Below are 72,089 nucleotides of genomic sequence, written 5' to 3'. Positions count from 1 at the left end.
CCTCCGGTCACCATGTCAAGCCGTTCATCCGCCAGGTCGGCGCCGCCTCCGTGTGGCAAGGGGCTTCCCGGGACCGGCCGGAGCCGCAGGCCAGGCTAGCCTTCAGTTCGGAAGACCACCCCTCCAATTCGGCCTGCTCGGGTGCGCTCCCGATGTTGTGCACCCCCACCATCTGCCAGGTGGCTGTCACTAGGACCCTCATCGATGGTGGCGCGGGCCTCAACGTGCTATCAGTCGAAACTTTCGACCTCCTCCGCATACCCCGGGGGCGGCTGCGGCCGAGCCAGCCCTTCATGGGCATCGGGGGCGGGTCATCCAGCTCCTTGGGACAGATCCGGCTCCCAGTGACCTTCGGCACCTACGAAAATTTCCGCACGGAGCTGGTCGATTTCGACATCGCCCTCATCGGCCTCCTCTACAATGCCATCCTCGGCTACCCAGTGCTGGCCCAATTCATGGCCGCGACTCACCCGGCATACAACCTCATGAAGATGCCCAGGAGCAGCGGAGTCCTCACCGTGCTTGGGGACACTGGGGACGCACTGCGAGCGCTCCAGGTCGCCTTCAAGATGGCGGCGTCAGCACAGCCCGCCAACGCGGGGGGCCTAGAGCCCAAGGGGGCTGCACCAGCCAAGAAGAAACAATTGTTCACCCAAGACAAGGCGGAGACCAAACAGATACCCATCGACGAGGACAGGTCCACCAGCGCCACTTTCACCATAGGCGCCCACCTCGGGCCCGAGCAGGAGGAAGCCCTGGTTAAGTTCCTGCGTGCAAACAAGAAGGTGTTCGCTTGGGAGCCCGATCAGCTGGCAGGGATCCCACGGGGCGTGATCGAGCACCACCTCAACATGTGCCCCAACATGCGCCCCGTAAAACATAAAGCAAGGCGGGAGTCCACTGAAAAGCAAGCCTTCATCATCCAGGAGACCCGCAAGCTAGAAGTCGCGGGGGTCATTTGCGAGGTTCGATATCCAGATTGGTTGGCCAACCCTGTGGTGGTACCAAAGAAGGGAGGGAAGGAATGCATGTGTGTCGACTTCACCAACCTCAACAAAGCATGCCCGCAAGATCCTTTCCCGCTCCCACGCATCGGTTAAATCGTCGATTCCGCCGCTGAGTGTGACCTGTTATGCTTCTTGGACGCCTTCTCCGGGTATCATCAGATCAAGATGGCGGTGGAAGACGTGGAGAAGACGGCCTTCCTGACCTCGTGTGGGGTATACTGCTATAAATGCATGCCCTTCGGACTGCGCAACGCAGGGGAAACCTTTAAGCGGCTCATGCACATCACCTTGGGCCCGCAGCTCGGGAACAACGTGGAGGCTTACGTTGATGACATTGTAGTAAAGTCTTGCGAGGCCAAGACCCTGATACAAGACCTGGAGGAAACCTTTGCAAGCCTCAACGCAGTAAGCCTGAGGCTCAACCCGTAGAAGTGTGTGTTTGGAGTCCCCTCGGGCAAGCTCTTGGGTTTCCTCGTATCCCACCGAGGCATCGAGGCCAACCCGGAGAAGGTCAAGGCGGTCGAGGACATGAGCCCGCCAAAGACCCTCAGAGAGATGCAGAAGCTCACCGGGCGCGTGACCGCACAGGGGCACTTCATCTCCAGGTTGGGAGAGCGAGCGCTGCCTTTCTTCCAGTTGATGAAGAAAAAGGGGCCCTTTGAATGGACTGAAGAGGCCGACAAGGCATTCCAAGATCTCAAGAGATACCTGACCAGCCCACTGGTGATGGTGGCCCCACGCCCACAAGAGCCCTTGGTACTCTACCTCGCCGCCACTCCCTACTCACCTAGTGCGGCCCTGGTGGCGGTTAGGGAGGAGCGTCGGACCAAGGCCGCGGCAGCTGCCCGTGCCAAGGCGAAACATGACCAAAGAGGACTCACAGAGATCATTACCATGATTGAGGAAGATCAGCCGCCGCAGGGGAACGCATCGGGAGCGGGAGAGGCCCTTCCCCCAGACAACCAGCTTCTGGAGGCTCCGCCGCCTCAGGAGGCAACACGGTTTCCGGAGGACGCCACCGGCACTGACGCTCCAAGCCTTGTCGAGCACCCAGTGTACTTCGTCAGCACGGTGTTACGGGATGCAAGGGCACGGTACCCCATGCCTCAAAAACTTCTCCTCGCGCTACTGATGGCCTCGCGCAAGCTGCGACACTACTTTCAGGGTCACCCTATCAAGGTTGTCTCCGCGTACCCCTTGGAAAGAGTGCTCCGGAGCCCTAACTCAGCCGGAGGGGTCGCCGAGTGGAACATTGAGCTGCAAGCATTTCAGCTCGAATTCAGCACGACCCGAGTCATCAAGGGGGCTGCCTTGGCAGATTTCATGGCAGAATAGGCAGAGGCGCCAGGCTTAAAGGCTGATGAGGATCGATCCCTCTCCCCGGGAAGTGAGGCGCCGGATGGTTGGGTCATGTACTTCGACGGAGCGTTCTCCATGCACGGCGCGGGGGCTGGCAGGGTACTTATATCTCCTACCCAAGACAAGCTCTACTACGCCGTGCAACTCTGTTTCCAACACGGAGAAAAGGTCTCCAACAATATAGCAGAATATGAAGGCCTGATAGCGGGCCTGAAGGCCGCGGCCGCCCTCGGAGTAAAGCGCCTTACCATCAAAGGTGATTCGCAAATCCTCGTCAACTTCTCCAACAAAGTATACAAGCCAAGGGATGAGCACATGGAAGCCTACCTTGCGGAGGTCCGCAGGATGGAGAAGCAGTTCTGGGGGATGGAGTTACAGCATGTGCCCCGTGGCACCAATCAGGAGGCCGACAACATCGCCAAACGGGTGTCCAGGCGACTGCCTCAGGAGCCTGGCGTCTTCGAGGAGCGGCTCTTCAAGCCCTCAGCCACACCGTCACTGTCAAGCACGGTGCAGCCTCGGGAGGAGCTCCCCCAGCCGCCAGCCTCGGAAGCCCCGGTCTGCGGGCCGGCCTCAGGGGCGCGTTTGCTCTTGGCAACGGAGCCACAGGAGGGATGCTGGGTCACGGAGCTCCGGAGCTATCTGACACAAGGGATCTTACCAGAGAAGGAGGAGGAAGCAGAGCGCGTGGCGCGGCAGGCCACAGCATACTGCATCAGGGATGGGGAACTCTACCGGAAGCGACCAAATGATGTATGCCTACGCTGCATCTCCGGGGAGCAAGGGAAAGAGCTGCTGGTGGACATACACGGTGGAGACTGCGGGCACCACTCGTCATCGCGAACCCTCGTGGGCAAGGCATTCTGAAGCGGTTTCTATTGACCTACCGTGCTCAATGACACCGTCGAACTGGTAAAGGCCTGCGAGGCCTGTCAATTCCATGCAAAGCAGATCCGTCAGTCGGCTGGGGGTCTGCAGACCATACCCCTCACGTGGCCATTCGCAGTCTGGGGGCTTGATATCCTGGGCCCGTTTCCCCGGGCACCAGGGGACTATCGCTACCTCTGCGTTGCCTTGGACAAATTCACCAAGTTGGCCGAGGTGGAAGCCGTCCGCACCATCCCCGCGGGTTCAGCGTTCAGGTTCATCAAGGGCATCATGAGCCGGTTCGGGGTGCTGAACCGCATCATCACCGACAACGGTTCGCAGTTCACCAGCAACCTCTTCAAAACATACCGTGCTAACCTTGGAACGCAGATATGCTACGCTTCAGTGGCGCACCCCCAAAGCAACGGCCAGGCCGAGCGGGCCAACGCGGAGGTCCTGAGGGTCCTCAAGACCAGAACATTCCAGAAGAGACTGGAGGCTTGTGGCAGAGGCTGGTACGACGAGCTCCAATCCGTGTTGTGGTCCATCCGCACGACCGCAACCAAGCCGACTGGAGAGACCCCTTTCTTCTTGGTCTATGGAGACGAAGCGGTCCTCCCTCACGAGGTCAGACCACGGTCCACACGGGTCCTGGCATTCGACGAAGCGCAGCAGGACGCCATGCGGGCGATGGACCTCGTGCTGGGGGAGGAGCGTCGCCGAGAAGCCGCGCTGCGAGCGGCAAGATATCAACAAGCACTGCGGCGATACCACTGCCGCAACATCCGCCCCAGGACTCTCGAGGTAGGGGACCTCATGCTCAGGCGGGTTCTCTCCAGGGAGGGGCTTCATAAGCTCTCTCCCATGTGGGAGGGCCCATTCAAGGTTGTTCATGTTTCCAGGCCCGGCTCCGCGCGCTTGGAGACTCAGGAGGGGGTGCCAGTCCAGAATGCGTGGAACATCTAGCACCTCCGGAAGTTTTACCCCTGAAAAGGCCCGAAGCCTGTGAAGAAGGTGAATGCCTATGAAGACCATCTTTTTGGAAAAGGCCTGGAGCCTGTGAAGAAGGCGAATGCCTGTGAAGACCATCTTTTTGGAAAAGGCCCGGAGCCTGTGAAGAAGGCGAATGCCTGTGAAGACCATCTTTTTGGAAAAGGCCCAGAGCCTCTGAAGAAGGCGAATGCCTGTGAAGACCATCTTTTTGGAAAAGGCCCGGAGCCTGTGAAGACAATCTTTTTGGAAAAGGCCCGGAGCCTGTGAAGAAGGCGAATGCCTGTGAAGACCATCTTTTTCGAAAAGGCCCGGAGCCTGTGAAGAAGGCGAACGCCTGTGAAGCTATCGCATTTTTGGAAAGGCCCGGAGCCTATGAAGAGGGCCAATGCCCGTGAAGCTTGCTTCCCCGAAGAAAGGCCCGGAGCCTGTGAAGAAGGCCAACGCCTGTGAAGCTCGCCGCCTGTGACACTCTCACGTAATAATGAGTTGGGGCTGTACACGCCCCGGAGTCTCAGGAGCGCCGGTCTCAGGCCCTGGGGCTCCCTCCCACGCCCAGTGGCAGCACTTAGCTCCGCACTGGTGAGAAGACGTCGAAGACTAGACTAGGTGCCGGACGCGGCTTTTTCATTTGCTTTCCGCAGTTGGCTAGTTCATTCTCATTTGAAGTTTTATTGAAACTGTCGCCGTCTTTTGACTTTTGGCTCTTCAGTTTTCGCCCTCCGGCCCCGATTTCTCTTGCGCGAGGTCTCGCGAGGGCACGGCCCTGGCGCCCTCGCGAGTGCTTCGATCCTTTCGGTCAAGACCTCACGACCCGGGTCCACTACAGGAGCATTCCTCCAGTCCATGCCTCACGGGCACCGCGACATGAATACAGGACCTGGGTCGGTCGCCCCATGGCCAAGGATGGGGATTACCTACGCGCAGGCATTCAGCAAGAAGGAACAATACCAGAATAACGGAAACATTACGATGACTGACAATGATAACACAAACACGCCCCCACGGGGCCCCCACATAGTTGTCTTTTTGCACAAGAAAAAGGGAGAGGAAGGAACAAATCAGGCAAAGCTCGCCAGGCGCCGGGCCCGAGCTGCCTCCGGAGCTCAAGCGGACTCCCTCTTGCGCTTCACCAGGGTGCAATGGCGGGCGGACCCGCTACCGCCCTCCAAGCAGGGACGACGACGTGGAGGCAAACCGCGGCTGTTGCTAGAAGAATCGCTGCCCGAAGAGGAACTAGTGAAGCTAGAGGAATCCTGAGCGCCGCCAGCCGCGCGCTCGCTGCCCTCTCCATCCTCGCCGGGGCTGGGTCCCCGGCCGTGGCCGTCGTCTTCGGGGAAGCACCCAGCGCAGCGACCATCTTCCCCAAACACCCTCACGTAGAGGGTGGCGTCGCCGTCGAACTTGAAGTGCAGGGTGCACCGGCGGCTCAGGCCACGCGCGCGGGCAAACGTCTGCCAGCCACGGGTCTAGGCCAGGCTCCCGGCCGCGAAGACCTCCAGCGAAGCCCACGAGGCCCGGCTGCAGAAGCCATCTGCCTGGAGCCAGAGGCCGCCCGGGGCGCCAGCCAGGAGCTCGCCTAGGAGGAAGCGAGGAAGCTGAAGCCGGGCGCTGGCCGGCTCCGCTGCCCACACAACAAACTCCGGAAGCACCTCCGCAGTGCGAGAGCGCGGCCTCGGGGGTCGCACGGCCGAAACACACCCCCCGGCCACGGCCGGCCGCCCGTCGCCACGTGGGAAGTCACCTCCGCGGTCACGGGGAACCGCCGTGGAGGCCACGGGGTGCTTACGAGGGCGGCCGCGACCGCGCTTGGGCGGGAGAAAGACAGGCTCGGCCTGGCGAGCTTTTCCCTTCTCTGCGGCCGAGAGCCTCCTCGGCGGGGCCATGAGGAAGACGGAGAAGCAAGAGGGGATGAACTGGAGGGGCACGCGGCGTGCCGTACTTAAAGCCAAAGGAGGCCAACCGTCAGCCTCCACGACCGCAGGTAATTATGACTCATTTCACGTGCAGGGACTTGTCGAATCCGTGCAGTTGCCGAGGCGTCATGGGGAAGTGGAGGCGCCCACATCCAATCAACCGCCACGCGGCGCCCAAGGCTGCAGGCTGTTAGGGCCCGCGACGCTTCGCACTTGCCCTTTCGCCTCTCTGCTCGGCCAAGTCCGGGCGCGCCTTGGGCCCGGGGGCTACTGTCGGCGTTCTGGGAACGGGGGTCCCCAGACTTGCCTGCCTGCGGCCCGCGGCGTGGCTCAAAGGGGGGCCCAACACGGCCCATCTTCGTCAACACAAGCTCAAGACCCTCGCGAGGGGCCAAGCCTCGTGGGGCGGATGACAAGGAGCTTCCTCAGGCACGGCCTCGTCAGGCTAGCTCGCGAGGAGGCAGAGAGTTCAAGGCGGGGTACCTCGCGAGGTGCCCATGACGCCAGCCATGATGACCAAGGGCGCCAGCCCGCGCAGTGTCCTTGTTTCCTCTTTGGTGCAAGGGGAGCAAGCGCAGGCGAGAGCATCAAGCAAAGGCATCCGTTTCGGTGCAACAAGACCAAGACCAATCCAACGGCAGGATGGAGGTCACCGTGGAGCCCAAGTCGGCGTCACCACCAGAGCCTTTGACAGGCGAGGACCAACTTGAGTCAGGATAAGTGTACTAGATGTTCCCCTTCAAATTGGCCAATTGTTGGCGCCCTTCCCGCTCAATATTTGGGAAGAGGCCCAGGGCCTTCGCCTATAAATAGGACTAGCCACCCACGGGGTAGAGGCATCTAGAGAGGAACCTGGAGATAAGATAGGCATCTAGAATCAACCCCTCAAAAGGGACATCACCACCACAAGAACAGACCCTCGCGAGGCTGTTCTTCCTTGTATTGTTCATCATCAGCCCAAGAGGCAATCCACCACGCCACACACTGGAGTAGGGTATTACACCACAATGGTGGCTTGAACCAGTATAAACCCTGTGTCTCTTGTGTTGTTCTTCTCGTAATTTAGATCCTAGCGATTCGGCGAGGAACAGGTAGGTAGAAGGCGAAACCTCCGCACGCACCCCAGTGTTCGAACCTCAAGGGTCTGCCGGAACCCTAAATCCGACAATCGCCCCTTCCCAAGGCATGCGCATGCAGTTAGAGTGACACACATGCACGCATGGAAGAGTGAGACGCATGCAGACTTGAAAGAGAGAGAGAGATGCATGCAGCGCGAGAATTCCGGTGTGGGTCAGGCTCAACCAATGGTATGCATTCCTAGAAAAACTAACCCCAGCCTCTCTCGGTAGCACATCAGGGATAGAACTGTCCAATTTCAAATGAAACAATCGCTCCTTGGTATCCTGGATTCACCTTAGACTAGTCATAGTGGGAGTAACTTCAGCAGTAACATCGAGTCCAACTCAGCAAATTTGCTTATGTGGCAGTGAGTTAATGAGGAAAGAGATAGTTATAGTAACTTAGCTAGTTACTGTAACATCACATGTCCCAATCCAATATGAGTCTATAACCTAATAAATGAAGCTTTGCATGATACCACACTTATGTTACTACCTACTATGAAGGTAGTGTATATGCATCCTCCAGCCCGCACATTGGGTGCCAGGATTTTACTAGGGATATGTGTATGTTACTAGTGTATGTTACTACCCATTGTGGCTAGTCTTAGACGCAAACAAAAGAGGACCGGAGGGAGTAGTAAGCTTCACCTCATCCTGCGAGCCACCGCGCCCGTGGGTGGGGGAGACGGTGTACTAAGCAAGTTTCTCCTCGTTCTACGAGTTGATGGGACACATCAAAAGTACTCCAGTGTATAGAGCCTTGCCTCTAAGGTAGGCCCCACATGATTTGCCTTTTTTTTAATTTAACATAATGCGTCAAGTCGGAATTTGCTTGTTCACCCGTGGTAGACGATCCTCCCTCCACCAAGTGGACAACCAGTACACATGCCAAATTACCATGTGGGCTGCCTTTTTCGTACAGAAATGAGCTCCACCGTGTACCCGCGCGGGTGTGGTTGGGAAAGAGATGGGAGTACGTGCGCCGTGCATGCACCTCTTCTCTTCGTGCATGTCCCCCACCTAAATGGGTGTGTGTGAGAGAGATACAAACCTAGACATAATGCGCCGTACATCCCCATGCCTCCGCCCAGTCCGACCACCAGTCACCACCACGGCACCACGCCCCACTCCTCCTCACCTTATCTCTCATATTTCTCCCTACATTTTTATATACAAGGGGCCGCTATCAAAATTATAATTTGCAGATATACAAGGCCACTAACACTAATCGATGCAATATTAATGGTGTTTGCCTCGTGGTACTAGCAAAGGAGGACATTAATTATCCCTTGCATGCATGCGGGAGTTTGTAAAAAAATGCATCTTGATGTTCCGTGCAATGCACGGGCATCTTGCTAGTCCATGAAACCAACACATGGAAAAATTCCACGGCGAACGAGGGATTTGAATCTGTTGGGAGGGGTTGTTTGGATCTTGCCTGGGGTTGCCAAAATATTGGCGACTCTTTTGTCCACCGGTGCCTTTGCCACCGATGAACGAGGAATGGCTCGGGTGCTCATGCTGTCATGCACCCTCCAGCACGCATGTTGGATATGAGCTCGCATGAGTTGTGTTTTTTTTGTCCCACAACACTGCCCGAGCCGCCCGCAGATCGACCGGCGACCCACAAATTACGCCATCCAACCGTAGCCCCACACATTATGATAGCAACTCAACCAACCGGACGAAATTCACGCAAACACGTAGACAAACTGATATTTCATATAAACAACGACGGAAATCATATAAAATACCGGGTTTTCCCATAAACATGATAGATTTCATTTCATTCAAATGAACTACGCGGTGCTAGTTCTGGACAGCACAGGTATATAATACCTGGCCTAAATGGTCGCCCACTGATCGATTTGTGTTCCTCATGTCCGGCAACACGATCACCGGACTGCTGGGAGCCCTAGAGGTATATGCTTCAGTGCAAAGGACGCTCGCTTCCCCACTGCCCAACTAATATCATTGGCTGGTGATGAAGATGATGGTGGCCGGCACCGATTCGAGTTTATCACCGGCCACTACTTCGCCATGGCCGACACCGGCTCAAGTTCATCCTAACATTCCCCTCTTCCGTGGAGCCCATGCGGGGTCGACGTAGGTCATCGCAACAAAAGGATCCGGCAAGACACCTGCTGTGTACGCCGGCGTCGCCTCCGCGGTGACCTTCATGGGACCCAAGCGGCGGCGGCCTCCCGTGTTCTACTTCTCCTCGATGATGGCGGCGGACGCGGAGGCGCTGGCCACCGACTCGTCGCTCTCCGCGCACCCAGCTTCTGTCGCTGCTTTCATGGCATGGCCGCCGGCATGGGAGTCTCGGCCACAGAAACGGGAGATGCGGTACGAGGAGGCGGCGTGGACGGCAGCAACGACGCCCGTGCGCTGCTCCTCGTCGAGCTGGCCTAGAGCAGCGAGTTGTTGAACCGCGCGCCGGCTTGGGGCGGCAACTGGCTCCGTCGGGCGAGGGGAGGGAGGTGGATCAGCGAGCTGCATAGCTCGTATCCGGCGGGCTACCCAGCCGGCTTGGATGCGGAATAACTACTCTTCGTAAGCCATTGTAAGAGTGGATGATACGTCTCCAACGTATCTATAATTTTTGATTGTACCATGCTATATTATTATCTGTTTTGAATGATCATGGGCTTTATTATACACTTTTATATTACTTTTGGGACTAACCTATTAACCAGAGGCCCAACCCATATTGTTGTTTTATTGCATGTTTCAGTATTTCGAAGAAAAGGAATATCAAACGGAGTCCAAACGGGATGAAACCTTCGGTAACGTGATTTTTTGGAAGAATATCATCCTGGAGACGTGGAGTTCAAGTCAGAAGATACTCGAGGACTCCACGAGACAGGAAGGCTCGCCCACCCTTGTAGGGCGTGCCCCTCTGTCTTGTGGGGTCCTCGAGCACCTCGCAACCAACTTCTTTCGCCTATATAATCCTACGTACCCTAAAACCATTGAATATCAAGATAGATCGGGAGTTCCACCGCCGCAAGCCTCTATAGCCACCAAAAACCTCTCGGGAGACCTTCCCGGCATCCTGCCGGAGGGGGGATCCTTCACCGGTGGCCATCTTCATCATCCCGGCGCTCTCCATGACGAGGAGGGAGTAGTTCACCCTCGAGGCTGAGGGTATGTACCAGTAGCTATGTGTTTGATCTCTCTCTCTCTCTCGTGTTCTCTCTCGTGTTCCCTCTATGGCACGATCTTGATGTATCCCGAGCTTTGCAATTATAGTTGGATCTTATGATGTTTCTCGCCCTCTACTCTCTTGTGATGAATTGAGTTTCCCCTTTGAAGTTATCTTATCGGATTGAGTCTTTTATGAGAACACTTGATGTATGTCTTGCCGTGCTTATCTGTGGTGACAATGGGATATCGTGTGCCTCTTGATGTATGTTTTGGTGACCAACTTGCGGGTTCCGCCCATGAACCTATGCATAGGGGTTGGCACATGTTCTTGACTCTCCGGTAGAAACTTTGGGGCACTCTTTGAAGTACTTTGTGTTGGTTGAATAGATGAATCTGAGTTTGTGTGATGCATATCGTATAATCATGCCCACAGATACTTGAGGTGACAATGGAGTATCTAGGTGACATTAGGGTTTTAGTTGATTTGTGTCTTAAGGTGTTATTCTAGTATGAACTCTATGATGGATTGAGCGGAAAGAATAGCTTCATGTTATTTTACTACGAACTCTTCAATAGATAGAACAGAAAGGATAACTTTGAGGTGGTTTCGTACCCTACCATAATCTCTTCGTTCGTTCTCCGCTATTAGTGGCTTTGGAGTGACTCTTTGTTGCATGTTGAGGGCTTTTTATATGATCTATCTATGTTATTATTGTTAAGAGAACTTGCACTAGTGAAAGTATGAACCCTAGGCCTTGTTTACTATCATTGCAATACCGTTTACGCTCACTTTTACCGCTCGCTACCTTGCTGTTTTTATTATTTCAGATTACAAAAACCTATATCTACCATCTATTTTGCACTTGTATCTTCATCTCTTCGCCGAACTAGTGCACCTATACAATTTACCGTTGTATTGGGTGTGTTGGGGACACAAGAGACTCTTTGTTATTTGGTTGCAGGGGTGCTTGAGAGAGACCATCCTCATCCTATGCCTCCTACGGGTTGATAAACCTTAGGTCATCTACTTGAGGTAAATTTGCTACTGTCCTACAAACCTGTGCGCTTGCAGGCCCTACAACGTCTACAAGAAGAAGGTTGTGTAGTAGACATCAAGCTCTTTTCTGGCACCGTTGCCGGGGAGGCTAGGTAAAGGGCAATCACTCACACTCTATCAACTAAGCTCTTTTCTGGCGCCGTTGCTGGGGAGGTGAGTGCTTGAAGGTATATCTTTAGATCTTGCAATCGAATCTTTTTGTTTCTTGTTTTATCACTAGTTTAGTTTATAAAATAAAACTACAAAAAATGGAGTTGAGTTTGTCGCATACGCTTCATCTTTTTAATATCTTTCGTGAGAATGATGGGAAGGAAAATTGTGCTCAAGTGCTAGAAGAAGAATGCATTAGAATGTTTGGCAATAAATATTTGAATGATGAGCAGGATTGCAATGTTGTTAGTATGAATTCCTTGAATATCCTTGATGCGAATGATATGCAAAGCCACAAGCTTGGGGAAGCTATGTTTGATGAATATGATATTTTTTGTCCCCCAAGTTTTGATGAGAATATTTTTTATAATGAAAGCATGCCTCCTATTTATGACGATTATATTGATGAAAGTGGGTTTGGAAGAGTGTCAACTTTAGGAAGTAGTGATCCCACTATTTTGGAGGATGTTGACTCTTATTGTGATGAATATGAAAGTGGATTTGGAAGAGTGTCAACTTTATTTAGTGATGATTCCACTGTTTCGGAAGAGGTTCCAATTGATTATGAGAACAAAGCTGCTATCTATGATGATTATTGTGATGACTTGTATGCTATTAAGAATAATGATAACCATGAAACTTGTCATCATGATTTTAGTTTTCAATTGGATTATGCTTCACATGACAATTATTTTGTTGAGTTTGCTCCCACTACTATTCATGAGAAGAAATTTGCTTATGTGGAGAGTAGTAAATTTTCTATGCTTGTAGATCATGAAAAGAATGTTTTAGGTGCTGGTTATATTGTTGAATTCATTCATTATGCTACTGAAAACTATTATGAGAGAGGAACATATGCTTGTAGGAGTTGCAATAATGTCAAGTTTCCTCTCTATGTGTTGAAAATCTTGAAGTTATGCTTGTTTTGCCATCCTATGCTAGTTGATTATTGTTCCCATAAGTTGTTTGCTCACAAAATCCCTATGCATAGGAAGTGGGTTAGACTTAAATGTGCTAGTCATATTCTTCATGATGCTCTCTTTATGTTTCAATTCTTATCTTTTATGTGAGCATCATTGTCATCATCATGCCTAGCTAGAAATTCATTAAAGAAAAGTGCTTGTTGGAAGACACCAATATTTATCCTTAATGTTTTTGTGTGTACACATGATTATGCTACTGTAGTGATCATGTTTTATAGCTTTTGTTTCAATAAAGTTCCAAGTAGAGCCTTTGGGAAGACTTGGGTGAAGTTTATATGATCTTGCTGTAAAAAACAGAAACTTTTGCGCTCACGAGAATGGCTGCCATTTTTTACTGGAGAGTGCTTTTAGGTTGATTCGTTTTGCAGGTGATTAATAGACAAATTACTCAGGTCCAGCAGTTTATTTCATAATTTTTGGGGTTCCAGAAGTATACGTTTGATACAGATTACTACAGACTGTTCTGTTTTTGACAGATTCTGTTTTCATTGTGTTGTTTGCTTATTTTGATGCATCTATTGGTATTATTAAGTGGTATGAACCATAGCGAAGTTAGAATACAGTATATATTACACCAATATGAATTTAGAATGAGTTCATTACAGTACCTAAGTGGTGGTTTTATTTTCTTATACTAACGGAGCTTACGAGTTTTGTTTTGAGTTTTGTGTGGTTGAAGTTTTCAAGTTTTGGGTAAAGATTCGATGGACTATGGAATAAGGAGTGGCAAGAGCCTAAGATTGGGGATTCTCAAAGCACCCCAAGGTAATATTCAAGGACAACCAAGAGCCTAAGCTTGGGGATGCCCCGGATGGCATCCCCTCTTTCGTCTTCGTTCATCGATAACTTTACTTGGAGCTATATTTTTATTCACCACATGATATATGTTTTGCTTGGAGTGTCATTTTATTTTATTAGTTTTTGCTTGCTGTTAGTTAGAATAATGTTTTGCATCTTTAGGTTCAATAAAAAGTCAAGGATAGCCTTTGCCATGCTTATTTTTCTAGTATACATGTTGCTGTTTGAAAACAGAAAGTTTACCGCTGTTGCAAAAATTCCCTAGAAAATTCAGAGAATGGTATAACGTTGAATCTTTTTGCATATTAAGCTCTGATAAATTTTTTACAGTGGGAATTTTAGTTCATAATTTTTGGAGTCAGGGAAGTATTGATACTCTTGCATTATTTACAGACTATACTGTTTTGACAGATTGCTGTTATGTTTGCATTGTTTGCATATGTTTGCTTGTTTAATGATTCTATTTGAGGATAGGAGTACTAAATATGCAGCGGCATTTAGTATTAAATGTTGAATAATAATTTTAGTGATTTGTTACAGTAAAAGATTATATGGTTTTGCATTGGTTTATACTAACCTATCTCACGAGTTCTTTTTGAGTTTGAGTTGTGCTATCCTTGCAATGTCATTTTATTTTGTTTTGCTTGCTGCTTGAATAAGATACCAAGATCTGAAATCCTTTAATGAGAGAGAGTCTTTGCATAGTTGCATAATTATTTCGCTACTCATTGATTTTCACTTATATCTGTTTGAGTAGTTTGCCGTTTGCTCTAGTGCTTCACTTATATCTTTCAGAGCATGGCGGTGGTTTTATTTTGTAGAAATTGCTAGTCTCTCATGCTTCACTTATATTATTTTGAGAGTCTTAAACTGCATGGTAATTTGAATGAAAACTATCATAGGAAGTGAATTGGATACTATGATGAACTTGATGCTTGATAATGGTTTTGAGATATGGAGGTAGTGATATTAAAGTCATGCTAGTTGGGTGATTATGAATTTAAAGAATGCTTGTGTTGAAGTTTATTATTCCCGTAGCATGCACGTATGGTGAACCTCTTTGTGATGAAGTTGGAGCACAATTTTATTTATTGATTGTCTTCCTTATGAGTGGCAGTCGGGGACGAGCGATGGTCTTTTCCTACCAATCTATCCCCCTAGGAGCATGCGTGTAGTGCTTTGGTTTTTGATGACCTCTAAATTTTTACAACAAGTATATGAGTTCTTTTGATTAATGTTGAGTCCATGGATCATACACACTCCTTTCACCCCTCCATTATTTCTAGCCTCTCTTGTATCGTGCAACTTTCGCCGGTACCATACACCCACCATACTCCTTCCTCAAAACAGCCACCATACCTACCTATTATGGCATTTCCATAGCCATTCCGAGATATATTGCCATCCAACTTTCCACCGTTCCGTTCAAATGACACACATTACTTTTGTCATATTGATTTTTGCATGAGCACGTAGTTGACATTGTATTTCTGGCAAAGCCACCGTTCATAATTCTTTCATACATGTCACTCTTGATTCATTGCATATCCCGGTATACCGCCGGAGGAATTCATATAGAGTTATATGTTGTTGTAAGTATCGAGTTGTAATTGTTGAGTTGAAAAAAAAAGTGTGATGATCATCATTATTAGAGCATTATACCAGTGAGGAAAGGATGAAGGAGACTATGATTCCCCCATAAGTCGGGATGAGACTCCGGACGAAATAAAAAATTAAATAAAAAAAGAGGCCATAAAAAAGGGAGAAAAGGCCCAAACAAAAAAATGAGAGAAAAAGAGATAAGGGACAATGCTACTATCCTTTTACCACACTTGTGCTTCAAAGTAGCACCATGATCTTCATGATAGAGAGTCTCATATGTTGTCACTTTCATTTACTAGTGGGAATTTTTCATTATAGAACTTGGCTTGTATATTCCAATGATGGGCTTCCTCAAAATGCCCTAGGTCTTCGTGAGCAAGCAAGTTGGATGCACCCCACTAGTTTTCTTTTGTTGTGCTTTCATATATTTATAGCTCTAGTGCATCCGTTGCATGGCAATCCCTACTCACTCACATTGATATCTATTAATGGGCATCTCCATAGCCCGTTGATACGCCTAGTTGATGTGAGACTATCTTCTTCTTTTTTGTCTTCTCCACAACCACCATTCTATTCCACATATAGTGCTATGTCTATGGCTCACGCTCATGTATTGCGTGAAAGTTGAAAGAGTTTGAGATTATTAAAGTATGAAACAATTGCTTGGCTCATCATCAGGGTTGTGCATGATTAAATACTCTGTGTGATGAAGATAGAGCAATAGCCAGACTATATGATTTTGTAGGGATAACTTTCTTTTGGCCATGCTATTTTGAGAAGACATGATTACTTGTTTAGTATGCTTGAAGTATTACTATTTATTATATCAATATGAACTTTTATTTTGTATTACTTGGATCTGAACATTCATGCCACAATAAAAGAAAATTAAATTATGAATTATGCCAGGTAGCGTTCCACATCAAAAATTTTGTTTTTATCATTTACCTACTCGAGGACGAGAAGGAATTAAGCTTGGGGATGCTTGATACGTCTCCAACGTATCTATAATTTTTGATTGTTCCATGCTATATTATTATCTGTTTTGAATGATTATGGGCTTTATTATAAACTTTTATATTACTTTTGGGACTAACCTATTAACCGGAGGCCCATCCCATATTGCTGTTTTATTGCCTGTTTCAGTATTTCGAAGAAAAAGAATATCAAACGGAGTCCAAACGGAATGAAACCTTCGGCAACATGATTTTTTGGAAGAATATCATCCTAGAGACGTGGAGTTCAAGTCAGAAGATACTCGAGGACTCCACGAGATAGGAGCCCCCCGCTGTAGGGCGCGCCCCCTGTCTCATGGGCTCCTCGAGCACCCCCCGACCGACTTCTTTGGCCTATATAAGCCTATGTACCCTAAAACCATCGAATATTAAGATAGATCGGGAGTTCCGCCACCGCAAGCCTCTGTAGCCACCAAAAACCTCTCGGGATCCCTTCCCAGCACCCTGCCGGAGGGGGGATCCTTCACCGGTGGCCATCTTCATCATCCCGGTGCTCTCCATGAAGAGGAGGGAGTAGTTCACCCTCGGGGGTGAGGGTATGTACCAGTAGCTATGTGTTTGATCTCTCTCTCTCGTGTTCTCTCTCGTGTTCCCTCTATGGCACGATCTTGATGTATCCCGAGCTTTGCTATTATAGTTGGATCTTATGATGTTTCTCCCCCTCTACTCTCTTGTGATGAATTGAGTTTCTCCTTCGAAGTTATCTTATCGGATTGAGTCTTTTATGAGAACACTTGATGTATGTCTTGCCGTGCTTATCTGTGGTGACAATGGGATATCATGTGCCTCTTGATGTATGTTTTGGTGACCAACTTGCGGGTTCCGCCCATGAACCTATGCATAGGGGTTGGCACACGTTCTTGACTCTCCGGTAGAAACTTTGGGGCACTCTTTGAAGTACTTTGTGTTGGTTGAATAGATGAATCTGAGATTGTGTGATCCATATCGTATAATCATGCCCACGGATACTTGAGGTGACAATGGAGTATCTAGGTGACATTAGGGTTTTGGTTGATTTGTGCCTTAAGGTGTTATTCTAGTATGAACTCTATGATGGATTGAGCGGAAAGAATAGCTTCATGTTATTTTACTATGAACTCCCGAATAGATAGAACAGAAAGGATAACTTTGAGGTGGTTTCGTACCCTACCATAATCTCTTTGTGCGTTCTCCGCTATTAGTGGCTTTGGAGTGACTCTTTGTTGCATGTTGAGGGCTTGTTATATGATCTATCTATGTTATTATTGTTGAGAGAACTTGCACTAGTGAAATTATGAACCCTAGGCCTTGTTTCCTATCATTGCAATACCGTTTACGCTCACTTTTATCTCTCGCTACCTTGCTATTTTTATTATTTCAGATTACAAAAACCTATATCTACCATCTATTTTGCACTTGTATCTTCATCTCCTCGCCGAACTAGTGCACCTATACAATTTACCATTGTATTGGGCGTGTTGGGGACACAAGAGACTCTTTGTTATTTGGTTGCAGGGTTGCTTGAGAGAGACCATCTTCATCCTGCGCCTCCTACGGATTGATAAACCTTAGGTCATCCACTTGAGGGAAATTTGCTACTGTTCTACAAACCTGTGCACTTGCAGGCCCAACAACGTCTACAAGAAGAAGGTTGTGTAGTAGACATCAGTGGACAAAATGGTGGAGGAGATAGGGGAGCGGCGGAGGTGTGTGATTCATGGCTGGCGTTTGGCCTCGTTTAAATAGGAGATTAAATAGACGGCGGACGGGAGGAGCTCGGCCGGCGTTGCGTTTAACGCCGGCCCAGTCATGAACGGACGTGTGTCCAGAGTGGGTTTCTCGGCTTCCACACATGTGGGTTTCATGGAGGCGTTTGAATGCGGCACAGAGGTGTGTTCAGCCGGGCGTGCCGCGAGTGGCGCCCTCGACTCTGACCTAGGACACCGCATTGTTCTTCCATTGACGTGTGGGCTCTTTGGGTGCATGGCCTGCATGTTAGTGACCCAACGCAGGCAGTGCACAGCAGAGGAACCTTTGGTGGGCCAGGGCAGTCAGAAGCGCGCATTTCATAAACCGATGATTGTTCATTGAGTGTGACGTCATCTTTTTCATGTAGTTAAGCCTACTATGTTGATAGCCCGTTCGATACGTTGTGATTCATAAAGACCGATGAAAACATCAATGTTCTGCTTATCACATATAAGATTGATTAATACCCGTAACAATCCATGTCCTTAACAAAGGGTGCATGCACGTATAGGTTTAGCGTGTGTCTTGTGTCGTGTGCTGTGTGCATGCAGGCGTGCGAGTGTTGCATGCATGCAAGGGTGTGTTTCAGTGTTGCATGCATGCATGGGTGCGTACGTGCGTGTGTTCGTGAGTGCATGTGTACGTGTCAGTGTTGCACGCCAGCATGCGTGCGTGTGTACGTTATGTGTACGTGTCAGTGTTGCACGCCTACATGCGTGCGTGTCTTGCATGCGTGGATGTGTACGTGCGGGTGAGGCTACACGTCAGTCGACTGACTTTTTCATCTCTGGTCATTAGATTTTCCAGCCGTTGGATACGAAATCAAGGGCCTACAGTTTATCATCAAACTCCACCCCCCTGAGCCGCTAGCCACCACCGGCTGAACCGCCCGCCCCGCCGCCCGTGGCCGGCCCGCCCTCCCCGAAACCACTCCCCACCGCCGGTGCGCCACCGCACCGGCCATCCCTCTAGCCCCTCCCCCCCCTCCCCCGCGCCGAGCTTTTTCTCCGGGGATCCCCACCCCACCGCCCAATGAACGCCCCCCAACCGCCGGTGACTGCCAACCAGAGGTCTCACGACTTCGAATACCCACCGACCACTAGTTTATTACCATTTATGTCCTTCATATACCCGCTGACGGGTGGGCCCTATGGTAATGTGCGCTGCTGAATGTGGACCGTTTGACTGGTCAATTGATCGTGTTATCAACAAATTACGGAGCTGTATGGTGAGCCAATGACCGTATGATCGCCCTAAAATGTACTCCTATTTTATTAACACAGTACAGACTCAAGCTACCATTCCTTTCTTTCATATACGGGCTGACAGGTGGGCCCCACGGTTACGCGCCCCGATGGTGCAACACTAGTTGTGCCGTTTGACTGGTCAATTGATTGTGTCATCAACAAAATACGGAGTCGTACGGGTGAGCCAGTGACAGTATAATCGTGACATGTATTTGTTTAACACGGTACAGACGCAAGGGCTCATATATACGCGCAAGCAATCACCGCTATAGGTGCACACACACGAACCTTACCCCTATGAGCACCTTCGAGAGAGTGGGCTAGCATATATGATCTTGAGATTTTACGAAGTCACCATAGGCGCCTCGTAGTCGAGTGGAACGTCTCCTCCCACTGAACGTACATCACCGGAAAATACTGAAATTAACACAAGGTAAATGCGAGCACCGGGACTTTAACCTTGGTGGGCTCGAGAAACCACTGTCCTCTAACCATCCAACCACATGTTGGTTAGCACGACAAAATGTATGTGGTGACCGTGATGAGCTTATTCTGAAGTCCAGTTACCATATCGTGCTTTCGCTTCAAATACAATGACCGTAAGTGTCGTCAACAAAATACGGAGCACGCATCAAATGCAAAGTCCGTCAGTGTCATCAACAAAATATGGAGACATATCATGAGCTAGATACCGTTGTACTACTGTATATGCTTATTTTCTTAGTGGCCGATTGCGTGTGTGGTGTGGTGGGCACATCATTTCTAGTTGTGGTGGGTCAACATGAAGACTCATGGGTCGGTTCCATCTTGCGCCACATATAGGTTGGACCGAGACGTGTTATACGGAGACCCATGTGGAGGACTCGGCGTACAACACGAAGCTACCAGAGTCGCGGAGGACCTATCCCCACTGGTGATAAGCCGACTATATATGATTTGTAACCGTAGGCCCTTAGTATGCTATACAAGCTTGGGGGCTAGTTCGTCGATAGTATACACACACGCGCAATGCCTGGTATTCATGTGTACTTTGTACACACCCCTATCACTAATATACAGTACCAGGAGTAGGCTCTTTCTTCAACTGCAAGGGTCCGATCCGAACTAGGGTAAAACTTTGCCTCGTATTACCATCCAGCCTAACGGCCAGGGATATCCTACCGAATGATATGATGAAACCATATCTGCCAACTACTATTAGATAGGTGTGTCTGGGGGGGGTGGAATGTGTGCGAGAGAGGCCTAAAGATAATGTGTGTGCGGGAGACACGTAGGCATATATATGTGCGTATAGAGGGCTAGTAGAGACCCTGCATGTGTATATATGCATGTGAGAGAAATAGTGTTTTCCAACTGAGATTAGTGAAAAGAGTGGTACATAGTAGTCAGAAAGAGAGAGAGAGAGAAACAGAGAGAGCATGTGCGTGAGACACCCTGACACCCTGAGAGAGATTGTGAGCATGTGTGAAAGAGAAATGCCGATGCATATAAAGTGTGTGCACTTATGCGTTAGATAGAGACATATATAACGCGTTTGTGAGAACGGGGCGAGGCATAGTGCATCTACGTGTAAAAGGCGGTTCTACGAATTAAATTGAAATATAAATGGCATTATTATATTTGGATGAGATCACGAATTTTGCAAATTTGCGTATGGACGAAAATCGGTCTATCAGACACCCATACTCTATTGAATTCTAGCATGTGCATGTGTTTATTTCATAATATCGATCCATAGAGTGAGAGCGGTTTGAAATACAGGCAATGGATGCTTTTGCAATTCATATATAAACATTAATTAGTGCACTCGCTGTTGTTAGTGTGAAGCACTTTATACATTTGTCACTTGCGTGGATACATTCCAAATTGCTAGCTACAAAATAAAATACATGTCAAATTCAACATAAAGGGGGTTTCGAAGATTCGAATTCATAGGAAGTGCATTCATCTATTTTAACCCGAGATAATGGCATTTGTAAATCAGATGTAAAAGGGGGCATCAATCTTTGTTGTGAGTTTGAACATGCTATATATATTCATACGCATATCTAACTTTTTTTTTGCAACCAAGGAGATTATACCTGGAACCATGCATGAACTGAGGTAAGTTGCATATTTTTTAATATATACTCGGGTACAATGTATATTAAAATGTACCCCCTCCATTCCAAAATAATTGTAGCTTTAGGATTTTCAAGAGTAAAGATTTGTGAAGTTTGACAAATCCTGAAAGTTCAACTCAAGAGAACCGAAAACGTTAATGATTCTGCTCCCAAATATTGAACAAAGCGCCAAATAGGCCTCTGCTCACCCGAAACCACGCGAGACTAATGTTTTGGTGGTAGGAAATTACTGTCCTGAGTCTGGACTGTGTAGCCTATCGGCCCGATGTCCAAAGGTCTAAACCGGTGTAGATTTGTAACTTCACCAAGACGCTAGTCTCAACCGCCTCCGAGAAGCATTCATACGCCGTGGGCGCCTAAACACCCATGCGCTCAGCCAAAATCTATCCCGCCCACATTTGGGACACCTGACATGACTGTCCTACCCCCAACCCGCAATATGTCAGAAATTTTAGATGGGGGCAAAGTTTGTAACTTTCCCCAAATTTCAAACAAGCCATCTCAAACCGAAACATTGTTCCCCCTTAGTTCCCCGCCTCCCTCCGTTTCCCCATTCATACTCCATGGGCGCAAAAACGCCCTCTCCACCAGCCGCGAAACCCAAGCCTCCTCCGTCCTCAATCCCATAGCGGCCAATCCACCGCTGCCCTCCTCCATCACGCCGGAGCCGGTACCCCGACGTTGTCGTCCAACACAACCGAAACCGCAACGCCCTCAAGGACTTAGCAGCTGAAGCCGAGGCAGAGCTGCCTCCACAACGCCGACACTGACATGCGCCGTACCAGAACCACTCCGAGCACACCGTCCTGCGCCTCACTGCTGCGGCTCCACTGTCGCAACCGTCCACCGCACCGGAGTTGTTCCCACTACGCCGTCGTTCGCCGCCTCGGATCTGCTTCCCCGCCGCCGACAGACGGCCATCGCACCACACTCAATAACTTGGCCATGGGTTCGTCCAAGGTTGCACCGTCCTCCACAACTTCTAGTTTTCGGCGAAAAACAAGATCGTCGGAAAAATAGAAGGAGGACACAGCACTGCCAGCAGAAAGAGGTAATCCTCTTCCCTTATTCATGCAAATCTTACGTCTTCACTCACACCGTATTCATCCCACGAAAGAAACTAGTTGAGCGCTTCTTACTGCATCTTCTTCGTGATACTAAATGCACAAGGTTTCCTCCCTTTTACTATTTCACCTTTGCTAGAGGTCAGTAGCCCGCCTACATTTCAATTCAGGGTCACAATTAAAAGAAGCAGCACCCGCTTAGGCGCACGGAGCACCTAGTCCGCCTGTTCCCCAGGGAAGCGGCGCATCGGTGTCTATTATAGGGGTGTGGGGTGCAGGAGCTGCTTGCGCCCGATCTGGAGGTCGGCGGGGCTTGAATGGATGGCCGGGGGGGTGCCAAGCACGGCGGTGCGGTGAGGTCGAGGGGAGGGCGCAAGCAGGGGATGAATACTGGGCCGGTGGTCTCTGGCGTTTCGAGGAAGATCGTCAACGCTGACTGGCTGGAGGTAGATGAAGGCGATCTGCCCGTTCTTTATACATCGGATGGTGCAGAAAAAATGGACTGACCTATTTGCTTTTAGTCGACTGTTATTTTCATAGAATCCTGTAGTAATTGAGTGTGCCATGCATGTTGTAGAGCTATCATATGTCTCCCGTCATTTATTTCTCACCGACCTGCTATCTGCTACCTTTACACTGTACTAATTGTGCACACACTTCACCCATACTCACACTATACTTTTTTTATGCATGGGTATTTCAGACTCTGACGCAGTGTTGATGAATGCACAAAAGAAAAGACAGAAGTTGCTCCAGTGTAATTCGAAGATCAGCACTAAGTGTTTCAGCGCTCTCATGGGTGCAGCGTCAGCAGTTCGAGACAGTAAACGTAGCTCTGCAGTTGATGATCTCAATTGCCACACACAACCTGTTGGGGAACGTAGTAATTTCAAAAAATTTCCTACGCACACACAAGATCATGGTGATGCATAGCAATGAGAGGGGGGAGTGTAATCTACATACCCTTGTAGACCGAAAGCGGAAGTATTAGAACAACGCGGTTGATGTAGTCGTACGTCTTCACGGCCCGACCGATCAAGCACCGAAACCACGACACCTCCGAGTTCTAGCACACGTTCAGCTCGATGACGTACCTCGAACTCCGATCCAGCGGAGTGTCGAGGGAGAGTTCCGTCAGCACGACGGCGTGGTGACGATCTTGATGTTCTACCGTCGCAGGGCTTCGCCTAAGCACCACTACAATATTATCGAGGAGGACTATGGTGGTGGGGGCACCGCACACGCCTAATAGATCTCAAGGATCAATTGTTGTCGTGTGTTTGGGGTGCCCCCCTGCCCCCATATATATAGGAGCAAGGGGGGAGGCGGCCGGCCTATGGAGGTGGCGCACCAAGGGGGGAGTCCTACTCCTACCGGGAGTAGGACTCCTCCTTTCCTTGTTGGAGAAGAAAAGAGGAGGAGAGGGAGAAGGAAAAGGTGGCCGGCCCCCTTGTCCAATTCGGACCAGAGGGAGGGCGCAGGCCTCCTTCCTTTTGGCCTCTCTCCTCTATTCCCGTATGGCCCAATAAGGCCCATGTACTCCCCGGCGAATTCCCGTAACTCTCCGGTAGTCCGAAAAATACCCGAATCACTCGGAACCTTTCCGAACTCCGAATATAGTCGTCCAATATATCGATCTTTACGTCTCGATCATTTCGAGATTCCTCGTCATGTCCCCGATCTCATCCGGGACTCCGAACTCCTTCGGTACATCAAAACGCATAAACTCATAATATAACTGTCATCGAAACCTTAAGCGTGCGGACCCTACGGGTTCGAGAACAATGTAGACATGACCTAGAACTATTCTCGGTCAATAACCAATAGCGGAACCTGGATGCTCATATTGGCTCCCACCTATTCTACGAAGATCTTTATCGGTCAAACCGCATAACAACATACGTTGTTCCCTTTGTCATCGGTATGTTACTTGCCCGAGATTCGATCGTCGGTATCCAATACCTAGTTCAATCTCGTTACTGGCAAGTCTCTTTACTCGTTACGTAATGCATCATTCCGTAACTAACTCATTAGTTACATTGCTTGCAAGGCTTATAGTGATGTGCATTACCGAGAGGGCCCAGAGATACCTCTCCGACAATCGGAGTGACAAAACCTAATCTCGAAATACGCCAACCCAACATGTACCTTTGGAGACACCTGTAGTACTCCTTTATAATCACCCAGTTACGTTGTGACATTTGGTAGCACCCAAAGTGTTCCTCCGGTAAACGGGAGTTGCATAATCTCATAGTTACAGGAACATGTATAAGTCATGAAGAAAGCAATAGCAATATACTAAACGATCAAGTGCTAGGCTAACAGAATGGGTCATGTCAATCACATCATTCTCCTAATGATGTGATCCCATTAATCAAATGACAACACATGTCTATGGTTAGGAAACATAACCATCTTTGATTAATGAGCTAGTCAAGTAGAGGCATACTAGTGACTATATGTTTGTCTATGTATTCACACATGTATCATGTTTCCGGTTAATACAATTCTAGCATGAATAATAAACATTTATCATGATATGAGGAAATAAATAATAACTTTATTATTGCCTCTAGGGCATATTTCCTTCAGTCTCCCACTTGCACTAGTGTCAATAATCTAGATTACACAGTAATGATTCTAACACCCATGGAGTCTTGGTGCTGACCATGTTTTGCTCGTGGTAGAGGCTTAGTCAATGGGTCTGCAACATTCAGATCTATATGTATCTTGCAAATCTCTATGTCTCCCACCTGGACTTGGTCCCGGATGGAATTGAAGCGTCTCTTGATGTGCTTGGTCCTCTTGTGAAATCTGGATTCCTTTGCCAAGGCAATTGCACCAGTATTGTCACAGAAGATCTTCATTGGTCCCGATGCACTAGGTATGACACCTAGATCGGAAATGAACTCCTTCATCCAGACTCCTTCATTTGCTGCTTCTGAAGCAGCTATGTACTCCGCTTCACATGTAGATCCCGCCACGACGCTTTGTTTAGAACTGCACCAACTTACAGCTCCACCATTTAATAAAAACACGTATCCGGTTTGCGATTTAGAATCGTCCGGATCAGTGTCAAAGCTTGCATAAACGTAACCATTTACAACTAGCTCTTTGTCACCTCCATATACGAGAAACATATCCTTAGTCCTTTTCAGGTATTTCAGGATGTTCTTGACCGCTGTCCAGTGATCCACTCCTGGATTACATTGGTACCTTCCTGCCAAGCTTATTGCTAAGCACACGTCAGGTCTGGTACACAGCATTGCATACATGATAGAGCCTATGGCTGAAGCATAGGGAACATCTTTCATTTTCTCTCTATCTTCTGCTGTGGTCGGGCATTGAGTTTGACTCAACTTCACACCTTGTAGTACGGGCAAGAACCCTTTCTTTGCCTGATCCATTTTGAACTTTTTCAAAACTTTATCAAGGTATGTGCTTTGTGAAAGTCCAATTAAGCATCTTGATCTATCTCTATAAATCTTGATGCCCAATATATAAGCAGCTTCACCAAGGTCTTTCATAGAAAAACTTTTATTCAAGTATCCCTTTATGCTATCCAGAAATTCTATATCATTTCCAATTAATAATATGTCATCTACATATAATATCAGAAATGCTACAGATCTCCCACTCACTTTCTTGTAAATACATGCTTCTCCAAAAGTCTGTATAAAACCATATGCTTTGATCACACTATCAAAGCGTTTCTTCCAACTCCGAGATGCTTGCACCAGTCCATAAATGGATCGCTGGAGCTTACTCACTTTGTTAGCACCTTTTGGATCAACAAAACCTTCTGGCTGCATCATATACAACTCTTTTTCCAGAAATCCATTCAAGAATGCAGTTTTGACATCCATTTGCCAAATTTCATAATCATAAAATGCAACAATTGCTAACATGATTCGGACAGACTTAAGCATCGATACGGGTGAGAAAGTATCATCGTAGTCAACCCCTTGAACTTGTCAAAAACCTTTTGCAACAAGTCGAGCTTTATAGACAGTTATATTACCATCAGCGTTAGTCTTCTGCTTAAAAATCCATTTATTCCCAATGGCTTGCCGATCATCGGGCAAGTCAACCAAAGTCCATACTTTGTTCTCATACATGGATCCCATCTCAGATTTCATGGCCTCTAGCCATTTTGCGGAATCTGGGCTCATCATCGCTTCCTCATAGTTCGTAGGTTCAACATGGTCAAGTAACATGACTTCCAGAATAGGATTACCGTACCACTCTGGTGCGGATCTTACTCTGGTAGACCTACGTGGTTCAGTAGAAATTTGATCTGAACTTTCATGATCAATATCATTAGTTTCCTCACTGATTGGTGTAGTTGTCACAGGAACCGGTTCTTGTGATGAACTACTTTCCAATAAGGGAGCAGGTACAGTTACCTCATCAAGTTCTACTTTCCTCCCACTCACTTCTTTCGAGAGAAACTCCTTCTCTAGAAAGGATCCGAATTTTGCAACGAAAATCTTGCCTTCAGATCTGTGATAGAAGGTGTACCCAACAGTCTCTTTTGGGTATCCTATGAAGACACATTTCTCCGATTTGGGTTCGAGCTTATCTGGTTGAAGTTTCTTTACATAAGCATCGCAGCCCCAAACTTCAAGAAACGACAACTTTGGTTTCTTGCCAAACCACAGTTCATGAGGTGTCGTCTCAACGGATTTTGATGGTGCCCTGTTTAACGTGAATGCGGCCGTCTCTAAAGCATAACCCCAAAACGATAGCGGTAAATCAGTAAGAGACATCATAGATCGCACCATATCTAGTAAAGTACGATTACGATGTTCGGACACAACATTTCGTTGTGGTGTTCCGGGTGGCGTGAGTTGCGAAACTATTCCGCATTGTTTCAAATGTAAACCAAACTCGTAACTCAAATATTCTCCTCCATGATCAGATCGTAGAAATTTTATTTTCTTGTTATGATGATTTTCCAATTCACTCTGAAATTTTTTGAACTTTTCAAATGTTTCAGACTTGTGTTTCATTAAGTAGATATACCCATATCTGCTCAAATCATCTGTGGATGTGAGAAAATAACGATACCCGCCGCGAGCCTCAACATTCATTGGACCACAGACATCAGTATGTATGATTTCCAACAAATCAGTTGCTCACTCCATAGTTCCAGAGAAGGCGTTTTAGTCATCTTGCCCATGACGCACGGTTCACAAGTACTAGGTGATTCATAATCAAGTGATTCCAAAAGCCCATCAGTATGGAGTTTCTTCATGCGCTTTACACCGATATGACCTAAACGGCAGTGCCACAAATAAGTTGCACTATCATTATCAACTCTGCATCTATTGGTTTCAAAACTATGAATATGTGTATCACTACTATCGAGATTCAATAAAAATAGACCACTATTCAAGGGTGCATGACCATAAAAGATATTACTCATATAAATAGAACAACCATTATTCTCTGACTTAAATGAATAACTGTCTCGCATCAAACAAGATCTAGATATAATGTTCATGCTCAACGTTGGCACCAAATAACAATTATTTAGGTCTAAAACTAATACCGATGGTAGATGTAGAGGTAGCGTGCCGACCGCGATCACATCGACTTTGGAACCATTTCCCACGCGCATCGTCACCTTGTCCTTAGCCAATCTTCGCTTAATCCGTAGTCCCTGTTTCGAGTTGCAAATATTAGCAACAGAACCAGTATCAAATACCCAGGTACTACTGCGAGCATTAGTAAGGTACACATCAATAACATGTATATCACATATACCTTTGTTCACCTTGCCATCCTTCTTATCCGCCAAATACTTGGGGCAGTTCCGCTTCCAGTGTCCAGTCTGCTTGCAGTAGAAGCACTCAGTCTCAGTCTTAGGTCCAGACTTGGGTTTCTTCTCTTGAGCAGCAACTTGTTTGCTGTTCTTCTTGAAGTTCCCCTTCTTTTTCCCTTTGCCCTTTTTCTTGAAACTGGTGGTCTTGTTAACCATCAACACTTGATGCTCCTTCTTGATTTCTACCTCTGCGGCTTTTAGCATTGTGAAGAGCTCGGGAATAGTCTTGTCCATCCCTTGCATATTATAGTTCATCACGAAGCTCTTGTAGCTTGGTGGCAGTGATTGAAGAATTCTGTCAATGACACTATCATCAGGAAGATTAGCTCCCAGTTGAATCAAGTGATTATTATACCCAGACATTTTGAGTATGTGTTCACTGACAGAACTATTCTCCTCCATCTTGCAGCTATAGAACTTATTGGAGGCTTCATATCTCTCAATCCGGGCATTTTCTTGAAATATTAACTTCAACTCCTGGAACATCTCATATGCTCCATGACATTCAAAACATCGCTGAAGACCCGATTCTAAGCCGTAAAGCATGGCACACTGAACTATCAAGTAGTCATCAGCTTTGCTCTGCCAGACGTTCTTAACATCGTCAGTTGCATCAGCAGCAGGCCTGGCACCTAGCGGTGCTTCCAGGACGTAATTCTTCTGTGCAACAATGAGGATAATCCTCAGGTTACGGACCTAGTCCGTGTAATTGCTGCCATCATCTTTCAACTTTGCTTTCTCAAGGAACGCATTAAAATTCAACGGAACAACAACACGAGCCATCTATCTGCAACAAACATAGACAAGCAAAATACTATCAGGTACTAAGTTCATGATAAATTTAAGTTCAATTAATCATATTACTTAAGAACTCCCACTTAGATAGACATCCCTCTAATCCTCTAAGTGATTACGTGATCCATATCAACTACACCATGTCCGATCATCACGTGAGATGGAGTAGTTTTCAATGGTGACATCACTATGTTGATCATATCTACTATATGATTCACGCTCAACCTTTCGGTCTCCGTGTTCCGAGGACATATCTGTATGCTAGGCTCGTCAAGTTTAACCTGAGTATTTCGCGTGTGCAATTGTTTTTGCACCCGTTGTATTTGAACGTAGAGCCTATCACACCCGATCATCACGTGGTGTCTCAGCACGAAGAACTTTCGCAACGGTGCATACTCAGGGAGAACACTTCTTGATAATTTGTGAGAGATCATCTTAAAATGCTACCGTCAATCAAAGCAAGATAAGATGCATAAAGGATAAACATCACATGCAATCAATATAAGTGATATGATATGGCCATCATCATCTTGTGCTTGTGATCTCCATCTCTGAAGCACCGTCGTGATCACCATCGTCACCGGCGCGACACCTTGATCTCCATCGTAGCATCGTCATCGTTTCGCCATCTATTGCTTCTACGACTATCGCTACCGCTTAGTGATAAAGTAAAGCAATTACAGGGCACTTGCATTTCATACATAAAGCGACAACCATATGGCTCCTGCCAGTTGCCGATAACTCGGTTACAAAATATGATCATCTCATACAATAAAATATAGCATCACGTCTTGACCATATCACATCACAACATGCCCTGCAAAAACAAGTTAGACGTCCTCTATTTTGTTGTTGCAAATTTTACGTGGCTGCTACGGGCTTAGCAAGAACCATTCTTACCTACGCATCAAAACCACAACGATAGTTCGTCAAGTTAATGCTGTTTTAACCTTCGCAAGGACCGGGCGTAGCCACACTCGATTCAGCTAAAGTGAGAGAGACAGACACCCGCCAGTCACCTTTAAGCACGAGTGCTTGTAACGGTGAAACCAGTCTCGCGTAAGCGTACGCGTAATGTCGGTCCGGGCCGCTTCATCTCACAATACCGCTGAGCCAAAGTATGACATGCTGGTAAGCAGTATGACTTGTATCGCCCACAACTCACTTGTGTTCTACTCGTGCATATGACATCTACGCATAAAACCAGGCTCGGATGCCACTTTTGGGGAACATAGTAATTTCAAAAAATTTCCTACGCACACGCAAGATCATGGTGATGCATAACAACGAGAGGGGAGAGTGTAATCTACATACCCTTGTAGACCAAAAGCGGAAGCGTTAGAACAACGCAGTTGATGTAGTCATACGTCTTCATGGCCCGACCGATCAAGCACCGAAACTACGGCACCTCCGAGTTCTAGCACACGTTCAGCTCGATGACGTCCCTCGAACTCCGATTCAGCCGAGTGTCGAGGGAGAGTTCCGTCAGCACGACGGCGTGGTGACGATCTTGATGTTCTACCGTCGCAGGGCTTCGCCTAAGCACTGCTACAATATTATCGAGGAGGACTATGGTGGAGGGGGCACCGCACATGGCTAATAGATCTCAAGGATCAATTGTTGTTGTGTCCTTGGGGTGCCCCCCTGCCCCCATATATATAGGAGCAAGGGGGAGGCGGCCGGCCTATGGAGGTGGCGCACCAAGGGGGGAGTCCTACTCCTTCCTTGTTGGAGAAGAAAAAGAGGAGGAGAGGGAGAAGGAAAAGGGGGCCGGCCCCCTTGTCCAATTCAGACCAGAGGGGGGGCGCAGGCCTCCTTCCTTTTGGCCTCTCTCCTCTATTCCCGTATGGCCCAATAAGGCCCATATACTCCCCGGCGAATTCCCGTAACTCTCCAGTACTCCGAAAAATACCCGAATCACTCGGAACCTTTCCGAACTCCGAATATAGTCGTACAATATATCGATCTTTACGTCTCGATCATTTCGAGACTCCTCGTCATGTCCCCGATCTCATCCGGGACTCCGAACTCCTTCGGTACATCAAAACTCATAAACACATAATATAACTATCATCGAAACCTTAAGCGTGCGGACCCTACGGGTTCGAGAACAATGTAGACATGACCTAGAACTATTCTCGGTCAATAACCAATAGCGGAACCTGGGTGCTCATATTGGCTCCCACCTATTCTACGAAATCTTTATCGGTCAAACCACATAACAACATACGTTGTTCCCTTTGTCATCGGTATGTTACTTGCCCGAGATTCGATCGTCGATATCCAATACCTAGTTCAATCTCGTTACTGGCAAGTCTCTTTACTCGTTACGTAATGCATCATTCCGTAACTAACTCATTAGTTACGTTGCTTGCAAGGCTTATAGTGATGTGCATTACCGAGAGGGCCCAGAGATACCTCTCCGACAATCGGAGTGACAAAACCTAATCTCGAAATACGCCAACCCAACATGTACCTTTGGAGACACCTGTAGTACTCCTTTATAATCACTCAGTTACGTTGTGACGTTTGGTAGCACCCAAAGTGTTCCTCCGGTAAACGGGAGTTGCATAATCTCATAGTTACAGGAACATGTATAATTCATAAAGAAAGCAATAGCAATATACTAAACGATCAAGTGCTAGGCTAACGGAATGGGTCATGTCAATCACATCATTCTCCTAATGATGTGATCCCATTAATCAAATGACAACACATGTCTATGGTTAGGAAACATAACCATCTTTGATTAATGAGCTAGTCAAGTAGAGGCATACTAGTGACTATATGTTTGTCTATGTATTCACACATGTATCATGTTTCCGGTTAATACAATTCTAGCATGAATAATAAACATTTATCATGATATGAGGAAATAAATAATAACTTTATTATTGCCTCTAGGGCATATTTCCTTCACAACCATCCCAGGTGCTTGCTTTAACTTTGCGCTGTCAAATGTTGTTGCATGCTGCATATGGTGTCTAGCTTGTATTGCTTCCAATTTGGTTAAATTGCATCTGCTTAATTTACACATTATACCTTTGATAATGACACGCCTTCCTGTTTTTGATACATACTACATATGTCTATTAACCTTGTTCGTACATCAAAATAATGCTCTTTTGTATCCCTCGTCAATCACTTATGATGAGACAGTCACCCGGGTGGGTTAAAAGAGTGCAGTGTTATCGTCCCCACATGATTCTCAAGAAACAACAAGGGTAAATGAAGATTCTCAATGTAGCTCTCTAGTTGATCACCGCAATTCCCCCACACCACCATCGCAGGTGCTTGCTCTTACTTGGCAGTGTGATATGTGGTTGCATGTTGCATATGGTGTCTACCTTGTAATGCTTCTAATTAGGGTAAATTGCATCTGCTTAGTTAACACATTATACCTGTGAATATGACATGCCTTCCTGTTTTTGGTACATACTACGTCTTTCTATTAACCATGTTCTTACATCAAACTACTTTTCTTGTGTATCCCTCATCAATGCTCCTAATTTGTTAAAGTGCATCTCCTTAGCTTACACATTATACATGTGAATATGACACGCCTTCCTGTTTTTGGTACATACTTCATCTGCCTATCACACCATGTTCTTACATCAAACTATTGTTCTTGTGTATCTTGTGTCTATCCCTTATGATGAGACAGTCACGCACGTGGGTTAATATGAGACGCAATACTCTTATAAAGAATGCAATTTCATCCTCTCCACATGATTCTCAAGAAACAATAAGCCTAAATGAAGATATTGAATGTTGCTCTGTACCTGAAGACAACACTTCCCCTACACCACCATCACAGGTGCTTGCTCCAACTTTGCAGTGTGATATGTGGTTGCATGTTGCATACGGTGTATAGCTTGTAATGCTTCTAATTAGGGTAAATTGCATCTACTTAGTTTACACACTATACCTGTGAATATGACATGCCTTCCTATTTTTTGTACACACTACATCTATGTGTTAACCTTGTTCTTACATGAAACTACCTCTCTTCTGTATCCTGCATCAATCACTTAGGATGAGTCACCTTTATTCATTGCATATTGCATATTATTTCTAGCCTGTTGGCATGTATTGCTTCTAATTTGGTCAAATACATTTGTTAGGGCACCCTTTTAATTTGGCAGAGTGATATTGGTTTCATCTTTCATATGGTTTCTAGCTTGCATCGATTCTAACAAGTTCAAGCACCTTGTGCTTAGTTTACACTTTATACATCATACATGTCAATATGTCACGCCGTCCTATTTTTCATACATATTCCATCCTCCTATCATGCGGCTGCCTTACATGAAAGTAGTGTTCGTCAGTATCATGCATTAATAAGTTCTGAAGAGAAAATGTTATTCCTTTTTCTTGTGAGTTTGACTTGACAAGGCAAAATCAAGAAAGAGGAAGGAAAAGAGTAAGGAAGGCGATGATGGTGGTCCTCTGCAGCAACATAAACGGAGCATCTGTACCGATTCTCCTTGTACTGATAGTGCATTACATGGTCTAAGTCTCCGTTCCCCTACTCCACCATCCAAGGTGCTTGCTCTAACTTGGCAGTGTGATATCTGGTTGCATGTTGCATATGGTGTCTAGCTTGTATTGCTCCTAATTAGTGTAAACTGCATCTGCTTAGCTTACACATGATACATGTGAATATGACACGCTTTCCTGTTTTTGGTACATACTATATCTGTCTACCACACCATGTTCTACATGAAACTACTCTTCTTGTGTATCCTGCATCAGTCACTTATGATGGGACACCTTTAAGTTGGCAGTGTGATATTGGTTTGCGTCTTGAATATGATTTCTAGCATGTATTGCTTCTAGTTTGATGAACGCCACCTATGACGAGACAGTTTTAACTTGGTAGAGTGATATTGATTTCACCTTCATATGGTGTCTTGCAGTGTTTCTAATTTGTTGAAGTGCCTTCTGCTTAGTTACCACATCATAGGTGTGAATATGTCAAGCCATCCATTTTTTCGTACATATTCCATCCTCGCATCATGTGTTTGCCTTTCATCCGAGTAGTGTTCATCAGTATCATGCATGAATGAGTTCTGAAGAGCGAATTTTATTCCTTTTTCTTATCGGTTTGACTTCACAATGCAAAATCATTACAGCTGAAGGAAATTAGTCCGAGAGTGGATGATCGTGGTCCTTCGGAGCAACTCAAACAGGGGGTCTCTAAAGATTCTACTCCGCCATCCTCCCAACAAGATTCGCAAGACAACACAAGGCTGGACAGTCAACGTAGCTGTGAAGATGATGAGCACATCTCCCCTACTCCACCATCACAGGTGCTTGCTCTAACTTGACACTATTATATGTGGTTGCATGTTGCGTATGATGTCTAGCTTGTATTGCTTCTAACTTGAATTGCATCTGCTTACTTTACACATAATGCCTATGAATATGACACGTGTTCCTGTTTCTAGAACATACGTGTACATGATGAGCACATCTCCCCTACTCCCCCATCACAGGTGCTTGCTCTTACTTGGAACTATTATATGTAGTTGCATTTTCCGTATGATGTCTAGTTTGTATTGCTTCTAATTATGTAGAATTGCATCTGCGTAGCTTACAACTTATACCTGCAACGATCACTTACTCATAAGACACATTTAACTTGGGACTGTGATGTAGGTTGCATCTTGCATTGTCTTCTAGCTTGTACTGCTTCTAATTTCTTGAAATGGCACTTACGACGAGACACTTTTTACTTGATAGAGTGATATTGGTTGCATGTTCATATGGTGCCTAGCTTTCATTTCTTCTCATTTTGTTGAAATGCCTTCCGCTTACTGATTTTTCATACATATTCCATCCTCCTATCATACGTGTGAATATGAAACGCTGTCTTTTTTTGTATATATTCCATCCTCCTATCCTGCGCTTGCCTTACATCAAAGTAGTGTTCATCTGTATCATGCATCAACCAGTTATGCAGAGCTAATTTTATTCATCTTCTTGTGGTTTTGACTTCATAAGGCAATATCAGAAAATAGGAAGGAAAAGAGTAAGTTAGGGGATGTTGGTGGTACTCTGCACCGACACAAACAGAGACTCTCTAGATTTTCCACTGCTACTGCTAATGAAGTTGAAGTCCCAAGTCTACATGATGAGTTCATCTCCCGCACTCCACCATCGCAGGTGCTTGCTGTAAGTTGACAGTGTGATAATTGGTTTCATGTTGCATATGTTGTCTAGCCTGTATTTCTTCTATTTTGATTAAATTGCACCTGCTGAGTTTATATGTTATATATGTGCATATGACATGGCTTTCTGTGTCTAGAATACACTGCATCTATCTATCATACCATGTTCTTACATCAAAGTACTGTTGTTGTGTATCCCGCATCAGTAACTCATGATTGGACGCTTTTAACATGGTAGTTTGATAGTGGTTGCATCTTGCATTGATTTCTACATTGTACTGCTTCTAATTTTTCGAATTGCCACTTATGACAAGACACTTTTAACTTGGTAGAGTAATATTGGTTGCATCTTTCATATGGTGTCTAGCTCGCATTACTTCTATTTTCTTGAAAATCTTTCTGCTTAGTTTGCACATCGTAGCTGTGAATATGTCATGCCGTCCTGTTTTTCTTACATATTCCATCCTCATACGGTTGTCTTACATCAAAGTATTGCTTGTCTGTATCAGGCATCAATTAGTTCTGAAGAGTGATTTTATTCTTTTGTGTTGTGGGTACAACTTGACATGGCAAAGTCAAAAAAGAGCAAGGAAAATAATATAGTAGGGAGTGTTGTTACTCGTCGAGTGAAACGAAAAAGGTTCGGCCATCGAGATTCTGCTGGTACTTATAGTGCAGTAGAAGGTCCAAGTCCACCAGCTAAATCTACAAACACAGTATCACCTGCTCCACCAGCTGCAGCATCCACTTCAACTGTACAAGCATCTCAATCAGTTACTCATTCGTTTGCTCCAGAACTGGCTAGTTCCCAAGCTGCCTTCACACCTAACACTACTTCCGAAGCACTGCTGACACAACAGGACTTGGCAAGATCAGATGAACCTCATTAGCATCAACACCAAGACGGTACCTGACCGAGTCAAGTTGCAGTTGCATGCTCCTTTATATGTACTCTCACAGTTTGATGTACACTAACACTTTCCATATTCGTTGTTGAACTAGCACCACGGAGCAAGCGGAAACAGACATCAGGGATAATGCTTGACAGATTAACAAAATCTAAAGGAGGAAGAATGGAGATCCATTTTGAGGCAGGTTTAAAAAGGCCACGTGATGCTACAGAGTCAGCCAAGTTAGTATCAGAGGCAGCCGTTGCTGTTAGGTGTCATGCGCGTATCCTCCCAACGTGGATCCAGTACAGGAATGAGAAAGACAATACCCAGTTTAACACCTTCCTTGACCATTTATCCGTAAGTAATGTTATTCATCACAATTAGTAATATTGTCTTGCTCTGTCCCATAATTTCTAACTTCCTCCTAATAAGACTCACATTATTTTTTCAATAGATGAGGTTGAAGTTGGATCCGAAAGATGATGCAACTAAACAAGCATGCACTCATCTTTTTCAGTCTGCTCTGCAACAGTATCGGTACCACCTTAGAAAATCTCACTTTGAAGGCAAGGCTAACAATGAAATCGCCCAAACATCTCCAGTGGAATATATTACAGATGAAGACTGGACAACCCTCGTTAAACACTGGTCTGATCCAAAGTATTAGGTAGGCTATATGTATTTGATGTATTTATGTATGTGCCTTACAAGTGTATCTTCTTCTAGGCTAACTGTTTGAAGAACAAAACCAACTGTTCTAAAGTGAAATTCCAACAGACAACAGGATCTCGTAGCTATATTGCACACTTCGAGGCTCTGTAAATAGCTGCTACTTCCTTCTTCTTTTTTTGTGTCATATTATCGTATCTATATTGACTTATTCCAAATACAGAGGAAAGCCCATGCGGACCAAAAAGAACCTAAACCGAATGCAGTGCAAATTTTCAAGCATTGCCACACCTGCAAGATGAAGGGCATGAGCACACCAGCTCAAGCCGCTGTTGTAAGTCCTTACTCCTCCTGCCTTGAACTGATTGGTAATGTGATGTGTTCATTTAACTACTTGGTTTGTAGCCAATGTCAGTTACTCTGTTCACTTTTATACACAGTTGTCTTAACATATCATTTCACCTTACATGGTTTAAAAGAGATGAAGGATATTATTTTGGTCTTGATCTGTAATCTAGTTGTTATGTTCACGTGCGCACACAATGATAAAATAGCCTGTTTGTTTTATATCTGTTTGCCCATGATATGAATGATGTCATACTATGTTCATCCTACTTTAAACCATGTCTCTTTATCCTTAGATGTCAATGAATGTGAGGAAATAGACAATATAGTAGGCATGCTACATGGACATATGTTCCGAAAGTGATTTTATTATGTAGTTGGCACTACAATACATGCTAATGTATTACAGTAGTTCACCAAAATAAGTTATGTATAAAAGTTTAACCTACTTTGTTTGTTCTTGTCTCATTAGTAACTTATCCGGTACACTAATCTACAAGTTCAAACTTTCAGGGCTATGGAACAAATGATTGAACAGCCACAACCACCTGAAGGTGACGAGGCTACTACAGGCATAGTGTCACCTCTTGCTGCAGTGCGTCAGTATCTCTCCACCAATAGTGCAAAAAGCACCTTCCTGCGTAATTCTGGGTTGGTTGTCAAGGTAACCTCGTCCAAATCGCCTACTGAACAAAATCTTCCTGCTAGATAGAGTGATATATCTGTGCTCCAGACACAAGTCCAATCCCTAATGGACGTTGTTTTGGAAACAAGAATAGTGGTTGAGAAATGTCGTCAAGATACGAATGGTTTTGAAACCAGACTATCAGACATTCGCTTCATTGTTGAAGAGCAATGGTGGAAAAAAGGTGGAGATCATGCTGCTCCATCAGATTCTACAGCCTGAAACATTAGCACTCAGGTCAAATGATATGTGCTTCTATACATCTGATGGTGCTTTTATCTGGAAGCACTGTAAACTTTATGCCAACAAGCCTTTTGTTGTATGATTGGAATTTATTTTGTTGTGATACAACATTTATGATGCTGCCACAGGCTGTAGTAATTACGATGCTATTTTTGTATAGTGTAGGTTTATCTTAGTAATGTATTTGGCTGAAAGCTTCGTAGGAGCCCAACATGCCAACATTCATCGGGCCCATTCCAATTGGGCTAAAAACGATTACGGGCCGAAATTGGCATGTAGCCCACTAAAAATATCTGGGCTTCAATTAGCATAAGCTTTCAAATTTTTCTAGTAGGCCTGTGCCCATAGTGGTCCTTTAACAGGCCTAAACATAATTTGGGCCCTCAGTAAAAATAGGTCCTTTACAGGTGTAAATATCTCGAGCCCATAAAAACATGGGCCTTTAATAGACTGAAAGTGAGATTGGGCCCTGATCGTGCCAAATAAGCCAATGGACTTAGCAGGCCGAAATGGTGGCCCATTTACGATGCGGATATTTGACTGGCCGAAAATGTGCCGATCTAATACACGGGCCTTTAATAGGCCGGAACTTCGGTCGGGCTAGATTATCGCCATTTTTATATGGGCCGTTAATGGGCCCGATATGATGTTGGGCCACATATGGCCCATGGTTTACGTCCGGCGTTAACAGGCCGAAAATGACAACAGGTCGAAAGCGGCCCAAATGTATAGTGGGCCTCTAACAGGCCGAATGACAGACATGGCCGAATATGACCCAAATCCTTCACGGTCGTTTATGGGCTGAAAGTTTTGATGGCCTATAAATGGGCCTAAATGAACCCGGACCTTTAACAGGCCGGAAATACACTGGGCCGTAATTCGGCCCAATTACTTAGCGGACTGTTAACGGGCCAGAAGTGACCATGGGCCGCATTGATGACAAGTTTAGACCAGGCCGTTGACGGGCCGATTTGACAGAGAATGTTGGGCCTTTAGCTGGTTCGGCTCATTATGGTCTGCAGAATCTTGTGGGCCTTTAGCGGGGCCGGCCCATTATGGTCCGCAAAATCTTGTGGGCCTTTAGTTGGGCCGACCCATTATGGTACGCTAAATTTTGTGGGCCTTTAGCTGGGCCGACCCATTGTGGTCCGCAAAATCTTGTGGGCCTTTAGTTGGGCCGACCCATTATGGCCCCCTAAATTTTGTGGGCCTTTAGCTGGGCCGGCCCATTATGGTCTGCTAAATCTTATGGGCCTTTGGTTGGGCCGGCCCATTTAAACTTTGTGGGCTACTTTTGGGTCGGTCCACGTGTCAACATATCATAGGCCCATCTCGACTGTTGGATGAGTGACACCTGTGCCAACGCAAAGCTGGCAGGCGTTCCCTTCGGCCAATCAGAATTTTACACGTGGAAATTTCCCATTGGTCGGGGCTGTTAACGGGTTATCGGATCCAAAATCCGAACCGATAGCTTAACTGCGTTACGTTACGGTGGATGCCATGTGTCGGTCACCCTTGACGAAAGCACTTCTGTGATGCACGATTTATCGTCATGGAAGTGGACACTTCCGTGATGATAATTTTGGTAATGTCATGGAACACTTCTACGACAACACAGGTATGACTATCTTCATTCTGTCATAAATTTTTCATGGATGTACATGCATGACAAAAAACATGACCTACTGTGACAAACACGTATCATCACGGAAGTGTATTTTTTTGTAGTGTCTTCTCGGATGACGCAACCAGACGTTGGAGTCCAGGAGCCAGACGCCACCATCGACGACGACTCCTACTACACTGGAGGTGCCTACTACTACGTGCAGGCTGCTGACGACGACCAGGAGTAGTTTAGGAGGATCCCAGGCAGGAGGCATGCGCCTCTTTTGATCTGTATCCTAGTTTGTGCTAGCCTTCTTAAGGCAAGCTTGTTTAACTTATGTCTGTACTCAGATATTGTTGCTTCCGCTGAGTCGTCTATGATCGAGCACTTGTATTCGAGCCATCGAGGTCCCTGGCTGGTATTATGATGCTTGTATGACTTATTTTATTTTTAGAGTTGTGTTGTGATATCTTCCCATGAGTCCATGATCTTGATCGTACATGTTTGCGTGTATGATTAGTGTATGATTGAATTGGGGACATCACAAGTTGGTATCAGAGCCGACTGCCTGTAGGAATCCCCCTTCCACACTCTTTGGCGGAAGTCGAGTCTAGACATTGCAAAGCTTTTTACTAACTTGGCTGTGCAGCTTACGGGCCCACGTCACCATTGGGTGGTAATAGGATCTTTTACTCCTCGGCCTTTACTCTAGGACTCTGATCTCTCCTCTATTCGGGTTAAATGATTTTGCTAACTCTAACTCTAGGTTCTCGTAACTATTTCTCCCAGAGAGCCCTCATTCCGGAAGATCACCTGCTTCGTTAGAAGATTCTGAGGATATCCCTCGATATTTTCCCGAGACCCTTGTGCTCATCGTCTTTGCAATTCACTGCCATCGATATATCCCTATGGATATATGCATGCACTTGTCATTCTCCTGATCATTTCTCATCGCTCTTGTTGTTACAAGATGCCTCGAACTATTCTCCATTGTCCTGAGAATCCTTTGAGTTTACTGTCTTGCAGTTTTATTTCTCATGAAAACCCTTATGGTTTTTACTCACATTTATCGAGGATCCATTCTTCTCAAGTGTTCATGTGTCTCACAAAATTCTTTGGAATACTTTTCGATCTGTCGAAAATCCTCTGCAGCCTGTTATTCTTGAAATTCTTGCCTGCTTACATTATGGTTAATTCCACATGACTAGTAGTCCTTGATAACATCCCTTGTCTTAATCATTTTGATCCGATTGATTCAATATGTGCGTACACACGCAGTCACCGGGTTATCCTTTTTAAAATTATCTTTTTGACTCAGACGTCATTCCAGACATGAGTTGGTTCTCGGCAATTCAAACCTTTATTGATTGTCCAACTAAGTGTTTTCAACTTATCCATCCTTGATCAGAGCGTCTGCTTGTGATCCTTAATTTTGGAAACCATAATTTCTTTCTATTTAAGCATTAGACTAATCAGGTGATTCTTGAATCCGATGCCTCTACATTCTTTCTTTCTCTGAGTGAGTACCGATACTCACATCAGCTCCGTTGTGGATCGCCCGATCCATTGTTGGATTGTTATCTGACAGTGTCCTTCATATTCAATCACCTTGCGAGTTCTTCCCCTGATACATAGTGACTTTGGTAAATTGTATCATAAGCTTGGCCAACCATGCTATGCTTTCGAGCTTGTGTATTTACTTTTGAAACTTGTGATGTATGTTACTAAGATGCCCGATGGGTTGAACCTATGCCTTCCCCTAATCCGTGAGAACCCGAAAGTTTTCACAAGTCATACTCTTCCGGTGTTCTACCAAATAAAATTCCAACACTACAGTTTTTTCAAAACGAGAGGTGAATGAAGTGATATGCATTAAAGAAGTGGGAGTCGACCTTGAACTTTGTGTTCATGCCCATGAAAATGATGTAGGCTGTCTCGGAAGCTTCTTGCAAAATGATTATCCAACTGTATGATTCTTTCGGTATTCTTGAAATTGATTCCTTACAGTTATGGTTCCGACCATGCTGTCCTGATCTAATATATCTGATGGGAATTCATTCCAGTGCCTCGTCTATTTCTGGCAAGCTTGAAGTATCTACTGTCATAGGTTAATGACCCGGTTCTACTTCTATCATGTTCTACCTTCGAGTATTACCCCCTGGTATCTCAAAGATGTCTTGCCATTGCACCAAATCTTACTAACTTTGTTGAAGTAATGTCTTTCCTTGTCGTAATCACTCTACGGGTTCTGGGTTGTTGTCAACCGAGGACACAGACTAGTGAAATTATTCCGCACTATAAATCAAATACCCCTAGTATTTTTACTAGGAAATTCTGAACTCAATCTGGTCATTCCTAGACTATCGGCTGCATCCTGGTCTTGCTACCTTTGACTATGCTACCTCGTCCTTCTCTGGTGTAGGAATTATTCAGTGTGTGAGCACGACTTACGTCGAGCTTTCAACATCATGTTGCTTGTCTTGAAAGGCAACGTTGGTTCCAAGCTTTCATCTTATATATTGATCCTATAACTGGCCACTTCGTCATTCCCTTGCTTGTTGTCGTTCTTGTTTCATTGCATCCTCCCGAAACCTCCTGGCAAATGTGCCGGATCACCTTTAACACTTTGACTTCTTCCGAGATGTCAACTGTGTTCATGATGAGGAATACTCTCCTTGCCCTCAATGATTTTTATTATCATCGACAACACCCTTAACTTCCTTTCATCACAAACTTGTCCACATTATGAATACAACTTGCTCTCCAGCTAGTGTTGTGTTCTGCCTTGAAGTATTACTGTCTTTTTTGTCAAGGATGTTGTGGGGATCGCTCCACCTCTTAGAAATTCTCGGTATGATGATACTTCTCACCATCACCATTCTTCCTTGGTCCCCGTGTTGTTTTTAACCAAGATGCCAATATGCTAATGATGTTGCTTTAGTTCTGTACTTCTAGCAACCCTATTTCTTTGAAGTTAACGATCGAAAGTTCGTTCTTAGACTGTTGGTTATTGAATCGTCACTCTAACATTGATCTTGTTGCCTAAGGTCATATTTCGAGCACACCTTTCAACTAATGATTGATGGTGTATGTTTTACTTGAGCATACACCATTATATCATTTGAATTGACAAGTGTCATCTTCTTGTTCACATTATTGTGGAAATCCATCCATTTGGAATTCTGGATGAATTGTCGCTGAGCCCATCAGCCACCTCCTCATCCCCTCCTTGGTTTAGTGATGAACTATTGTTTCAGGAACCCTCTCCCATAGTTCATTTCCCGAGAATCTTGCAATGTCATTTCATCGATTTGTGTTGCACCTTTTCTTCTCGGACATCCTGAGTCTGAGGTATCATGACACCAATCGAATCTGAATCTCAGTCAGATATGATGGTTGGGACAACTTTCTAGGAGTTATGATGTTGGTCCTTTGATGACCTAGTAATATGATGTCATTCCTAGCACCCCTTGGCTAGAGGACCTATCATTATAATTTCTTTTGCAAGGATAACCATTCTTCCACGAGGAAATTGTAAGACTTATTCTATAAGTTGTTCTTGATGGATCCTTTGTGAATCCAAAGTTTGATCTTTACCCAATGACCATGTCAATGCTATCTCGAAGGAAATTTTCAAAAAGAACATTTGTTGCACAATGCTAAATTTTCTTTATCATTTATCCTAACACTGTTGTATGGGTAAAATCATGAAATCCCTTCCCCTTACCTTAATGGTTTACTACTTTCTATCCTGTCATGGATATAATGCTCCACTTGTCCTTGGAAAGGTTATACCCCTGAAATATGTGTTTAAACACATTATCCTTTCCATTGCTGTTTAATCTGATGATCACATTTTCCTTTCCATTGGTTTGTTTAACCTTTCTTGTTATCTATATGGTCTAAGTAGTAATAATTCACTGCTTATGTGAACACCTCGGTGTAGAACTCTGTCAGTGAGACCTTGTTTCTACTGTTGATGACATTCCAGTAACCACCGATGGGTGATAACTTTGCCAATTGGTTCGCCTCATTCAACAAGCAGGAAAATTGCTCTCTTTGTTCCCCGTCCTTGGTACCGACATTGTCGCCGGCATAGCTGACAAGCTATTCACTGACATGCCTCTCTGTCATGGTTTTGCAAGATGTCAACACCCTTCCTACTTTCAACCCACATGGTGCACTACTAGGAAAATGGCTATAGATGAAATGGATACTAACGGCGCACCTGACATGTGGTGCGCCACTACTATATAGTAGTGGCGCACCATGTGCTAGTGCGCCATTAGTGTGGAAGACACTAATGGCGCACCAGACACATGGTGCGCCACTAGTAACAATTTTTTTATTTTTCCAAACATACTAATGGCGCACCCTGGCACAGTGTGCCATTACTAGTTCTAACTAGTAATGGCGCACTAGCCACATAGTGCACCACTACTATATATTTTTTATTCTTTTTTTTGCAAAACTACTAATGACGCACTGTGGCATAGTGCTCCATAACTAGTTTAAACTAGTAATGGCGCACTATGCCATAGTGCGCCATTAGTATATATATATTTTTTTATTTTTTTGCAAAACTACTAATGGCGCACCACCAGCAAGTGCGACATTAGTAACCAGGGTTACTAATGGCGCATCTGTAGGTGGTGCGCCATTAGTAACCTGGGACCAACAAGATATTTTGGACAGCCACACCTACCCACTCACTTTCCCCACTTCATTCTCTCCACCTCCTCCTCCAAGCTTGTCTCGGCTGCCTCCTCCTCCTCACCTCTTTTGCACCATAGATTCATCCAAATTAAGTGGTTAAATTACCTTTTTTTGATAGGTAAGTAAGGGGGAAGCTATCTTTATGTTGTTCTCCCTCCAACAACGTGCACATGCACTTTTTATGGCCTAGCTAGATCTATGTATGTTCGTGGTGTTGCATATGTTTGTGGTGTTGCATATATGTTTGTGTTTGCAGGTACCGGTATTTGAAATGCGATAGTTGTCAATATTTTGCCAGAATGTTGATTCATTTCCGTTTCGGCGAGAATTTTGGCACTATGCATTCTTTTTGGTCCTATTTTTAGGGAAAGTCATGCCAAATTTTTTCTTGGTTCTAAAATATCGTTTTGCTCTACCCCGCTGGCGACCATGGTCCGCATGATGACCGAAGGCATCATGAATAGGTTTTTGAGCTCCGCAAAGGCCGAGATGCTTCAAAAGAACGAGACGGAGATAAGATGTCCGTGTCAAAGATGCAAGCTGAAGAGCCTTATTGCGGACCGGATTCCGGGCAGGTGCGGGACCACCTGCTCTTGCGTGGTTTCATGGATGGCTATTGGTGGCAAGGTGATGAAGATGACTATGAAGTCATCCATGGGGGCCGGGCAAGTAATGAGGAAGGGCAGCAAGACAACCACCACGGCTCGGGCGGGCTAGAAGACGAAGAATCTCGAGGACATGATCACGACGGTGATGCTGTACACAGTCATCATGTAGAAGATGCAGGACATGACGATGAGGAAGATGCCGGAGAAGACGAAGGGCATGATCATGAAGATGAAGATGCCGGCGGAGCAGACGATGATGGACCATCGATGGGCTGGGTGCAGGACCCTCATATTCAAGAGCTGCTTCTCAAGCAGACGGATAACGCAAGAGCTGCCGCCCGAGAGAAAGCCAAGCCGGATCAACCGGAGATAGACGCGGTTACTCCATTGTATGAAGGATGCAGGCCCGAGGATACCCGCCTGAAAGTAACGCTCATGGCTCTGGAGATGAAGGTAAAACACAAAATGACCGACACATGCTTCGACGAGAACATGTCATTCTGGCATGAACGTCTTCCCAAGGGGAACAAGTGCCTGACCTGTTTCGAGGAGGCGAAGAAAATCGTGTGTCCTCTGGATTTACCGCACGTGAAATTTCAAGTGTGCATGAACAATTGTATCATTTATCGGGACGAGCACACGGAGTTTACCATATGTCCGGTGTGCGGCGTCACTCGATAGAAGAAGAGGAAGAAAGCTCCTCGAAAAGTGGTGTGGTACTTTCTGATCACTCCTCGTCTGCAGCGGTATTTCGCGGACCCTAAGGTAGCAAAGCTCCTGCGTTGGCACGCGGATAGGGAGGAGAAGAAGCGAGAAGATGACGCAAATGATCCAGAGATAAATAAAAAAGACAAGATGCTGAGTCACCCTAAGGATGGGAGCCAGTGGCAAGCATTGAACTTTGAACACCCAGACGTTCCTGCACAGCATGATGTCGTTCAAAAGGATGAATGGTGTCATCCAAGGATACATTCGCAACATCTCACGTCCAGAGGGAAGCATAGCCAGGGGCTTTCTGACCGAAGAGTGCATCTCCTACTGCACGAATTATCTAGGCATTGAGAACCCCGTTGGTCTGCCCGTCAACAGGCACCTCGGCAGGCTCGCTGGATGGGGTCACCGTGGGGGTTGCCGCGAAATGCATGTCGACTTCAAGGGTCGACTCGCCGACTTTGAAAGAGCAAACCTAGTCGCGCTACAAAACATAGACGTGGTTGATCCTTGGGTGGTAGAGCACAAAACCTTTATTGAGAAGACGTACAATGACCAAGGCCAACAGAGGACGGACGGAGATATAATCAAAGAGCACAACTCATGATTCACGCGTTGGTTCAAGCAGAAGCTTCTGTCGTACCCTTTACATGAGGATTCTTCCACGGAAGAACAACTGATATTCGCCATGTCACAGGGCGCCGAGCACAACCTGATGACATATGAGGCGTACGATATCAACGGCTACACATTCTACACCGAGGGAAAGGACATGAAGAGCGATGGTTATCAGAACTCCGGGGTAACGATGGAATCCTACACCAGGAATGACAAGGACAGATACTACGGAAGGATCGAGGAGATCTGGGTGCTGAGCTATGCTGGAGAGAAGGTCCCGATGTTCCGTGTCAGATGGGCCAAGAGCGTCATAAAAGAAGACCGGTATTTCACCACCATGGTTATACCCGAAGCCAAATCCAAGACCGTGGGCGCAAACGTCACCGCGAAAAATGAGCCATGGGTACTGGCTTCCCAAGTGGACCAATGCTTCTTCATTATCGACCCGCCAAAGCCTAGTCATGTTGTCGTGAGGAGAGGCAAAAGGAAGATCATCGGAATGGATGGAGTCGCCAATGAGCAAGACTTTGACAAGTACGGCGACCCAAAGATGGAACATGACGACGACGATGAAGTATCGGCATAAACCACAAGAAGAAGCAGGACCACCCTACCTAAAGGACGTCCGTTCAAGAGAAGAACACCATTTACGAAAAATAAGGGCAAGAAGATTGTGAACAGATAGCTAGCTAAGATCGATTGTATTTAAATTGTAGCCTTCATTTCTCGATTGTATTTCATGGGCACTTTAATTTTGAACTCATGAATATTTATAAATTTCATGGGCACTTTTTGAATTCATGAATATTTTTTCAAATTTGATGATATTTTTTCATATTCAATATGAAAAAATATTGAATATTCATGAGGACACTCGATCTCGATCCCCCTCCATGTCGATTGCTATCCCCTTCCATCTCGATCTTGACCCCCAGGCACCCTCCCCCGCTCCATCGCCGCCGCCGACCCCCCGCACCATCCCCGGCTCGCTCCACCGCCGCCGAACACCCCCCGCACCCTCCCCCGCTCCACCGCCGCTGCCGACCCCCCGCACCCTCCCCTGCCCGCTCCACCGCCGTCGAGCACCCCCGCACCCTCCCTGGCCAGCTCCACCGCCGCCGTCAACCCCCCACACCCTCCCCCGCTCCACCGCAGCCACCGACCCCCCGCACCCTCCCCGGCCCGCTCCACCGCCGCCGAGCACCCCCCGCACCCTCCCCCGCTCCACCGCCGCCGCTGACCCCCCGCACCCTCCCCGACCCGCTCCACCACCGCCAACCACCCCCGCACCCTCCCCGGCCCGCTCCACCGCCGCCGAGCACCCCCATTTGATGATATATTTTCATATTCATAAAAACGTTATTACTGTTTTTATAAAAAAATATTACTGTTTTTTTAAATAAATATTAAAAAATAGCAACGAAAAATAATAATTAAAACACATACTAATGGCGCACCGCTCGGCTGGTGCGCCAGTGCTATCTTAAAAAAAGATTTCTAATGGCGCACCGCCAGGGGGTGCGCCATTGCTATCTAAAAAAAGATTTCTAATGGCGCACCGCTCAGGGGTGTGCCATTAGTAATCTCCCCCATAGCTCTAACTCGCCCGACCCCTTCTCCCTCTCGCCAGATCCAATTCCCACCCCCCCCCCCCCCCCGCGCGCTGCCCCGACGACCCACGACGCCACCGCCCCTATGTGCGCCGCCGCCCCCGCGCCATCGCCGCCAACCGCCGCCGACCCCGACCCCAACCCCTTCGACGCCGCCGCCGCCACCGACCCCGACCCCAACCCCTTCTACCTCGAGCCATCCCTTCGACACCGCCGCTGCCGACGCCGACCCCAACCCCGACACCGACCCCTCCGGCGACCGGTCGCGCCCGCACAGGTACCTCTCCTCCTTCCTCCTTCCTCCCTCTCCACCCTTCCTCCCCATTCCCTCCCTCCCTCCCCTTCCACCGCACCCTCCACCTCCCCTTCGCCCTCCTCGCCGCCGTCAGCCCCGCCCCCAAGTCCGAAGCTCCTCGCCTCCCCACCATCCGCCTCGCCGCCACCCGCTGCGCTCCCCCCTCCAAAGCCCAAGATTCCCACCCCCCGCGCTCCCCCCTCGGCAGGAAAAGCTTGGTTGTAGGATTTTGCTTTGCAATTATACTTCAATCTTTGGGCAAGATCCAGAACAGGATCCAGACCAAGATTTGCTAAATTTAAATGCTCACATTTAAGTTTGTAAAATACCAAATAGTAGGGTAAGCTGCAAATTTGTGTGGCTACTGCCGGTAAACTTTGGAAACGAGCATCATATTTTTCAAATTTATTTTGAAAAAGAAACATGCTTAGTCCTTTTGCTTTTGACAATGAAATCAGAGTTGCTTGGTTCAAATCATTTTGGCTAGGAAACTACTGTAGCTACTTAACAAAAGTTGTTGATGATCGACCTTATGTTGTTGCCATCGCAGCATCCGCTCACGCGACCTTGTCCTGCTATAGGACGAGGAGGAGGGGCGCACCTGGCCACCAAGGGAAGGGATTCCGTCACTGCCTTCTATCTATTTGACTAGTGAGTGCCCCTCTCTGTTCTGCATTCATCAATTCTTGCACATGGACGATTTGGTTATCCATGATTAGGGATGGACCTCATATGTCCTCTGCTATTGTTGAGCATGTTGTAATCAAGTACAACTCCTACAGAAGAATATGTAATTTTGACAGGTCTGAGATATATTTTGGTCAATTTGTGATGATGCATAGGCTTTAAATGAAAGTCAGTGTTCTCGAACTATTCCAGTTAGCTTGCTCCAACAACTTGACTGTGTATGTACTGGAGTAAGTTAGTGTTCAGTAAATGGCTGCTCCAACAACTTGACTGTGTATATACTGGAGTACTTAAATGAAAGGGTAGTATAAATACTGTTTAGTTAAAACCAAGATTCAGTATATTGAACTACTCCAGTTAGCTTGCTGATGCTTTCAACAATCTTGGTGTTTAAATTTGACTTGGTGCAGTAATCTTGGAGCTTAGTGTTCCAGTTAATTTAACACTTCCAGTAGTATAGCCCTTGCAGTAGTATGGCACTTGCAGTAGTGCGGGACAACAGTAGTTTAGTGCAAGTTTCGGTTAATTAGCTGGTTTAAAAAAGATGCTTGGTGATCTGCAGGAGTAGGACAAGCAAATCTGCTTGAATATTTGTTTACTGAAAGTAAATGAACATTTTACTGCTAGTGTACTGATAGTGTAATCTAGCTATTGTACTGATATTTCTGTTTCTTTGAACATTTTACTGTCAATAAAAATGATGTACTGCTAGTGTACTTCTGCTTTCAGTTAATTCGAATTAGCTAAAACCTTTTACTATCAAATAGTGCTAATGTTTACACTATGAAATAAACTACTCCATGTCAAATAAACCTTGCTAGGTGAATCTCGTTTGCATTAGGAGTAGTTGCTGGAAATTTACTGAATTTTGTTTCCAGTAGATGCACTATATTTCACAGAAAGAGTACTCGAGTACATGGAGTTGATGCACTGCATTTTACTAAATTTTGTTGATGCACTGAGATGGTCTCTACATCACCACAAAAGTGCAGATACAAAGCCAGATTGCAGTAACTTAAATTGGAACTTTACTGTTTTGGAATTTCCAGTAGCTTAACATTATTGTTATGTGCTTTGCTAAACTATTGATGATTTTTTGTTGGGTGACCTATTAGATCTGGAATGGAAGCTCACATAAGTTGAGCTGATTTTGTTCCATATGAAAGCAGAGGACCATATGGTCTGTGGCCTTTTCATCCATATGAAAGTAGAGGCACATTGTGGTGCTAGTTTAGTGGGTTTTTGTCTCCGACCTTCATGTCGTGATGATTTTGCAGGTACCCCAAGAGGCCCTTGAGTTTGTCGGAATGTCAATTAACTTCCGTTCTAGCAAATTTGCGTACTCCATATGTCCTATTTTCAGCAAAGGTCATGCTGAAATTTTCCGTGAATTTTAGCATGACTTTGATAAAAATCAGACATATGGGGTACTTGCTACTAATGCATGGGCCGGGGTATCTTAGTACTTAATTAAGTAGGATCAACTGCCCCTTTAATCTTGCTGCATTAAACCATAGGTGGATATAGAGCCAAGTGATTAGGCCCAACTTAGAGTCGACAAACCCTAAATGATAAAACCTTGGCTTTTAGGGTGCCTCGGTGTCGATGAGAACCTAAATGATGTACGCTTAGGCTTTTAGGGTGCCTCGGCGTCGACAAACACTAAATGGTAAAAGCTTAGCTTTTAGGATGCCTCGGTGTCGACAAACCCTAAATGATGAGACCATGATCTTGTTCCTTGACAATAACCAACTTTTTGACCAAACTTTTTTCCTATTTAGAGCGAAACATGGCCCACAACAATGAGGTCGGCGGTACGGGCGGCTAGCAATTCTGAGAGCTGTCCCAGGAGATGGAGGAAGAACCTCACCGCTATGATGACGCCGCGGAAGACACCGATCCTGACTACACAACCCCTAGTGGCATCGGGGATGACACTACTGATGGTGCCACCGAGGATGCCACCACTGATGATGGCGGCGCACACACAGATGGCAGCCAACCGAAGAGGCAACGGAAGGACCGGCGCCTGAGCGTGGTCGGCACTGTCAAGGAGGAATTTACTGAAGTTAACTCCGACAGGCATCCGACGGCACCCAAAGAAGTAGTCAAGGGGTACTCAGTTCAGCTCGGGTGCATTCTCCGGAGCACCGTCTCAATCAACACCGAGAACCTAAGGCATAAGGACCGAGGGAATTTGCACAGCCTCCTCTTCACGAAGCTGCACGAACGATACAAGTTCCCCGCTAATTTTGCAAACACATGCCTCTCAGGGAATAAAAGTGAACAGTGTCGCCCTCACGAGGATGAGCACGGCCCTATCTACTTGGAGAAGCACGGTGAAGGCAATGATTGAAAAAGGTGATAGTTATGAGAAGATCAAGGCGAAATATCCTTTGAACAACGAAGATGACTACAAGGAGTTCAAGATCAAGTGCGAGAGCAGCGCAACCTCCGAATCAAGTTAGTGGGGGAAAGAAATGCGGCAGTTGAACTTAGGGGTCCACCAACTCGGTCCCGGCGGTTACAGAGTGGGGGAGCCTATATGGGACAATGAGAACGCGGAGCGTGTCGAGTAAGGTCTACCGCCCCGCTTCGAGAAATACCATGACAAGCAGATCAGGAACTTTCTCAGGGCCCGGTACAAGGAGGACCCAGTAACAAAGGAGCTTACCACGGATCTGAAGACCAGGGCGCTTGAGCTTGTTCTCGTAAGGAATACACCCCCGCGTAATTAGCTCCATATGGTTGCATTCTAATTAATCCCCAATATTTCTAAATGTTTCATGTTCCTTCCGCAGGACACTGAAAGCAGTAGCGTTGGGTCGTCTCAGAGCTCCCCTTTCGACAACCATTTAAATAGGGCGTTGAACATAATGAAAAACAAGGATAAGCTCAGTAAGCCATCGTCAGGTGGTCGTGTGGCCGGCAAAGGCTTGTCCACAAAATGGTCGTCATACTATACCGCTGGTGGGCGAAAGTAGAAAAAGACCATCTCGGAAAGCCAGTCACGCGAGGTTGAAGCACTCAAGGCACAAGTGGCGCGGATTCCGGAGATTGTCCAAGAGCAAGTGCAACAACAACTGGGAACGACGCTCATCGCCATGGTGCCTACGTTGATTCATGGGCTGACGACGTGGATTGCAGGTGGCCAACAGGGGCCTCCCCCGGTTCCCAGCTTCACGGCCAGCAACTCGCACAACGAGCAGGCGGCGCCATTGGTGTCTCCGGCGGAGGCGGCATTCATGTCTCCGGCGCCGGCACGGGCATTGGAGCTTACTGCACCCAGGTGTACACCGGCCGGCACCTTGCTAGCAAGCGGCCCGTCTGTCAGTTGCACGCCCGCCGTTGGAAGTGCCTCGACATTAGCCGAGCGCGACGGCATCACGGTAACTAAGCCTCTCGGCCGATGACTTCATCTCCTTGCCTTTGACTGGGCATCCCTGACGCCCTACATGTTTTCGCAGGGCGCCGCCGATGTTCCTTGCACTCTCCTGCACTTCGTGGGAGGCGAGTTGGTCCATGTCGCCAAGGGCAGAATCGTTCAACCGGGCAACACCGTGTTCCACGGTAATCCGATGCCACCCACAGTGTATAGGGTTGAACTGGTTCGGGTGCTGCCAGGCTGCGACGAGCTGTTACCTTTGATTCGACCCGCTGGGGCCGACGAAGATGATGAGATGACCCTCAGCGCCTGCGTAAGATGGCCCCTGCTTTGGCCGAAGAGCCAGATTCATTTGGGGGCGGGGGACACCACCCCACAGACAAGACCACCAGTCGTGCCGGCGCCAAGCCCTGGCAAGAACGCCGCAACGCTACCGGACATGTCGGACATCCCTATCGCACAGGATCCGGACGACGATGACAACGACGATGGTACATTTACCAACATCGATAAGTACTTTGCCGAACATGGGTACGGTGACGAGTTCTGTGGCCTCCTTCTCAAGAACCCAACCAACACGACCGCGATCTAGCTGGTACGGCGGAGAAACCCAATTGCAACAGGCGTCGTCTGGCGTTCAGTTCTTAGGAGACGCCTCTAGTTGCCGCCTTCACTGAGCCTCAGATAGCTGAGGTGCAAAATATTATCAGCCCCAACATGCTCAAGAAGGCGGTCTATGAGCAGAACTTGGTCCCATTACAGCATATCAAGAAGAAGGGACGGAAACGAAAGACTAACAAGGGCGCCGATGCGAGCCAGCCGGCACCGAGTATGATCCGTGCTCAGGACGGGCCACCTTCACCTAAGGATATCTCGAGGAGGGTGCATGTGGCGGGTAGGGCGATGCTGCCGACAAATATGCTCAATGCTTCAACCGGTGCTATGCGGAGTCTGCATGACAGTGTTCTTTCTTTGGAGAAGCGTTGTCTCTCCCAGAATGATGTGGCATACCCGGTTTTCGTGGCCAAGGTGCCAGAGGGCAAGGTCTTTGTGGATGGCGCCATCGGGGGTACGATCGTCCTGCGGTTTGATGACATCTTTGCTATGTTTAACCTTCATCCGCTGCACTACACCTTCTTTCGGCTGTTTTCGCTGAGTATGGAGATGCGGATCATTCGAGACAAGACCCCGGACATCGTGATAGTCGACCCCTTCTACATGCGTGCCAAGATCTTGGGCAGCGCTGGGGACCGTCAAGTCGCGAGTTCACACTCGAAGGCGTCATTCTGGCAAACCCAGATAAGGATAACTTCCTCGTACCTTACTTTCCCGAGTAAGTCATCCCCTCACCGCCCCGTAACATATGATTTCTTAGATTTCAATCGTTCTTTTTTTCCCTAACATTCCGTGTTCTGTGCAGTGACACACATTGCACACTCATCCTCTTAAGCCCGAAATATTCCATGGCCACGTATTTCGACCCGGACCGTGACTCCAAGATAGACTACACAAATATCAAGAAAGTTCTTGATGATGCTCTCCCCGGCTATGCCACATCTGGAGGCACCTTTAAGAGGCCAGTTCGTAGGTACGGCAGGCACATGTTCACCCACAATACGATGTTCCCCTACGTCAACCAGCTGCCTGGCGGTCAGAAGGATGCCTACTACGCCCTCCATCACATGTGCGCAATCGTACGGGACCATAATCACCTATAATGTCAAAGAGTGGGCCGCAAGCTTGGCGGCAATCCAGGACGCGGACCTCCGACAAGAATTCTTTCGCATCCAGTCGAAGTTTGCAGAAATCATCCATCAAGGTGTCCTTCGTACCTCGGGGCAGTTCTACCTCAGATATCAACCGTCCAACAGTGAGATAGACACAACGCTACAAATGCAGGCTATCAACGCCCGCGACTTCATGACCATCACAAAAGACGGTGACTTCATCCACGCTCCGGTCCCATGAGTCAAGTCGAAAGTAGTGATGCTATGTGTAGTTCTGAAACATCGATTAGCTCATGTTGTAATTAAACTTTAATGAACTTTTATGTCTCTTTGGTTTGGACAGTCGTTCAACTTAGATGTAATCGATGCTATTTATTAGTAGGACCATGAATCGTGCTATTAATGTCTTTCTTTTCTCTTCTGATCCTTTTGTTTCATACGTATATATTGCTTATGTACTGTCTGTTGTTTGGCCTGTGCATAGAGATGCCGTCGTATGTCGTATACAAGGGTAAGGTTCCCGGAGTCTACAACGACTGGGAGGAGTGTCGGAGACAGGTTCACCGTTTCAGCGATAACAGTTACAAAGGGTACACCACTAGGGCGGAGGCGGAATCTAGATACGCCTGCTATCTAGTGGAAGAGAGGAGGGAGCGTTGGAGGAACCGGATGAAGACCAGTTTCATCACGATGGTGCTCATCATGATGACCACAGCTCTCTTCTATGTGATGGTAGTTTAGATGATCGATATCGACTTGTAATGTGAAGACAAACTCGCTACTCGCGGTCTCGAGACTTGTAATGTTCTATCTTTGTTCGGTCTTTTGAATTCAGAGACTAATATGATGAATTGTATTTAGAGACTAATCTTCTATTGTATTTGATGAATCTGCTGCTGTTGTGTGGTGCTGTCTATATTCTGTCCAATAATATATTTTGTAACCTGTGCAAAAATCAGAAAAGTAAAAAAAACTAATATTAATACTAATGGCGCATCACCCCACAGTGCGCTATTAGTATGCCAAAGGATACTAATGGTGCATCATCCCACAGTGCGCCATTAGTATGCCAAAGCACATGGGTAAATATGCCCCCCTGGGAGGCATACTAATGGCGCATGTTGCTCTATATTAATGGCGCACGGCATGGTGCGCCATTAGTATATAATACTAGTGGCGTGGTACTAGTGGCGCACCAGTAGTGCGCCATTAGTAGGCAAAACTGGTGCGCCAATAGTAGGCCTTTTCCTAGGAGTGGTGGGCCCATAATCCACAGGTCCACTGGATCGAAACCTGACTCTTCTTTACAACCCGAATTCTAATGTATCCTTTGCACCTCTCTTCGTATGTGATTCGCGAGCTAAATGCTATACCATTATTCATCCTGGAATCATATACCATGTTATTCTCGTTGTTCAAACCCCCATTCCAGATTTTGTCTAGTCATCGAATGATTGCCTACCCGTTTGAAACTTTGGTACCATCATATATTGCACTCAGCGAATTCACTGAAATACAATTCGTGGGGTACCTTGTGTATTTCCCATTGAGATCACCGTCAGATGCCTAGCTTTGTGGAGATGCGTTCTTCTAGAGTTTTTCCCCTTGGTCGCGTTCGTAGGACGATGGAGATCCCAAAGAAAGAATGACGACTTGATCATGGTGACTTGAAGCAAAGAAATCAAGACATCAACGAAAGGGATCAACCTCTTCGAAAGGGGAGCCAAGACCGAGAAGACTTGTCGGTGCGAAGACGACACCTATGGGATCACAAGAATCCCTACTACGGTTGCGGGGCGCGGGATGGTGAGAAGAGCGGGATCAGCAGTCAGTACAAGCACACGGGTCGTTTACCGAGGTTTGGCTGCAGTGATGCGTAATACCCTAGTCCTACTTTGATGTGTTTATTTGTGTTATTGAGGTTCTTGAACTAGATACAAGGAGCGTAACTTGTTCAAAAGTCCGAATCCTTCTCTTGGGTGCCTCGGGCCTCCTTTTATAGACAAGGGGATCGCCACAATGGCACACAGGAGGTGGCAGCAGGGCATTGTAGTTAAGCTTATCTTTAGCTATTACAGGACAAGACGCATTTAATGCGCCCCCAACGTGTCCCCTCCACTTAATCATCGCCTTGCCCTGCCTTGACACGCGCCTGGGCCAGCGAGGCGGTCAGCGCCATGTAAGCTGGCAGGCAGCTGAGGTGGCGCGGTGGTAGGGCCTTCACGAAGGTTTGCATGCCACCACATAGGCATGCGCTGAGTTGGCCGAGGAGCCTTGCATCGACACGCAAGCGCCCGCCCAGCTAGTGGGCTGGCAGTCGCATGGGAGCGGTGGCAAAAGCTTGGCGGGTGCAGGCCTGGTTGCGGTCTCGCAGACGCCCTCGACAAGGGCCTTGCCGGGGCCCCGACAAGGGTCTTGCCGTGGCGTTGCGGTCGTCCCCGGCAAGGATCTTGCCGGGGGTCTTGTGTTTTTCCTCAGTGAGAACCTCACCGAGGTTCGTCATCTTCTATTCCTCCTCTGATTTGGAGTGTATCTTGTCTTCACAAAGATCTGCATGCCATTGTGGAGGGCCTCCCGAGCCTTGGTCCCAACGTGGTTGGTGGCGCTGGAGGAGCTGCGGCTCAAGGGAGGTGCACTTTGCTAGTGTGAGTTTGGGAAAGTTTCCCATGGCAAGGATCCTACTGGGGCCATGGAGGCTGCCCCGGCAAGGATCTTTCTGGGGAGAACCACCTTGCCCTCTCGGCCTTCTGGTCTTGGCGTGGCTTCTGATAGTTATATGGTTCTAACTCCTCCCTCTGTCTAGCCCAGTGTGGTTGTGGGCGCGGCTCTGACTGCCCGTGCACTTAGTAAGGGGTACAAAGGAGTGCCCCTACTTTAGTACACCGACAGGAGCCCCCGGGCCTGGGCCACACATAAGCGCGATGCGTTTGTTGGGCCAGGCCCAAAAACGGTGCGCGGGCAGGCGGGGCGGTTTTTACTGCAGTTACTTTTCGTCCGCTGCGCTTCCCCATGACGACCGTTGAACGCGTGACATGGGGTCGTGCATGACGTGGGGGGTGGGCATGCGTGGGGCGGTCGCAGCAGGCATGGGTCATGTCGCAATAAATGGGAAAAGAGGCGGCACGCGCCTTCCCCATAAAAAGGAATAACCACGGGTGCGCGGCTCATTTACCACCCTCTGCTTTCCCCAATCTCGCCATCGCCGTCCCCATCTTCTTCCTCTCCAAGCTCTTGCTCGTCGCTGCTGTTCTTCCCATCCCCTCCAGCTTTTCGCCCTCTTCCCAGCCGCCATGGCGCCCAAATCTGGCAAGGGAAAGGGCGTGGCCGAGGACATGAGGGAGAAGGAGATGCCGGAGAGCGAGGCGGAGGCACGGCGGGCGCAGGCCGCCTACTTTGTCCCGTTGTCCGTCGACACCCTCGACCTCAGGGACTACTACAAGCCTTCGTGGGGGGCGGTGACGTCGGCGCACCCTGCCACGCGCGTCCTCCCCACGGATTGCGAGAGGGGCGGCCAAAACTTGTACCCGTTCTTTGTTGATTTCTTCTACTGCGGGCTCTGCCCCCATTTTTCCAACTTTTTCAACGATATCATGCACACTTTCGTCTTCCATTTGTTGGACCTCACGCCGAATGTTGTGGCATGCCTGGCGTGCTTCGCCCACCTCTGCGAGGGCTTCACTGGGGTGGTGCCCAGCACGACGCTTTTCCGCCACTACTTATCTCCCCGCGTCCAACCTGGGGGTGCCCTTTCTCGGACCATCGCCTGGATTCCGAGAATCCAAGAGAGGGGCACATACCCAGATGGCGCCACGAAGGAGAGGTGGGAAGAGTGGCGGGGTCGGTGGTGCTGGATCGTGGAGGAGGACCCACCGGTGTTCTGCCGAGGCGTTTGTCGGGAGCCGCTGCTCCGTGGCGCGGACTGGAGCGACCTCGACCCCAACGACAAGAAGTTCTTCATTGCCACCACCAGGATCCATCGCCTCACCGAGGCTGGGCTCACCCTCGAGATGATTGCGGCGGATTTCATCCGCCGCCGGATTGCTCTGCTGCACAACAAAGGGAGGCCGGCCTAGGACTTCAAGAACGCGACCGACATTATGAGCCTCCGCACCAGCCTGCAGAACAACTTAACGGTGCTGCGGCATTCCTGGTACTGCCGAAGGCTCTTCCAGCTTGACGAGTACGCCGACGGCAAGGTGAAGAGGACCGGCAGGGCCGCGAAGTCCGGCAAGGTCATCAAGGGGCCATTGTTCAGGTTGTCTTCGGGAGTCGTCCCGCTGAGCAACAACCCCCGGCACGCGAGGTGGAAAATTTCTTCGCCAACATGGTTGAAGAGCTTGACCACGATGAGCCACGGCTCATCCAGGACACCACCCAGGAGGAGCTGAACTACATCACCACCAGGGCGATGGAGGCGGAGCTTGCTAGGCTGGCTGGCGATGCCGGTGGTGTGGAGAACGAGGCCGCCGTGGCCGCAGAAGAGGAGGAGCTCACCGAGTGGGTGAGGTTTGCCAAGGAGGCAGGCGATGCTAGCACCGAGCCCCACCCCTTTGTCGTGGGCACGAGCGAGGAATCATCCGAGGAGGAGGCCGAGGCCGGCGACCCCCCAGTCCTGAAGAAGAGACGCGTCCTGGGTCGGACCGGCTCCGGTGAGGCGGTCCAGCCTAGCAAAGCCATGGCGCGGCAAGGGGCTCCGGGGGAGGCCGCGCACGTGACGAGGGCCACGGCGACGAAGAAGGAGGCCGCGGCGGCGAAGAAGAAGACTATGGTGTCGAAGAAGAAGACACCCGTCTCTTCTTCATCCAAACGCTACTGGACCCCTTCGCCACCCCCTCCCTCCGTAGGTGCTGGCATGGACATCGGCTTTGACTTCTCGTCCCTGGGCCCGAGGAGGAAGAGGAAGGCAGCTGAGGAGGAGGACGAGTAAGCACTCTGCCCCTCGCCGTTTCCATCCTTACGAATCATGCCACCCTCCTTGATCTGACTTGTCTTTATTTTGGCAGGGACGTGGAGACATTGGCCCGGCGGGTAAGGAAGAGGGCCAAGGCTTCGGCAGGCAGCCAGCCCCCGGCGGGCACCTCAAGCATGCCGCTGGTGGTGGTGAGCAGCCCGGACAATAGCCTGCGGCACAGCCCCCAGCGTAAGTCCACCATCCACCCTTCGTCCATGCTTGTCGGGGCCCGATTCTCTTGTCGCTAACCTTGCAGCGGTTTGCAGGAGAAGAGCGGCAGCAGGAGGAGCCACTAAGGGCCTCCTTCACCATGCCGCCCCCATCGACTGCACGCCCCGTGGGGCGTCCCCGGCAAGGGTGCCAGATACCGAGCCCATGCGTTTGGAGGAGGAGGTAGACTTGGGCGCTGGCGGCTCCGTCCCAGCAACAGATGTTGGCGGGGAGGGGGCCTCTTCTTCCCGGCCCAGCACGAGTGAGTCATTTGTTCTCCATTGCTCTTCTTTCTTTTCCCCCGAATTATAGCTTTGGCCCTACCTCATTTCCTCCTTCGGCGTCTAGGTCCCCCCCCCCCGGCGGACCAGGGGGACACCGACACCATCATCAAGGAGGTTGTCGTGGACGCCGTGGCTGTGGCTGAGAAGGTCGCCACCAAGGAGGCCGCCGAGACCGCGGCCGAGGAGGCCGCCAAGGGGCTTGCCGGAGAAACTGGCGAGGGTGCCTCCGAGGAGGCCGGCAAGGGCGCCGCTGAGGAGGAGGCCGGCAAGGCCTGTGCCGACGATGAGGTGGTCGATGACAAACCCTCCTCATCTGCTGCCTCTGGCTAAGGCAAGTACTTGAAGGTGAGCGACGACATGTTCATTCACCTCCCAGCGACAGCGGGCACCAGGGCGCCGGCTGAGGGGGAGGTGTTTGATGACGAAGTGCTCGGCACCGCCGGGCTCGAAGTCGTCGACGAGCCGAGCGCTGGTGGCGGCACTCAAGAGGAGCGGCTCCTCCAGACCATGAGTGCCAGCTTCAACAAGCTTCAGACGCTCCACCGCGCCCGTCTGGACAAGGCGAAGTCCAAGGAGGCGGTGGTGCATAAGGTCGAAGCATACCTTGCAGAGCGTGTTGCCGAGGCGCAGGCTTGGTTCTGCCAGGCTCATGAGGAGCTGAAGGCCGCCCAAGCCCAGCTGGCACAGCGCGTTCTGGAGCTCCTCCCGAAGCAGGCCGACATTGATAAGGCCCGGGAGGAGGCGAGGGAGGAGACCTCCAAGGCCGAGGCCATCCGGTCTCAGCGTGAGGACGAGCTAAAGTCCCTGGAGGAGGATCTTGCCGCGCGTGAGACGACGCTTGCCTCTATGCTCCGCGGCAAGGATGAGGAGATCGAGAAGCTTGTCGCGGGGCGGACCCAAGAGCTGGAGCATAAGAACAAGGAAGCGCTCAATTCCCAGGCCCTAGCCCATAGCAATAGGATGAAGGATCTGGAGGAGGAGCAGGACGGCCTGGCGAAGCAAATCCTGGAGCTATCCTCGGAGAAGAACACGCTCAACGAGGCCCAGGTCGAGGTGCATTCCGCGGTCCTCTGCAAGGCTGGGCAGTTCTCCATGGCCAACGACACCATCAAGGACTTGAAGCTCAAGCTGGAGAGCCTTGAGGGGGCGCTTTCGGAGGCCCAGACCCGGGAAGGAGTCCTGACCAAGAGCCAGGCGGAGGAGAAGCAGCTGCGGAAGAACGCCGCTGCCAACCATGCAGATTCCGCGAAGAGCGACAAAATCTGGACCGGCCGCCTCGCCGACATCACCAACAGGATCACCAAGTAGTTGGCCAACATGAAGATGCCGGAAGTGAGGTATGCCCCAGAACTAGGCGCGAGCTCCCACACCAAGCTGACCTTGTTCTTTGAGGGCGTTCTTGGTGCCCTGGAACGGCTTGATTCCAACCATGCGAGCTCCTTGGCCAACGAGTCCCGGATAATTTGCCAGGGCGCCATGACCAAGGTTCTCACCAAGCGGCATACTGGAACCCTGACCTCGACTTCGACGCCGCGCTGGACAGCTTACTTCCGGGATTAGGCACCTCGACTACAAGAAACGGGGATCAAGGAGCGCATCGAGCCCATCATCAGCCGCGTCGGCGGAATCCAGAGGATTGAGGGCCAACGCCGGGATTAGGCACCCTGTTTCTTGTTGCCGCTACAGGTTCATGACCAAGACAATTCATATCTTTAGTTAGAACCGCAGCAACAATTGGTGTAATATAACTCTACAGTACTTTTAATATGATGCATGTTATTTCCCTGTTCAACCTTTCTCTGTACGTCCACCCTACGCTTACTGGGTAGGCTTGCTGGCGCGTAAACCCAAACTACTGCACTTTGAAGGACGGATCCTTTATCGTCCGGTAGGGTGTGCTTGCTGTCACACGAACCACCTTTCCATCCTCAGCACGGCCGCTCGAACTGTCGAGCGGACTCGAGGCAGAGTGAGAGCGTTGCCAATAGCGGAAGGCCACTCTACCGCTATCGACGCTACCGCTCGATCTATTGAGCAGACTCGAAATAGACTGATGACCCGCAAGTATAGGGGAACTATCGTAGTCCTTTCGATAAGTAAAAGTGTCAAACCCAACGAGGATTAGAAGGAAATGACAAGCGGTTTTCAGTAAGGTAATCTCTGCAAGCACTGAAATTGTTGGTAAAAGATTGTTTTGTGATAAGATAAAATGTAACGGGTAACAAGCAATGAAAGTAAATAAGGTGCAGCAAGGTGGCCCAATCGTTTTTGTAGCAAAGGACAAGCCTGAACAAGTTCTTATTATGAGAAAAATGCTCCCGTGGACAGATGGGAATTATCGTCAAGCTAGTTTCATCACACTCATATGATTCGCGTTCGTTACTTTGATAATTTGATATGTGGGTGGACCGGTGCTTGGGTACTGCCCTTTCTTGAACAAGCATCTCACTTATGATTAACACCTATTGCAAGCATCCGCAAATACAAAAGAAGTATTAAGGTAAACCTAACCATAGCATGAAACTAGTGGATCCAAATCAGCCCCTTACGAAGCAACGCATAAACTAGGGTTTAAGCTTTTGTCACTCTAGCAACCCATCATCTACTTATTACTTCCCAATGCCTTCCTCTAGGCCCAAATAATGGTGAAGTGTCATGTAGTCGACATTCACATAACACCACTAGAGGAGAGACAGCATACATCTCATCAAAATATCGAACGAATACCAAATTCACATGACTACTAATAGCAAGACTTCTCCCATGTCCTCAGGAACAAACATAACTACTTACAAAGCATATTCATGTTCATAATCAGAGGAGTATTAATATGCATTAAGGGTCTGAACATATGATCTTCCACCAAGTAAACCAATTAGCATCAACTACAAGGAGTAATCCACAATACTAGCAACCCAGAAGTACCAATTTGTGGTTTTGGATACAAGATTGGATACAAGAGATGAACTAGGGTTTGAGAGGAGATGGTGCTGGTGAAGATGTTGATGGAGATTTACACCCTCCCGATGAGAGGATCGTTGGTGATGACGATGGTGATGATTTCCCCCTCCCGGAGGGTAGTTTCCCTGGCAGAACAGCTCCGCCAGAGCCGTAGCTTGGTTCCGCCAAGGTTCCGCCTCGTGGCGGCGGAGTTTCGTCTTGTAAGCTTGCTTATATTTTTTCAAGGGTAGAAGACTTCATATAGCAGAAGATGGGCACCGAAGGGCCACCCGGGGGACCACAAGGCAGGGGGCGCTCCCAGTAGGGGTGGGCGCGCCCCCCATCCTCGTGGCCAGGGTGTGGGCCCCCACGTGTAGATCTTCCACCCAATAATTATCATTAATTCCAAAAAGGACTTTCTAGAGTTTCAGGACTTTTGGAGCTGTGCAGAATAGGTGTCCAATATTTGCTCCTTTTCCAGCCAGAATCCTAGCTGTCGGCATTCTCCCTCTTCATGATAAACCTTGTGAAATAAGAGAGAATAGACATAAGTATTGTGACATAATGTGTAATAACAGCCCATAATGCAATAAATATCGATATAAATGCATGATGCAAAATGGACGTATCAACTCCCCCAAGCTTAGGCATTGCTTGTCCTCAAGCGGAAGCCGATATCGGAAAACATGTCCACATGTTTAGAGATAGAGGTGTCGATAGAAATAAAATACGTACATGAGGGCATCATGATCATTCTTATAACAGCAACATATATATATTTTGTCATATGATTTCTTATGCTCAAGTAACAATCTATTCACAATGTCAAGTATGGTACAGAAACTTTATTGAGAACTAACAAACTATAGTATCACTCATTCAAGCAATTGCAATTTATCATAACATCAGAAAGAGTCAAGAATAGAGCTTTTCATCAAGTCCACACACTCAACTATCATATAGTCTTCTACAGTTGCTAATACCCACACAATACTTATGGTTATGGAGTTTTAATCAGACACTGAGAAAGATATTGGCTTATAATTTCGCCTCCCAATGTATTCACCTTTGGGCGATGTCAACAATAATAGTTCATGCTAACTTACATCCAATTGGATATATGTATTAGGATCTTTCCAACACGAGGTGCTTGTCAAAGGATAAAATGAAAAAGGGAAAGGTGAAGATCACCTTGACTCTTGCAAAAAGTAAAAGACATAAAGTAAAAGATAGGCCCTTCGCAGAGGGAAGCAGAGGTTGTCGTGTGCTTTTAGGGTTGGATGCACAAAATCGTAATGCAAAAGAACGTCACTTTATATTGCCACTTGTGATATGAAACTTTATTATGCAGTCTGTCGCTTTTATTACTTCCATATCACACGATCGTATAAAGCTTATTTTCTCCGCACTAATAAGTCATACATATTTAGGGAGCAATTTTTATTGCTTGAAACATAACAACTTACTTGAAGGATCTTATTCAATCCATAGGTAGGTATGGTGGACTCTCATGGCAAAACTGTTTTAAGGATATTTGGAAGCACAAGTAGTATCTCTACTTGGTGGTAGGAATTTGGCTAGCATGAGGGGGAAAGGCAAGCTCAACATGTTGGACGATCCATGACAATATACTTTAATGGAGATGTGAGAAAACATAACCCATTACATTGCCTTCCTTGTCCAACATCAACTCTTTAGCATGTCAAACTTTAATGAGTGCTCACAATAATAAAAGATGTACAAGATAATATATTTATATGTGAGAACCTCTCTTTCTTTATTACTTCCTATTAATTGCAACGATGACCAAAACTATGTTTGTCAACTCTCAACAACTTTTATGACTCATATTTTTTATATGTGAAGTGATTACTATTCACAAGATCAATATGAACTCTTTCATCTTTTTATTCCTTTATGCACTTAAGATCATGGAAAGATAGCAAAGCCCTTGACTCAACACTACTCTTTATTATATAGCTCACGGACTCGATTACATAGAAGGATCACAAAGCTAAACTAAAAACTAATTCAAAACAAAACTTTATTCTACTAAATCTAGATATTACCAAAAGGATCGAACTAAGTAAAACGGCAAAGATAGGAGTGTGATGGTGATATGATACCGGGGCACCTCCCCCAAGCATGGCGGTTACCAAGGGGAGTGCCCATACCCATGTGATTATGTCTCCTTCAGAGTTGGTGTTGCGATCTTCTTGGCGATGATGCCCTTCAGGATACGATTGTCCTCCTCGAGCTTATTGACTTGTTGCTTGAGGTCCATATTTTCCCTACGAAGCTTGCCCGTGATGGCTAAAGCTCCTTTTACCCAAGGATGATGCATAGCTTCTGGAGAACAAGTGACACTCTTTTTCATATTTTCATAAGAAAGAAATTTAACATTGGAAGGGATGACCGAATTTGGAATAGCTGAGCTCTGTAGTACCCCCATCATGAATCCTTCTCGGAAGCAAGAGGTAACTTCTTGATCTTCCTTCGTGGCATATATCCTTTTCAAGTTGGCCTCCATCTCATCCTCCGTTGATAGTCCAAAGTGATAAGCATCGATGTTTGCTCCTGGAACTTGTGTCGGGTGGGACACCCGACTCTCCTCGATTGACTCTTGAGAGGCCATCTTGCTCTAAATCTGTAACAGAAATAGATCAAAACAAAAATAGAAGACTTTTGCGTGATACGTAGTCAAAACCTTCGGGAGATTATATAATGAATTTTTACCGACCAAAATAAGTAAAGTGCAAGAAAACGGAGTCCAGGAGGCACACAAGGTGCCCATGAGGCAAGGGGCGCGCCCAGTAAGGGTGGGCGCACCCTCCACCCTCGTGGAGGCCTCGTGTCCTTCCCGGATTACTTCTTGCTTCCCTAAATTCTCAAATATTCCAAAACGGAGAGAAATTGCCATTAGAACTGTTTTGGAGTCGGTTTACTTACCGTACCACATACCTATTCCTTTTCGGAGTCTGAAACATTCTGGAAAGTGTCCCTTATGTATTCCTCCAGGTTACGGTTTCAATAATATTAGTTTCAACATTTATAGGATTACCTCAGATATAATGTTTAATTCTTTGACCGTTCACCACCTTCGGATTTGTGCCTTCGAAGTTGTTAATTTTTATGGCACCGGAACGATAGAACTCCTCGATAATGTAAGGACCTTCCCATTTAGAGAGAAGTTTTCCTGCAAAAAATCTTAAAAGAGAGTTGAATAGCAACACATAATCACCTACATTAAAACTCATGCCTTTGTATCCTTTTGTCATGCCATCTTTTAACTTTTTCGTTAAACAACTTGGCATTCTCATAGGCTTGGGTTCTCCATTCATCAAGTGAGCTAATGTCCAATATCCTCTTCTCACCGGCAAGTCTGAAATCATAGTTGAGCTCTTTAATGGCCCAATATGCCTTATGTTCAAGTTCAAGAGGTAAGTGACACACTTTTCCATAAACCATCTTATATGGAGACATACCCATAGGATTTTTATATGCAGTTCTATAGGCCCATAATGCATCAACAAGTTTCTTGGACCAATTCTTTCTCGATCTATTAACAGTCTTTTGCAAAATTAATTTGAGATCTCTATTGCTCAACTCTACTTGACCACTAGACTGTGGGTGATAAGGGGATGAAATTCTATGATTAACATCATACTTAGCAAGCATTTTACGGAAAGCGCCATGAATAAAATGTGAACCACCATTAGTCATGAGATATCTAGGGACTCCAAACGTCGGAAAAATAACTTATTTAAGCTTCTTAATAGAGGTGTTATGATCAGCACTACTAGTTGGAATAGCTTCTACCCACTTAGTAACATAATCAACAACAACTAAAATATGTGTATATCCATTAGAGGCAGGAAAAGGTCCCATATAATCAAAGCCCCAAACATCAAATGGTTGAATAACAAGAGAGTAATTCATAGGAATTTCTTGACGTCTACTAATATTACCAATTCTTTGACATTCATCACAGGACAAGACAAACTTACATGCATCTTTGAAGAGAGTAGGCCAATAAAAACCGGATTGCAATACCTTGTGTGCAGTTCTATCTCCAGAGCGATGTCCTCCATATGGTTTAGAGTGACACTTGCGTAGGATCTGTTCCTGTTCATGCACAGGTACACGTCTAATAACATCATCTACTCCTTCTTTATAAAGGTGTGGGTCATCCCAGTAGTAATATCTTAAATCATAAAAGAACTTTTGATTTTGCTGATATGTGAAACTAGGTGGTATAAATTTAGCAACAATGTAATTAGCATAATCAGCATACCATGGAGCAGTACGAGAAGCATTAATGACCGCTAATTGTTCATCAGGAAAGCTATCATCAATAGGTAGTGTGTCATCAAGAACATTCTCTAACCTAGACAAATTGTCTGCAACGGGGTTCTGAGCTCCCTTTCTATCAATAATATGCAAATCAAATTCCTAGAGCAAGAGGACCCATCTAATAAGTCTAGGTTTAGCATCTTTCTTTTCCATAAGATATTTAATAGCAGCATGATCAGTGTGAATAGTTACTTTAGAATCAACAATATAAGGTCTGAACTTATCACATGCAAATACAACTGCTAAGAATTCTTTTTCAATAGTAGCATAATTTCTCTGGGCACACTACTGGAATCAGCTACTTTGCCATCAGCCAGATCTTTGGTTGACGGCAAAGAAGCTCTTTGACATCAGCTACCGCAAAGCAGACGGCAAAGAACCTCTTTGCCATGAGCCGTTTATTTGCCGTCTGCCAGCTGACGGCAAAGAATCTTTGCCGTCAGCCAGCTGACGACAAAGAGGGAGGTGGCCCCCACCCACACCCGTTTTAAAAAAAACATAACACCCCCACCTCTTTGTCGTCCGCTAGCGGACGGCAAAGAGAGACAACAGCGGATGGCAAAGAGTTGCGGACGGCAAAGAGCCGAGTAACTAACGGCCGCCACCCCCCGCCCGTTACTCTCCCTTCTCTTCCTCTCTCCTCCCCGACGCCCCGCCCTAGCTAGATCCACCGCCGCCCCCGCCCCTGCGGTCCTGTGCCGCCACCCTCCCCCCGCCCCGTTGCGCCACCACCCGTCCGCCCCCACCCCACCCGCCGACGCCTCGTCGCCCCACCACCCCTCCGCCACCCGCCGCCCGGTGCCGGCCCTGCCCCTCACCGCCCGGCGCCGCCCCTGCCGCCCGCCGCCGCCCCTGCCGCCCGGTGCCGCCCCCGCCCCTGCACCCTTGGCCCGTCGCCCCACAACCCCTCCGCCCCCCACCCCACCCGCCGCCCGGCCCGGCGCTGCCCCCGCCACCCGGCGCCGCCCCCGCCGATCATCCCATTGCTCCGGTGAGGGACTACTACTTTTTTTCCAGTTTTTTTCATTTTTTTGCTGTTTAATTGTTAGTGCTAGATTGTGTTAGTGTTAGTTTTAGAAAAGAATTAGAAGAAGTAGAAGAAGTAGAAGTAGTAGAAGTAGTAGAAGTAGTACAAGTAGTAGAAAGATGAAAAAAGAAGAAGAAAAGAAGTAGAAGAATTGGAAGAAGAAGAAAAAAAGAAACGAAAAGAAGTAAAAAGTAGAAAAAAGATGAAAGAAGAAGAAGAAGAAAGGAAAGAAGAAGAAGAAGAGAAAGAAAGAAGAAGAAGTAAGGAAAGGATAGAAGGAAACACCCCGATCGACCCCCTGACCCCCCTGACCCCGATACCCCGACCCCGACACCCCGACCCACTGACCCCTGACCCCGACACCCCGACCCGGACACCACACCCCGACAACGACACGACACCCAGACACCCCGACACCCGACCCCCTGAGGCCTACAGGGTCTTATATTTGTGAATTATTAGTTAGGTCATATATTTTTTGATTTTGTTATGAAAAACATCATATATAATTGTGTTGATCGGGTTGATTTAAATGTGCAGTTGTTTCACCGCTGCGAGGTTTGGTGTTCGACGACCTCGCCGTGCGTTTGACGAGCTCTGCCCCTTCGTTCGTGGGTGAGCACAAATGACATGTCCTCCTCCCCCGTTAATTATTTGCTCTGTTCCGGTGTTCGTGCCAATGAAACTTGATAGCTAGCTATATATGTGTCTTGAATCATCAATATGCGTAACCAATATGTGTCTCCCGTTCGAAAGCGTCATAGATATAAATATGCATGCATTTGCATATTTATAACCTTGATTCTTTCGAATTGTCCAACGCTATCCATGGACAGCCCGAGTATGTGTAGATTGGGTTTGTTTTCCCATATTCTTTGCTCCGGATCCGACGCATAAATTTCATCAGTGCCTCCCCTCTTGTTCTCTGGGTACACATCCTCTCTGTTTATTGCAGAGACGTGTATCAGGAGAACAGCGGGGAGGTGCTGCCCAAATTTTGCGTCGGATCCGGAGCATAGCATGGGAAAATGAACCCAATCTACACATACTCGGGTGGGATTAGGACCTATCATTACCTATTAGAGTGTAGGTTGCATGGACGTAATAAAATTGACAAAGTAGATCAACTGATGAATATATACATGGTGAATTATATATATAATTGTTGTGTGTCATGTAGCTCTGAAAGTCAAGATGAGTGATCGTGCGTGGATGTATACCGGTCACACTGGTCAGAACAGATGGAGCGCTGAATGGTTCACAAAAACCAAGGGGTTTGTGCAAGCCGCATTTGCAAATGGCCAGAGGAAAACTTGGTGCCCCTATTTCCGATGCGGCAATTGGGAAAAGAGGATAGAGGCTGAAATGGGTAAACACTTGCAGAAGAATGGTTTTACGCCCGATTATATGGTGTGGACATTTCATAGTGAGTTTTCCCAACGTGACCGAGCTAAGGTGGATCATCGTCACAGCGACGAGCATGGTACCGGGATGGAAAACATGGTGCAAGACTATGATGATGCTCGGAATTCGGACAAGGAGATGGAGGAATCTGCAAAGGCCTTCAATGAAATGTTGGAGTCTTCAAAACGTCCGCTCCACGAGCACACTGAGCTTTGTCAGTTGGATGTCATCTCACAAGTAATGGCTTTGAAGGCTCAGTTCAACTTGGGCAGAGAATGCTATGACGCAATTATGACAGTATTTGGACGCTTTCTACCCAAAGGCCATGTAATGCCTGCAAATCTGTACGAGTCGGACAAAATCCTCCGTGCACTGAAGATGCCCTATGAGAAGATACATGCCTGTGAGAAAGGATGTGCCTTATTTAGGCTTGACTATGTGGACTTGAACTATTGTCCCATTTGCATGTCTTCCAGGTATATTTTGGTAGACAACAGTATGGGTGAGAAGACACAAACCAAAATTCCTGTTAGTGTTCTTCGGTATATGCCAATCGTACCAAGACTGCAACGTCTTTTCATGGTCGAAGAGACGGCCAGACACATGACATGGCACAAAACAGGCAAAAGAACCGAACTAGATGCAGATGGGAATCTGATGATGGTAAACACATCGGATGGTGTTGCGTGGAAAAAGTTTGATGAATTACATGCTGACAAAGCGGCAGATCCGAGGCATCCTCGAGTCAGCATCAACACCGATGGGTTCAGTGTGTTTGGTATGACGGCAGCCCAATACAGTTGTTGGCCCATATTTGTCTTTCCACTCAATCTCCCCCCTGACAGATTATGCAAAGAAAGAACATTTTTCCAGCATTGATAATTCTAGGGCCCATCTATCTGGTGGAAAATATGAATGTGTACATGCAGCCGCTTAAGGACGAATTGCAAGAAGCCTGGGATAATGGGTTCAAGACATATGACGCCTATAGCAAACGAAACTTCATAATGCGTGTCTCGTACATGTACTCGACGCATGACTTGCCGGCGTATGCGCTATTCGTTGGCTGGTGTGTGCATGGAAGGTTCCCGTGCCCCACTGAAAGTGCTATTTATCGACTAGAGGGGGGGTGAAGAGGCGATTTTTATCTAAGTCTTCAAAACGTGGAAGTTTCGAAGACAAACAATAGAAATGACCTAATTGATATGCAGCGGAAGATAAACTACAACAAGCACGCCATAGTCAAGTATGCAATAGCATTAACGTACGAAGACTAATAGCAGCTAGGTTGTAGGATCAGGATGGAAGATAGTATGAAGCCAATCAACAATAGTAGTCAAGCAATGAAGTCAAACAGATAAGACAGAAAGGCAACGACTTCGCGAAGACAAACTCAAAGTAAAGGAGGGAAGAGATAGAACCAGTCACTTGTTCAAGAGACGGGATTTGTTGGACCAGTTCCAGTTGCTGTGACAACTGTACGTCTGGTTAGGGAGGCTGAGATTCAACTCAGAAGACCCTGCCTTCACCTTATTCCCCTTGAGCTAAGGACACCCAATCACTCTGGTAAGTCTTCAAGGTAGAATTCCAAACCTTCACAGACTTCGTTCACCCGACAATCCACAATGACTCTTGGATGCTCAGAACGCGACGCCTAACCGGCTGGAGGATACACAGTCCTCAAGTGTAATAAGTCTTCAGGTCACACAGACAGAAAGACTTCAGTGATGCCTAACACTCTTTGGCTCTGGGTGTTTGGGCTTTGTCCTCGCAAGGATTTCTCTCTCAAAGGCTTCGAGGTGGGTTGCTCTCAAAATGACAAAAGCCGTAAACTAACTCTGAGCAGCCACCAATTTATGGTGTAGGAGGTGGGCTATTTATAGCCACAAGGCAACCCAACCTGATTTGTCCGAAATGACCCTGGGTCACTAAGGAACTGACACGTGTTCCAACGGTCAGATTTCAAACACACGCGGCAACTTTACTTGGGCTACAAGCAAAGCTGACTCATCCAGCTCTGGATAAGATTTGCTCTCATTGTCTTCGCTCGAAGACATAGGATTTGGGTTGAGCATCACTTCAGTCACTCTGACTTAGTTCACTTGGACCCCACTTAACAGTAAGGTGGTTCCTATGACTCAACAAAGAAGAAAAGGAAACAACGAAACCACACAGTCTTCGCGCTCCATAGTCTTCACGCAATGTCTTCTCATGTCATAGTCTTCAATATGAATATCTTCTCATACCACCATTGTCTTCAATATCTTCATACATTTTTAGGGGTCATCTCCGGTAGGTAAACCGAATCAATGAGGGACACTACCTGCATTATCCTGCAATTCTCACAAACGCATTAGTCCCTCAACCAACTTTGTCGTCAATACCCCAAAACCAACTAGGGGTGGCACTAGATGCACTTACAATCTCCCCCTTTTTGGTGATTGATGACAAACTGGTTGAAGTTTTCAACGGGGATAAAGTATGTGAAATTGTAAAGGATAGGAATTGTCTTCATAAGTAGCAAGGGCTCCCCCTGAAGATGTGCATATAAGTAATTTTGCTTTTGGAATGCAAATGCACATGGGAGATTATACTTGTGGAGATCCACTTCAACTTATGAAGATAATTCATCATTCCTGAAATGATATAGCAAATAGGATGACATGCATAATGAAAAATGGACGTCTGCAGAATGATCTAAGTGCGGAAGTTATCATCGCACGTGGAAACGCAAATAAGTAGCAGACGACCATCAAGTTTAAGTGTTACAACTCAAAGAATGAAGTATATCAAAGGCAAGAGTTGTAAGCACTAGGCAAAAATGTAAAGCAACCGCCCTTATGAACCCGCTTGAAGACTATCAAACTCATACGCTTCTCCCCCTTTTGTCAGTAATGACCAAAAAGGTTTGAAGACATAGAGCATCTACTCGTCCTCAGGAGGAGTAGTTGAAGCAGCAGGGTTGTCGTTGTCATTTGGCGGTGCAGACGAACTTGGTGCAGTGTCGATGTGTGCAGAAGTAGGGGGCGGTGAAGTTGCATCGTCTTCATCATCGATGACATTGGCATTGACAGTTGCAGCGGAGGAAAAATAATCAGTCTTCAAGAGATGGAGTTCTTTGTAGGACAGCATTCCGTGGAGGAGTGGAG

The sequence above is a fragment of the Triticum aestivum genome, chromosome 7B (assembly GCF_018294505.1).
Source record: "Triticum aestivum cultivar Chinese Spring chromosome 7B, IWGSC CS RefSeq v2.1, whole genome shotgun sequence".
Taxonomy (NCBI): Eukaryota; Viridiplantae; Streptophyta; class Magnoliopsida; order Poales; family Poaceae; genus Triticum; species Triticum aestivum.
The sequence above is the reverse complement of the archived record's forward strand: the minus strand, read 5'-3'. Positions refer to the sequence as shown.